This window comes from Anolis sagrei, chromosome 6 (assembly GCF_037176765.1).
Source record: "Anolis sagrei isolate rAnoSag1 chromosome 6, rAnoSag1.mat, whole genome shotgun sequence".
In the NCBI taxonomy this organism is placed as follows: Eukaryota; Metazoa; Chordata; class Lepidosauria; order Squamata; family Dactyloidae; genus Anolis; species Anolis sagrei.
In genome coordinates this window covers 39,308,009-39,380,097 of record NC_090026.1, presented here as the reverse complement: position 1 = coordinate 39,380,097, position 72,089 = coordinate 39,308,009, and the positions used below count along the sequence as shown (strand labels likewise).

The window sequence follows — 72,089 nt, the reverse complement described above, 5'->3', positions numbered from 1 at the left end:
AACAACAACAACAACAACAATCCTATCTCAACAGCCAAAAGCAGGCCTGCACTTCCTATTGAAATACTAAGTCTAAATTTATTAAAATTGTTCTTCATTTTAATTATTGTATTGTTTTAAAATGTTTTTGCACTACAAATAAGATATGTGCAGTGTGCATAGGAATTCATTCATGTTTTTTTTTCCAAATTATAATCCGGCTCTCCAACAATTTGAGGGACTGTGACCTGGCCCTCTGTTTAAAAAGTTTGAGGATCCCTGTTGCAGACCAACATCGAGTGGGCATCAGATTGGTGGAGACTGGTTTAAAACATAAGAAGTCTTCAAGTTCAGAACAAAGACTGTCCTAGGACCTCATCACACTGAAGTCCTGAAGCTGGGTGACAGCAAGGTATTTGCCAGGCAGCGGGTGTATCCATGGGACAGCGGGGGAAACCATTGCTCAGTGCCCCACATCTCCCATTGCACTGTTTTCCCCATCACATGGGGGAAAGCGTTGCTGTCTGGCTTCCTCCCACTCAATTTAATGAGAACATTGGAAGCCTCCTGTGTTCACTGGATGATGTCCTAGGACACTGCCAGGATACTTCCTGTACGGTGCCCCACTGGAAATAGCCGGGATGCTTCCTGTATGGTGCCCCACTGGAAGTAGCCTTGCATCGTATGATGGGGTCCGTTGGGCTCTGTCGAGGAAGCATCCTGGAAGCGTCCTAGGATGCTTCCCAAAGATAATGTGATGAGATCCTAAGACTTAGCATTCTGTTTCTGCTGTTACCAAGCAGATGTTGATTTGAAGTCAATAAGCATTGTGTGAATCTAATAGCAATCCCACTCCATAGCTTCAGGTGGAGTGTTGACCTGGCATTTGGGAGATTCTATTTCTTGGCTGTTAAAAAGTAATTGGGGTAGTCACTGTCTCAATAAGACCAATCTCAGAGGGTGGGAGTTAAAAGAAAGTGGGGAGCAGCAGAGCCATGTAAGGTGCCTTGAGCTCATTAGAAGAAAACCCAGGGAAAGATGTAACTAATCATCTGTATCATATCGTCCACTGATTTAATATTCCCAAGAGCACCTTTAACAGTTTCCTTTGCTCAGCTCCTTTCAAATACTAAAAAGAAGCATAGGACACAGTTAGCAAGACTATATTTCAACTACCTTTTCTTCCCTCACTGCAGCAATGATAAATTGAAGCACAGCAAGCAGGTAATGTGTTTTGTTTGTGTCAGCAACATACCTGGAAAAGGAGGGGAAGATTCCAAAGGATGGCTGCTTTCAGATGCTTGTCTAGAGGAGAGAAATACACAATAGCTGCTATTACTGCAAATCTCTTTCTTACCAAACAGCAAAATGGAGCTATACTTAGATTGTAATTTAGTTGTTTCCCATAAATTCTTCTCATACAAAAACTGAGCGCTTAGATTTACTGTGTAGCAAAACCTGGAAAAGTTACTTTGCTGTAACCCCAAAAAGGGACTATCTGGCCATTATGTCCTTTTTGATTTACTTTGAAACAGAGCTCAGTAAAGGGACTCTTTTGGGGAATGCTTCCCAGCTATCATGCTGCCTGGGGGATTCCATGTGCTGAAATCTGGGAGAAAATGAAACCAAACCCTTTCCCAAACTGCCCTGAAATTGATCTTTCAGACTTCAAACGAGACTGTGAGGCATAGATCTAAATATCCTAAAGACACCAGATCCTGTCTGATCTTGAAAGCTAAGCAGTCAGCTACAATGAGTACTTGGATGGGAGTCCACTAATGCATAGTGTATTGTAGCCTATATTTCTGAGGAAGGAACTAGCAAAACCACCTCTGCATATTTCTTGTCTATGGAACTCATGGTGTCAACATAAGTCAATGGGCAACCATATATACACTTAAATGGCGATAAGTAGTCTGTGACTGGGGATTTCTATTTGCATCGATTTCTAGGTTTGTATGGATTTCCACAATGATTTCTGTTTGTGGTTTCTTAATGCCTTCGCTTGCAGAAATAGTCAGCCCTCTGTATCCACAGAGCCTTTGATTAAATAGTTCACTAGATAATTTTGTCCTCCCAACCATAACCAATATATGGCCCCTGCACTTTACCACTGTTCCTTGCCCTATAGATATCGTGTTCTAATCAACATTGCCCTTCTAGCCCAAACTATCCTTTGGCTCTTGCACTTTTTCCATCTGCCCTGTCCTTGCAACCACAACTTTATTGCACAAGCCCTTGCCCACCCGAGTCTAGTATTCAATTACTATGTCAGTCTATGGGTTGATTGATGATGTTATTTAATTTTGTTTTATAATGTTGTTTTTATAAATTTTACTTTGCTGTGTTTTAATTCTATGTTTGACAGGGCTTGTCCCCATGTAAGCCTCCCTGAGTCCCTTTGGGGAGATAATGGCGGGATACAAAAATAAAGTTATTATTATTATATTAATAAAGGTAAAGGTTTTCCCCTGACATTAAGTCCAGTTGTGTCCAACTATAGGGGCTGGTGCTCATCTCCATTTCTAAGCTGAAGAGTCGGTGCTGCCCATAGACACCTCCAATGTCATGTGGCCAGCATGACTGCATGGAGCACAGTTACCTTCCCGCCAGAGCGGTACCTATTGATCTACTCACATTTGCATGTTTTCAAACTGCTAGGTTGGCAGAGGCTGGGGCTGACAGCGGAAGCTCACACTGCTCTCTGGTTTCAAACCTGTGACTTTTTGTTCAACAAGCTCAGCAACTCAGCAGTTTAACCCACTGTGCCATATGCAGAATATAGATAATAATAGTATAATAATAGTATTACTATACTATTATTATCCACATTCTGAATCCATGGATTTAGCGATCCACAGCTTGAATTAAAAAAAATCCAAAAGCCAACCTTGATTTTGCCATTTTATATCAGGCATTGTGTATAATGGGACTTAAACATCCACAGATTTTGGTACTCATGGAAGTGGGGAGGGGGAGTTTCCTTGAACCAAACACTTAAGGATACCAAGAGCCCATTGTAACTTGACAGAGGGTTTGAGGATGGTAAATGAGGGCTCCACATTCCCTTCCAAAATATGCTGTTGTCAGCTCTGATATTTGCAACCAACTTGGTTGGCAGCTGGAATTCTGTAAGTGCCTTGGGGGCCAAACGGTTGTTGTTACTTGCCAGAGCAACTCAGTGAAAACAGCACAGAAAATGTAAACATCCAAAACAGCACTTGCATTCGTACTTGTGGTAAGAACACAATATAAACCCCAAAGCTCCACATTTGCTTTTCATGCGAGCTTCTACTCCAAATTGTCTTGTGTAAAGCAGACTGCCTGTAAATATTTCACAATATTAACTTGTGGTTTATTCAATCAAATTTACTTAATTTCTTCTTCAAATCAACAACAGATGTAATAACGTTCAGAACTGCCTAGCACGTGCGCGTATATATACATCCTTCTTTTGTCAATCAAAGTAGCTTCTGACTTTGAACCTGACCTTACCCCATGTAAATAATAATACATGTACAGAGACCTTTACATATCACTAAATAACTGTGCCATTGAGGAGTTTTAAGTGGTAGGAACTTCCAGAGCAGAGAGGTAAATGTCACCTTGAGGTCTTATAATTTGCAGAGATGCTGTCAGTCTAAACGTTACACTTACTTCGTATTGCATTTCTGAGCAGAAGGCTTGCCATTCTTGGTAAAAGAATAGTACTCTCACGGGTCATCCACACTGCAGTTTGACACCACTTTGACCGTCATGGTTCAAACCTATGGATTCCTGAAATTTGCAGTTTGTTGTAGCACCATTGCTCTCTGGCAGAGAAGGATAAATAATTCACAAAACTACAAATCACAAAACTTGATCACCATGGCAGTTAAGGTGGTGTCAAACTGTTATAATTCTGGGGTGTGGATACATTCTCAATTCTATACTGTTGTGCGATTATATCCATAGATGAAGCCTTGCCATTAGAAATTTGCAGGTTGAGATTTGGTTCAAGTTGAGCCCTGTAGAAGCAAATGAGTAAGAGTGAGAGAAGATTGTACTCACCTCTGTCCATTGTTTTTCTGTAGGTGGTTACAGAAACCAGAAAGGAAATACAAGCGCTAGCCAGCAAGCTTGTGAAGGGGATCTTAGAATGATCTTGTCTTAAGAACAATGCATAGGGAACTTCCCTTTTATAGACAGTAGGCAGTGTGCTTCAGCTGTATGTATGCAACATTTCATATTTGTCAAGGAGCACATGATACATGGGACTCAGAGGCTGAGAATTAGCCACCACTTTTCCACCTATGAAGTGAACAACAGATTTATGGAAGAGCGCAAAAAAGCTCAGGTGTTTCCTGCTGCCATAGGAGAAACATAGCAGGATGGAACCCATAAAGAGAAGTTCATTTCCACAAAGAAAAATAGCCTGTAGAGAGAATTATTGCAGGTCATATCACTGTTAGGAACTGTAGGAAGGGGGCCTGCTTTCAGTCCCACCCTGGTCTCAAGTGCAGTTGCTGGGGATGAGAGAGGGGGCCTTCTCCGTGATTGCTCCTTCCCTCTGAAACTTTCCTCTGAATTATATGGCAGTGTAGAGGAGGCTTTAGAGGAACCTAAAATCTGCTATACAGAATCTGAGAGAAGAAAGAATGATTAGGTAGAAGGAAAGATCAGTTTGCTAAGTAAGCATCTGTGTGGCATCTCAAAGAATAGTTGTAACAAACCTTTGGGAGGCTTTTAGGGAGCTGTTAAGCATAAAGCTAAAGGTGAAACTGAGAGAAACAATTTCCTTGGACTCCCAGGATCTATCAGCCAAAATGACCAATTTCCAAACTTTGGGAGAAACCAGATGACCTTGGCAATGCAAAAAAGGATTTGGGGTGCTTCTACATTGCAGAATGAATGCAGGTTGACATTACTTTAATGCTATGGTTTCATGGAAGCTGTGGTTTTATAGGTCTTTAGCATTCTCTGCCACAGAGTGCTGGTGCCTCACCAAATGATGATTCCCATGATAAAAAGGTAGCTTAGAAGGGGTAGTATGGGACACATCTATACTGACCACTTAATGTGGAGGACCAGTGAATCAGCTCTGTGGCAGCTAAACAACACATGGAGCTGATTTGGATTAATGTGAGCCAAATCTGTTTAATGGGGCCTAAGCCACAAATTACTCTCAATTCTCCTCCAGAATCTGCAGCAAACCATGTCTTTGGGCCCATAAAAACAGTTGGCCAGTTGTGGCCATTACTGTTTATATGGACATCTTGTGTTCCGCTGAAGGCTCAGGTGGCCTGAGGACTTTGGATGGCACTCACTGTCTCCTGTTTTCATTGTTGTGGCTGCTAGCATGGGTTGTGCTGATCAGTCGCTCATCTCCTGGAGTGACACTGGCCAAAACAATGGAGTATTAGTGAAGGGAGGAAAGGGGCTGAGTCCGCCTCTCCCCACTCTTCATTCTTCATCACTCTGGGGTCACTCCAGGTGATGAGTAACTGGCATCCATGCCCACCCACTAAGCACTGCAACAAGAAGAATGAAAGAAGACAGCAAGAGTGGCATTCCTGAGGTACTGAACCAGGTTTGGCACCATTGGATTTTTAGAACTCCTTTCCATCCCTTCAGTGGCCAGCAGGGATGGATGGTGATCTAAACCATCTTTGGGCCAATCCAGCCTAAATCTATCACATGTCAAACACTGTGGTTACAGCCCAGATAGATTCAACAGCCAGAAATGCCTACTATTAGTTGTGTTACGTCAGCTGTGCCCCCTCCTTGAGCTGGAGGATCTAGAGAAGGTAATACACATTCAGGAAATTGCAAAGCTGAACTTCTGAAACTAACTCTGCAAAAGGTCGCTGTAGGTTTTTCGGGCTGTATGGCCATGTTCTAGAAGTATTCTCTCTTGACGTTTCAGCTGCATCTATGGCAGGCATCCTCAGAGGTTGTGAGAGACCTCGCAACCTCTGAGGATGCCTACCATAGATGTAGACGAAATGTCAGGGGAGAATACGTCTAGAACATGGCCATACAGCCTGAAACACTTACAACAACCCAGTGATTCCGGATATGAAAGCCTTCGACAATACATTTAACTCTGTACCGTTTTGAAACTTCAATTAATTTAAAACATGGTAGCCATATTACTAGTACATCTAGGAGGCATTCTTCCTGATACATCTAGGAGAGATTATGTTACACCAGTATTAAAATTACTCTACCAGTTGCTTGTTAGGGTGCTTCCAGACAGGGTCAAAATGTTGGACAAATAAATAGGGGAAAAATGTGGAACCTGACAGTAAGTCCAAACACAGACCTGTCAGTACCGGTAAATAGTCCCCCACTGTCCTAACAATTTTGTTTGTAGCGGATTTTACAAATCCACAAGATAGATAGGGAAAATCCAGTGGAAGTTTAATTTTTTTTCTTTAATTGACTCTCTGAGATGTGCTGGACCTCATATTCACTCATGAAAATATCTAAATGTATACACAAGCAGATTTCTTATTATCTCTCCTTACCCTACTTTAAATTCAAAATATGTTTAATTTCATAAATATCAGAAGAAAGGAAAGGTTGCAGAGAATTCTCATAACTGCTTTCCATTTTTGCTTCCATTTATCCACCTGTGTGTCCTTGGCTCCATTTGTTTACAGTCCAGAGCAGCTGTTTTGAGATTTTAAAAAACACACATTCACTGAAGCTGTCCACACCAGGGTATACGAACAAAATCACATGTTTTCCTTGACTCCAGGGATATACAGTCATGCGCATATGCACATTTCTTGAGTGAAATTGGAGTTTAAGTGCACCTTTTTAACATGTGTTTTTCAGCTGTCAATCCAAATCAGAGCTCATTTTCGTGAAACATCATTTCGCCACTCTCCCTTTTATTCTGGTTTCTTCTGCATTTTAGGGCATGTATAGAAGGGCCCTTAGTTTTTGGGCAAAGTGTTTGTTATTACCATTGAAGTCCTACATGGTTTAGGTTCAGGTTATCTATAGGATCACCTTCTCTCAAATGATCTACTCTAGATTGTCCATTGAATGACATTCATTTCAGTCATCCAGGGAGGAGCCATGGTGGCACAATGGGTTAAAACCTTGTGCCGACTGGACTGGTGACCTGAAGGTTGGGTTGCTAACCTGAAGTTTGCTGGTTCGAATCCACGAGATGGGGTGAGCTCCTGTCTGTCAGATCTAGCTTGCGGGCACATGAGAGAAGCTTCCCAGCTAACACATCTGGGTGTCGCCTGGGCAACGTCTCTGTTGATGGCCAATTCTCTTGCACCAGAAGCAATTTGCAGTATGTTCTCAAGACACTTCTGACATGATAAAAAAAGTCAACCAGGGGTAGGCTGTCACCCAAGTTCTTTTTAATTTATGAGTTAAAAATTATGACTTGACTGTTTTTAATATGTATGGGTTTTATACATTCTTCTGTTGTTGGAAATAAGATAGGAACATGCATTTGGGGACTGCCAAGAGATTGTTGGACTGCAGTGGAGAGCCAGTATTACACCCGAAACTTCTTTCCTAGTAGTTTTCATGTTGATAGAATGGAGAATCTGTTCTGGGTTTTAGTCCAGATTTTAAAGGAGCCATTCACTGATTTTGTAAAGTTGACACCTAGGATAGATGCGCCGTTGAAGTGATATGAAAGCCACCAGCCACCACTGCCTTTTTTGAAATGCAAATAGTACCTTTGGAGAGGCATGCACACATTGATTAACACAGGTAATACACCAGGACAACTTCCATCATATATATTATAGATCTGTAGAAAATGTATTAAATGCGTGCAACTTTACTAGCTCTTACTGCGATGGGTTACAAAGCTCTATTTATTTATTTACTGTATTTATATATCACCTTTCTCACCCCCACCCCGGGGGGGGGGGAGTCAAGGTGGTTTACGATATACTAATGGCAAAAATTCAATGCCATCATACAGTAGACAAAGAAATTATAATAACGAATTAGTACATATAACTATGAACTTAAAATCAATTAAAACCATTAAACATAAGACATACATAAAATTTAATTTGTGTGATTCATTTTCTCTACACTTCTGTGGCTTTGTTTGCTCTTTTCTTTATCGCTCATGTATTTCTAGATCCATTCAAAGGTTTAGCAGCTTGGCATTTAGTGCTGCTTTCGCTTAACCGCATAGCCATATCTTGCAGCAACAGGTGTACTTATCTTTTTGTAGAGATTTTTTTTTAAAAAAAAAATACTCAAAACCACTTCCAGGAAACCAAGCATCAATTCTGCATTTAGTGGGTAAGAATAGACAGCTCTAAAAATTTCTAGCACACAAGCAGGATACTGTACATGCTTCTGCCATTTTAATACATTTATATCACGGCTGGGGAATGTGTGACTCTCTGGATAATGTTAGATAGCAGCTCCCAGCATCTCTTATTATTGGTTTGGTTGCCTAGAATTGAAGAGAGCTGCAATCTGACAACATCTGGAGTGTGAACATTTCCAAACCTGCCGACTTAGATTTACAAAGGACCGAACCCATGCCAAGTCAGTTAAATGCACATAACATTAAGACCAATGGGATCAATTTATCAGTATTTAAGTTCCATTGTTTTTTTAAGGAAGTTTATTTCAGTTAACTAAAGGCAGAATGAATGCAGTTCGACACAACTTTAATTGCCATGTCTCAATGCTACAGAATCATGGGAGTATTAGTTTTACAAGAGAGCTGGTGTCTCGCCAAATGATACATCCCAGGATTCCATAATACTGAGCCATGGCAGTTAATGTGGTTTCAAATTGTGTTTATTGTACAGTATAGATGCACCCTTATAGTGCACTGTTGTTCATTGTAGATGCATACAACTCATTGACTTTGTACAGTGAGTTCAGACCATAGTTTGGGAATCTGTGGCTCCTGCAAAAGGACAAATCTTACCACTCCCCTCTCCCCATGACTGCTTATGCTGGCAATCTCTGAAGGGAGTTCAAGATTAACAACATATGGAGTGCCTCCAATGTAGATGGATAATAATAATAATAATAATAATAATAATAATAATAATAATAATAATAATAGCCAGTAAAGGTGGTCCCAGTGGTGATTGACACACTGGGTGCAGTGCCTAAAGACCTTGGCCTGCACTTATATACAATTGGCGCTGACAAAATTACCAGCTGCCAGCTGCAAAAGGCCACCTTACTGGGATCTGCACACATTATTTGCAGATAAATCACACAGTCCTAGACACTTGGGAAGTGTCCGACGTGTGATTCAATACAACAGCCAGCAGAGTGATCTTGTTTGCTGTGGACCATTCTTGTTGTGTTTCTAACAACAACAACTTTATTTCTACCCTGCCTCCAAGGGAACTTGGGGCGGCTAACATGGGACCAAGCCCAAACAATTACAATAAATAAAATAAAATGCATACAAGACACACAATGACATCAAGTAAAAATGCTTATACAATAACATAATAAAACAATAAGATAATAACAATAACATAATAACACAGAGTATAAAAAACAATACAAGAATTTAGAAGAGGATGAGCTAGGCCAAGTGCGAGGAGTGAATTTTTTTTTAAAAAAAAAAACCCATGGGTGAGGTAGATAAATAAAGTGCTGTATTCAGAGAGAGACTCAGGTGGGGTAAACAATGAGGTTATTCGCAACTGACAGATGGGCTAAAGTTCATCAGAAAACCAATTGACACTGAGACAGGACCTGACATGAGAATTAATTAATTAATTAATTAAGTTTTAAAACTTTTCCTAAAGGCTGCCAGGGTGGGTGCTTGCCTAATCTCCCTGGGGAATGAGTTCCAGAGCCAAGGGGCCACCACGGAGAAGGCCCTCTCCCTCATCCCCACAGGTCACGCTTGTGACGGAGGTGGGAGCGGGAAGAGAACCTCCCCTGAAGATCAAAGGTTCATAGGGGGAAATGCGATCACAAAGGTAGGCCAGTCCTGAATCATTTAGGGCTTTGTAGGTAACCTGCACATTGAATTGGGACAAAGAATCAGTGCAGTCTTGTGAAGTAATTCCCAAATTCTAGTTCTATGTGTGTTTTGGACTTCAACTCCCAGAAGTTCAACTGCCTTGGTAAATGATCAAGGATTAAGGAAACTGAAATCCAAAACACCTGTGAGACCAGAGTTTGGGATACAACATGACTTTTATTGTGGGATTAGCTGTAATCAAGTTCAGCTTCTGCTTGAGATTAATTGCACCACACCACAAAACCATGAAAGTGGGAATTACTTTATGCTGCTCAAACTTTCGTACAGTGGCCCTTATTTCTCATGCCAGTAAAGTAATGCTCAAGATCTTGCAAGGAAGACTCCAGCAATACATGGAGCGAGAATTGCCAGATGTTCAAGCTGGGTTTAGAAAAGGCAGAGGAACGAGAGACCAGATTGCCAATATCCGCTGGATAATGGAGAAAGGCAGGGAGTTTCAGAAAAACATGTATTTCTGCTTCATTGACTATTCTAAAGCCTTTGACTGTGTGGATCATAATAAACTGTCGCAAGTTCTTGGGGATACGGGCATACCAAGACACCTTGTCTCTCTCCTGAGGAATCTGTACAAGGACCAAGTAGCAACAGTAAGAACTGACCACGGAACAACAGACTGGTTCAAGATTGGGAAGGGCATACGGCAAGGCTGAATACTCTCACCCAACCTTTTTAACTTGTATGCAGAACACATCATGCGATGTGCGGGGCTTGATGAATGCAAAGCTGGGGTGAAAATTGCTGGAAGAAACATTAACAACCTCAGATATGCAGATGACACCACTCTGATGGCCGAAAGCGAGGAGGAGCTGAGGAGCCTTCTAATCAAGGTGAAAGAAGAAAGCGCAAAAGCCGGGTTGCAGCTAAACATCAAAAAAACCAAGATTATGGCAACAAGAATGATTGACAACTGGAAAATAGAGGGAGAAAATGTGGAGGCCGTGACAGACTTTGTATTTCTAGGTGCAAAGATTACTGCAGATGCAGACTGTGGCCAGGAAATCAGAAGACACTTACTTCTTGGAAGGAGAGCAATGTCCAATCTCGATAAAATAGTAAAGAGCAGAGGCATCACACTGGCAACAAAGATCCGCATAGTCAAAGCCATGGTATTCCCTGTAGTAACCTAAGGATGTGAGAACTGGACCCTAGGGAAGGCTGAGCGAAGGAAGATAGATACTTTTGAGCTGGGGTGTTGGAGGAAAGTTCTGAGAGTGCCTTGGACTGCGAGAAGATCCAACCAGTCCATCCTCCAGGAAATAAAGCCCGACTGCTCACTGGAGGGAAGGATACTAGAGACAAAGTTGAAGTACTTTGGCCACATCATGAGGAGACAGCAAAGCCTAGAGAAGACAATTATGCTGGGGAAAGTAGAAGGTAAAAGGAAGAGGGGCCGACCAAGGGCAAGATGGATGGATGACATCCTTGAAGTGACTGGACTGACCTTGAAGGAGCTGGGGGTGGTGACGGCCGACAGGGAGCGCTGGCGTGGGCTGGTCCATGAGGTCACAAAGAGTCGGAGACGACTGAACAAATGAACAACAACAACAACAATTGTAACCAAGGGAGAAGCATCCTTGTTGCATGGTGATGCCCTGGATAGATACCATGAATGCCACATATAACTTGCCTCTTTGTTTGTGGAGTGTTTGTATTCTTCTCTCTGCAGTAGCGGTTTGAACCCATTCCCTGGAGTGTGAAGAAGTACTGTTAGTAGTCACAGTACTTAATGATGATTTTTCTTTGCTTTTATGTCGCTGTCCTCCTAGTGTTGTTGAGAGGGCAATTGTATGAAATCCTGAATTGACAAATTAAGTTATTTTTAATGTAAGTGATGAACTTTGGAAGTACAACGTGGAAAGCTAGACAAATATTTTGCTACTGTTTTTAACACGTTTTGTTTTTTCTTCAATGATTGTGGTGTGACTTTAAGTCATTTCTGACCTAATGCCCCTTTTAAACTGCCATATAATGCAGATTATCAAAGCAGATAATCCACATTATCTGCTTTGAACTGGATTATCTGAGTCTACACTGTCATATAATCCAGTTCAAAGCAGATAATCTAGAGTTTATATGACAGTGTAGAAGGGTCCTAAGATGAACCTGACATTGACTATCTTTGTAATATTTTTTGATTAAAGGTTTGCTATTGTCTTCTGAGGCTGACAGAGTATGATTTGCCTAAGGATAGACAGTGGGTTTTATGCAGGGCTTCAAACACTGGTTTCCAGAATCGTAGCCCAGTGCTCACCCCACTACCCCACAGTAGCTGCAGACAGACAGCGATTCAATGTGTGAAATGTGCTGTATCTGTACTTTCCTAGAAGAGGAAATGCTTTGCTTATTTCTTCCTTTCATGCATCACATACAAAAAATATTTTCTGGGGCTCAGCAATTGTTTGTTTCTACCCACTTTCTCCACAACTAGAACTGGAAAGTGAGACACTCAGTGACTTTCACAGCTAAATGTGGAATTTGTCGACAATACATGTCAACACATTCCTCCTCTCTTTAAGCCTTCCCAAACTTTCTGGTTCACCCCTTAAGACATGATAAAAATATAAAAATGCCTCCTTTTCCCTGAGTTCCTCTGTTGACTGACATATTCATTCATTAATTAGTTTAATCTTGGAAATATTATTTTGTGGGGTTGAATTTTGGAAGCACAGGAGTGGGACTCTGCAAGCTGTAATCCAAAAAAAATTGCTTAGAACCAAATGCAATGGCTTTCTCAATACTAGAAACAGGCACTACCACCCAAACTGGGGTATAGGCTGGTCTTATCATTTGTCAAAATGAGGCAGTTGCCTCAAAAACTAGCTTTACTGTGTGGTGGTAGCATGTCTTAAGGGGTGAATCAGTTTTTCTCCTTGAGACCCTTGGTCACTGAAGGATAGAACTGAATGAGCAGCATAGGTCATCCCATTTTCTTAAACTTCCCTCTTTACTTCAGATGTCTCACCTTAGCCCATGATTAATAAGGCTGCCGAGAATTGCAGTCAAAGAGCATCTGGAGAGACATCATTGCTGGGAAGTGGTGGAATTTTATAGTAGGTTTGATTAAAAAATATTTATTTGTTCATGTCACATGTACAGGCAATTCCTAAGTTATGAATAAGTTTCTATAGGTTTGTTCTTAAGTTGAATTTCTATGTAATTTGGAACAGGTATATTTTTAAGTGTAACTCCATATATATACGCACATGCATGCTTTGGATAGTATAGGGAAGGGTTAGTAGATGACTCGGTGGTGTTTGTTTTGTTGTCTGTGCCCCTGTTCAGAAGATTTCACCTCACTTACTGTTCCTTTTTTTCAATTTTGAAAAAAAAAGACTTCTTGTGAAAATAAGGATTGGTGAGAAAGCTTCAGTGGAGACACCTTTTCCCCATGACAACTCTTCCAAGAGTGAATTTCCCTTCCAAGGGGTAGATCTCTCTCTCTCCTTATTGTCTCAGACCTGTTCTTAACTATGAGTCATTTATAAATCAAATGTTTCTAACTTGGGAACTGGACTGCTTATACTCTTGGTAAAATTAAAATTTCCAGATTCTTATGGAAGGAAGGAAGACAGCTGGTAGTTGATCAGTTGAAGGACCAATCAGTTGCAGGGAGGGTGCGGACCTGGAGGAAACGGTGATATGGATATGCCGATGAGTCTCAGATTAACTCAACTGTCCAGTTCTATGTGAAACAGAGGGTGCGAGACCCAAAAGACAAATTCCCAAGGAATTATGCAAACTGAGGACACTGAAAGCTGTCTGCAAGATACATTTTGATACATTCTTTTGGTACAGTTTATGTATTTTATACTTTTAGGAAATGACACAGTACATAAAAGATACAAGCTCCCCAAAAACAATTGAAGGGTTAGATTTAATAGTCCATTCCAGAGCTTCTGAGGGGCTTTGAGACTTTGCAACTTTGGGGCCGTGGAAATGTTTTAAAATTTTTTAAAAATCACATCTATATGTAATTATATGTGTGTGTGTGTGTAATGTTCGTTTGTGGGATTAACATAACTCAAAAACCACTGGACGAATTGACATGAAATTTTGACACACTACACCTAACAGTTAGGCCTGGGTAACAACGGAAAAATTTGTTTCTAAAATCGATTCGTTTTTTGGTTTTTTTTGCGTTTTGTTATTTAAAATAATTACAAAATTTTTCTTTAAAAAAGTTTGGTATTTACGAAATTTCGTAAATGTGAAAAAAATTACAAAACATTAACGAATCGATTTCCGAAACAATAACGAATCGATTCGTTAATGGCGGACGCGACCGCGAAATACGCTAAAAAACCTCCAAAAACTTCTGAAGCTTCCCTCTCCCTCTGTTGTTGACTGTTGGTGTGATATTATAATTTTTTTCCACTAATTAAACAAAAAACAACCATAAAACTTGCCCCAGACATGCGGAAATAATAACGAAACGACCTCAAAACAATAACGAAACGAATACAATAACGAAATACGAAGCATTTACAAAACTATTTAAAAATTCGTTTTTTTAAAAAATTGCTCCAGAATGGTTCGTTATTGTTTTGTAATTGGAAAAATTAACGAATTATTAACGAATTACGAATTAACGAAACAAAGCCGCCCAGCCCTACTAACAGTCCAATGAATGTTCCATCGCCCCTAAAAATACAAAAACAAAAACAAAACAAAAACAAAAACAAAAAACCCCAGCAGAATGGACTTCAAAACGATCTTGACAGAATTCAAAACGATCTTGACAGATTAGAGAGATGGGCCAAAACTAACAAAATGAAGTTCAACAGTGACAAATGCAAGATACTCCACTTTGGCAGAAAAAATGAAATGCAAAGATACAGAATGGGGGACAATGCCTGGCTCGAGAGCAGTAAGTGTGAAAAAGATCTTGGAGTCCTCGTGGACAACAAGTTAAACATGAGCCAACAATGTGATGTGGCGGCAAAAAAAGCCAATGAGATTTTGGCCTGCATCAATAGGAGCATAGTGTCTAGATCTAAGGAAGTAATGCTACCCCTCTATTCTGCTTTGGTTAGACCACATCTGGAATATTGTGTCCAATTCTGGGCACCACAATTCAAGAGAGATATTGACAAGCTGGAATGTGTCCAGAGGAGGGCGACTAAAATGATCAAGGGTCTGGAGAACAAGCCCTATGAGGAGCGGCTTAGGGAACTGGGCATGAAACCCGCTTCTTTCCCTGTGACAACCCAGGGTCACGAAGGTGGCCTTGGGGAGTCAAATTGGGGGAGTGTTATCGAGGGAAGGGTTGGAGAAGGCTTGAAGAAGGAAGGTAGAGCGATTGGGCCGCCACCATTACAGGCCCTTGAATGCGCTTCCTCCTTACCTCTCTCGCTGCTCCCAAGGCTCCGGCTCTTACTGCTCGCAAGGCTTCGGCTTGCTGGCCCCGTCGCTGTGGAGGATCGGGGGCTGCTGCCGCCTGGAGGGACGACTGTGGGCTGTCCCCTTGCCGCTTCAGCTGAATTCTGAGACGGTCTTGGGCCGTATCGCCATCTCCAGCCATCTCCAACTCGGGGTGCTGCCTGGTTTGCTTGGCGGGTTGCTGTGTCGCGCGGCTGCCGTACGGCCTGGTGCCCAACTGAGCTTCCGCCTCGCCGGCCTCCCAGCGCGCCAGCCTTCCAGCGACCCGGCTTTTCGGCGCATCGGCCTCTTCAGCGCGCCTCCGAGTGTGCCGCTTTTCCATCACGCCGGTTTCCAACGCGCCGGCCCCTTCTCAGTGTACTGGCCTTCGCCATGCGGTCCTCCAGCGCGCCGGCCTCCCTGAACACCGGCTTTCCATCACGCAGGCTCTTCAATTGCATCAGCCTCTTGGAGTGCCAGCTTTCCGGCGCACCAGCTTTCCCCCACGCCGGCTCCGTCCAGCCTTCTTAACCAGCCGGCCCATTGCCATCTGGGGTCCTGGGGCCGAGGGTTTGTGGCGTGACTGCCCCATTGCTGTGGCCCCACTGCTGTGATCTGCCGCGGCGCCATTTTGGATTTTGTCTCTCGGCCAACTCCCTAGCGTTCTGGCTAAGGATTAATCTGCCGCCATCGCACGAAATTCCATTATTCCATCTGGTAACCACCAACTTCGGAAGACTGGGTTGACCATCTTGTGGCCTAATTATCGCCATCTTTTGGCATCTCGTTGCTCCAGTTTTGGTTAAATTGTGTTGATCATCATTAGTCCGTCTGTGCTGACCTCCCTTGACTCTGCAGACCATCTCTGTTGATTGTGCTGACCATTATTGATTGTGCTGACCATCTTCTTGATTGTGCTGAACATTTTTATCTGTGTTGACCTCCTCTGACTGTGGTGACCACTTTTGACTGTGCTGCCCACCTTTGCTGTCCACCTTGCTGATTTGACTGTGCTGTCCACCTTTGCTGATTGTGTTGACCATCCTTTATGGTGGTTGTGGGGGGTACCCCATCAGCGTTAACTCTAGAAGGACTGTGTTGTCTATTTTGTCACCTGATACATCCTTCGAGACAGCAATATAAAACTCGAGAGGCGGGGGGACTTTAACTGCAGTAATAATAACAACTATATTTAATGACTGAACGGAGAAATTAAGAACTAACTGTTGCACTGTTAGTAAGTACAGTGCACAATTATCCTGTGTGACTCTAGCACTTTACTCTACCAGCACTTTAAATTACTACTTCTGTGGTCCATTAATCTTATTGAGCTCTAGCACTTTAAAAGACTCAACCATCCAGCGCTGAATTTGAGTCCTCCATGACGCACTTCATTTAGCACTTTAGAGCCAATTGATAAGCTACTGCACTTTAATTACTTATACCATCGTGTATGCTGACACAATTTTTTATCTGCACTTTAAGAGCCTTAGCGAAACTCCTTTGACAGTGTTTAACAACTACCATCCATGTCACTACCCATTCCCTGGCATTTGTTAATCTTGCTGCTAATTGTTTATGGTAGAGAGAGGGAACGGAGTAGTTCAGAAAGACCCGAGTATAACATAATAGGAGCGGGAAATGAACGGAAGGCAAGACTATGGCAATTTAAAGCTGTAACATATCAAACAGTCAACAATGAATTATGGGTTGATACTATGGCTGCTGAATGCATCATGGAGGAGGGAGAGGCTTCCGTTAACCGGGGAGCCCCCATAGAAGTCGTGGTGAGGAGGGGGAGATACGGGAAAAGGAGACCTCTAATTCAGCCTAGGGAACGTGGAACAACATTAGTAATTCCAAGTCGGTCTCCTGATATGACAAGTTGGTGTAACCAGGATGGCGGTCCCTCCGAATTGAAAGTGGTGCTGTTGAACGCCAGATCTGTCAATGGCAAAACAACCTTCATCCAGGATTTAATCCTGGATGAACGGGCAGATCTGGCGTGCATCACGGAGACCTGGATGGACGAAGCGGGAGGTGTAAATTTGACCCAGCTTTGCCCGCCAGGTTTCTCTGTGCAGCACCAACCGAGATCCAGAGGGCGGGGAGGTGGAGTTGCAGTGGTCTATAGAGATTCCATTCTTCTGACCAGGGCCCCCATCCCGCAGTCAACAAATTTTGAATGCGTCCACCTGAGGGTGGGTGACCGGGACAGATTAGGGATTCTGTTAGTGTACCGTCCACCTCGCTGCACTACAGTCTCCCTGCCTGAGCTAGCGGGGGTGGTCTCGGACCTGGCATTGGAGTCCCAACGGCTGCTTGTGCTGGGGGACTTCAATGTCCATGCCGAGACTACCTTATCGGGAGCGGCTCAGGACTTCATGTCTACCATGGCAACCTTGGGGCTGTCCCAACAGGTATCTGGCCCCACCCACAGTGCTGGACATACATTGGACTTGGTTTTCTGCCAGGGATGGGAGGAAGGTGGCGGTGTTGAGGAGTTATCCATCTCTCCGTTGCCATGGACCGACCACCACCTGGTCAGCTTTAGACTCACTGAACCTCCTAACCTCCGCAGAGGTGGAGGACCCATTAAGCTGGTCCGCCCCAGGAGGCTTATGGATCCGGATGGATTCCTGACGGCTCTTGGGGAATTTCCCGCCACCTCGGTTGGTGATCCTGTTGATGCCCTGGTCGCTCTCTGGAATGGGGAGATGACTAGGGCAATAGACACGATCGCTCCAGAACGTCCCCTCTCAAGTAGCCGAGCTAAACCAGCCCCTTGGTTTACCGAGGAACTGGCAGCGTTGAAGCGAAAGAAGAGGGAACTAGAGAGCGTGTGGCGTTCGGATCCGAGCGAGCCAAATCGAACACGGTTTGTGTCCTTTTTAAGGGCATATGCCGCGGCAATAAAAGCCGCAAAGAAGACTTTCTTTGCGGCCACTATTGCGTCTGCAAAGAACCGTCCGGCTGAACTGTTCCGAGTTGTCAGAGGCTTGTTAAAACCCACCACACAGGATGGGTGCCCTGATGACTCGGCAGCTCGCTGTGAAGCTTTTGCTCAGTTCTTTGCAGACAAAGTCGCTTTGATCCGCTCTGGACTGGATACCATATTAACGGCAGTCTCTGAGGATGTAACACGAGCATCTGCTTGACCAATTTTGATGGATTCATTTCAATTGGTTCAATCCGAGGATGTGGACAAGGTGCTTGGAGGAATGAGAGCTACCACATGCATCCTAGACCCCTGCCCATCCTGGCTTCTGAAGGAGGCCAGAGGGGGATTGGCTGAGTGGGTGAAGGTGGTGGTTAATGCCTCCCTTCGGGAGGGCAAAATTCCAGCCAGCTTAAAACAAGCTGTGATAAAACCGCTGTTGAAGAAACCATCACTGGACCCCACTCAATTCGTCAACTATCGGCCTGTCTCCAATCTCCCCTTTTTGGGCAAAGTCATGGAACGTGTGGTGGCCTCACAACTCCAGGCATTCTTGGTAGACATGGATTATCTGGATCCGGCACAGTCTGGCTTTAGGCCGGGACATGGTACCGAGACAGCCTTGGTCGCCTTAGTGGATGATCTGCGTCGGGAGCTCGACAGGGGGAGTGTGTCCCTGTTGGTGCTGCTCGACCTCTCAGCGGCCTTCGATACCGTCGACCATGGTATCCTTCTGGGACGCCTCGCGGGGATGGGTCTTGGAGGTACTGTTTTGCAGTGGCTCTGCTCATTCCTCGAGGGTCGGTCTCAGAAGGTGTTACTGGGAGACTCCTGTTCTACCCCACAGCCTTTGTCTTGTGGGGTTCCTCAGGGTTCAATACTGTCTCCCATGTTGTTTAACATCTACATGAAGCCGCTGGGTGAGATCATCCGGAGTTTCGGAGTGCGATGTCATCTGTACGCAGATGATGTCCAACTCTGTCACTCCTTTCCACCCGCTACTAAGGAGGCTGTCGAGGTCCTGAACCGGTGCTTGGCCGCTGTGACAGTCTGGATGGGGGCGAACAAATTGAAATTGAATCCAGACAAGACAGAGGTACTCCTGGTTAGTCGCAAGGCCGAACAGGGTATAGGGTTACAGCCTGTGTTAGACGGGGTCGCACTCCCCCTGAAGACGCAGGTTCGCAGTTTGGGTGTGATCCTGGACTCATCGCTGAGCCTGGAACCCCAGGTTTCGGCGGTGACCAGGGGAGCATTCGCACAATTAAAACTTGTGCGCCAACTGCGACCGTACCTTGGGAAGTCTGACTTGGCCACGGTAGTCCACGCTCTGGTTACATCCCGTCTTGAATACTGCAACGCTCTCTACGTGGGGTTGCCTTTGAAGACGGCTCGGAAGCTCCAATTAGTCCAGCGGGCGGCAGCCATGTTACTAACAGGAGCGGGGCGCAGGGAGCATACAACTCCTCTGCTGTACCAGCTCCATTGGCTGCCGATTTGCTACCGGGCCCAATTCAAAGTGCTGGCGTTGGCCTTTAAAGCCCTAAACGGTTCTGGCCCAACTTATCTATCCGAACGTATCTCGGCCTATCAGCCCACCAGGACCCTAAGATCTTCTGGGGAGGCCCTGCTCTCTATCCCGCCTGCTTCACAGGTGCGGCTGGCGGGGACGAGAGACAGAGCCTTTTCTGTGGTGGCCCCTCGGCTTTGGAACGCCCTCCCCATAGAGGTAAGATCAGCCCCCTCGCTGATGGTGTTTCGAAAAAGACTGAAGACATGGATGTTCGAGCAAGCATTCGGTTAACTCGGTGCAATGAATCTGATGATCAAGGACTGGTAATCACAGACGATGAAATTGGACTGCGTTTTTAGTTAAGAGATGCATTGGTTCGATATTGGTGGCCCAATATTGTATATTATGTATGTGTTTTTATGCTTTTTATATTGAATATTGTTGACTATTGTAGTGTTGTGAACCGCGTTGAGTCGCCAATGTAGACTGAGAAACAGCGGTATACAAGCGCAGTAATAAATAAATAAATGAATAAATAAATAAATATGTTTAGCCTGAAGAAGAGAAGGCTGAGAGGAGATATGATAGCCATGTATAAATATGTGAGAGGAAGCCACAGGAAGGAGGGAGCAAGCTTGTTTTCTGCTTCCTTGGAGACTAGGACGCGGAACAATGGCTTCAAACTACAAGAGAGGAGATTCCATCTGAACATTAGGAAGGACTTCCTGACTGTGAGAGCCATTCAGCAGTGGAACTCTCTGCCCCAGAGTGTGGTGGAGGCTCCTTCTTTGGAAGCTTTTAAGCAGAGGCTGGATGGCCATTTGTCAGGGGTGATTTGAATGCAATATTCCTGCTTCTTGGCAGGGGGTTGGACTGGATGGCCCATGAGGTCTCTTCCAACTCTTTGATTCTATGATTCTATGATTCTATGACTTCAAAACTCCAAAATACACCAAACACACACACACACACACACACTCATATATACATATACACATGCACACACAAATATACACATGCACACATACAGTACATGCACACATATTTGAACGCAAATATGCATATAGACAAGCACACACATATAAACACACAAATATACACACACACATATACACATCTATACACACATATGCACACACATATATACACACACAACTTACTTACTTAAGCGATACTTCATAGTCCGAGGATGATGGTCCTCCAAGAGTGGTAACCTGGGGGTGGATCCATAGGTGGCTGTGGAGTCTATTCTTGATCTGCATCTTCTCCCACAGTGAGGGCATCGGTTTCCAGGTGGGAGGTGGTCCCGGTTGGGGTTGGCTTGACGCGCCTTCCTCTTGACACGTTTCTCTCTTTCGCCCTCCATTTGTGCCTCTTCAAATTCTGCAGCACTGCTGGTCACAGCCGACCACCAACTGGAGCACTCAAGGGCCAGGGCGTCCTAGTTCTCAGTGTCTATGCCAGAGTTTTTGAGGTTGGCTTTGAGCCCATCTTTAAATCTCTTTTCCTGTCCTCCAACATTCCATTTTCCATTCTTGAGCAGAGCAACTGCTTTGGGAGATGGTGGACAACATGGCCAGTCCAGCGGACTTGATGGCGGAAGACCAATGCTGGTGGTCTTTGCTTCTTCCAGCACACTGACATTTGTACGCTTGTCTTTCCAGGAGATTTGCAGGATTTTCCGGAGGCAGCACTGATGGAATCGTTCCAGGAGCTACATGTGACATCTGTAGATTGTCCACGTTTCGCAGGCGTATAGCAGGGTTGGGAGGACAATAGCTTTATAAACAAGCACCTTGGTATCCCTACGGATGTCCCGGTCCTCAAACAATCTCTGCTTCATTCAGAAAAATGCTGCACTCGCAGAGCTCAGGCGGTGTTGAATTTCGGTGTCAATGTTGACTTTATATATACACACAATACATATATACAGACTGGGCCACAGCAACGCGTGGCGGGGATGGCTAGTAGATAGATAGATAGATAGATAGATAGATAGATAGATAGCTTGGCTTATAAATCTTTCGGGAGGGGGTGCTATTGCTTGACAGCAAGGGTACTTCAAACAGGTCCAGCCAAGGTTTTGCACCCGCTTCTTTCCGTTGAGGGATTGTTGTGACAGTCAAAATAGCTGCTGTTGCTAATCACAAAAATTGCCAAGCTATGCAAATTGTTTTTCTCTCCCACTCCTAGTTGTTGATGTGTGTGTGTGTGTGTGTGTGTGGAGAAACAAAACACCAAACCGCAACCTGTTGTTTGTTGTCACATTGCAGCACACATCAGCTCCAGCAGCTAGCTATGCTACACACCATTGCCTTCCACCTTGCACTGTTTGAGAAGTATTACCACCTTTTTAGCAGCTGTGATTGTTTAATGCCTTGAAAAGCCCATCTGGTGATTAGGAAGAGTGAGACAGTTGCCTTAGATAGCAGATTTGCAGAGTAATGAAAGGCTAAAAAATGTTCCGTTATTTGCTTTGCAATTATTCTAGTTTTTTACTCTCAGGAATTAGTGGATTTTCTGCCTCTTGTGTTCAAATCAACTTGTTGGTTTTGGATACAATGCATACTCATTTAGTTGAATAGTCCACAGTTAACAGCTCTTCCTCAAGCAGCAAACCTCGGAGATTAAGATCATCTGGGAAGTCCCTGCTCTCGGTCCTGCTTTCTTCGCAGGTGCGACTGGTGGGGATGAGAGACAGGGCCTTCTCAGTGGGAACTCCCTCCCCAGCAACATTAGATTAGCCCCCTCCCTCCTGGCTTTCAGAAGGAAAGTGAAAATGTGGCTTTGGGATCAAGACTTTGGAGAACAATTGTAGTCTGGAGGGGCCCTGCTCTCGATCCCACCGGCCTCACAGGCGCGGCTAGTGGGGACGAGAGACAGGGCCTTCTCGGTGGTGGCCCTCAACTCTGGAAATTTCTTTTACTGGAGATCAGAACTGCCCCTTCTATCTTAACATTCAGGAAACAGGTGAAAACTTGGCTTTGGGGATTAGCATTCAACGAATGAGCCATGATCCTGTGATATGGATGGATTACGATGAATAATGATTTTTGATGACGACTGACCACTGTAATTATATGATTGTATTTTGCTATTTTAATGTTTTAGTGTGATTTAGAATATGATGTTTTAATGACTGTCTGTAATATTGATGTTGGAAACCGGCCCGAGTCCCTCGAACGGAGGTGAGAAGACCGGTATACAAAACTGCTAAATAAATAAAATAAATAAATAGTGTAATAATAGATATGGACTATTGGAATGGCCCTGGTTTACGATTGTGGAAGGCATGGTTTTTAATAGTTAATGTAATGTTTTTTAAATGTTTTAAGGGATTCTCAACCTATACACACACACACACACACACACACACACACGTAAATGCAGTGGGCTGCTGTACCTCAGGTTGCAAAATGTCTTGGGTCAGCCATGCATTTCAGAGATTAAAGCTTTCACTTTGCTGAGGGAAATGAAGTTCCAACTTTAGTAATCATCACACAGGGCTTCTAGCATAGTTGCTACCACCCCCACAGGTCAGCTAAGGCTAGGAAGTTTCAGGACCATGGCCAAGAGGTTATGGTAGTGCAGACTGTGACTGGTGAATCAGATCTCGGTTTCATATTTCACTTTGACTTGGTATTTTCAAGAAGGGAGGCTTCAAAGACGTAACAGTTTTCCCAGCTTACCTTCTGAGACTGTTATGTCACTGAGACATACTGTGGCATGTCTTCTAGAACAGGACTGCTCTGTTTACAATATTATACTGGTTCAGGACTTTGGAGATCAGGGCCAACTTGATGCACCGGAGTTGTAGCTGAATTGTTTCTGATGTGTTCAATCATAGTGCTTTAGGACTATCCTGAGATAGTTTGATCTTGGAAACGGAAGAACAAAAGGACACCACCAAACTCATGCCACGCACAAAAGTTGATTGGACAGGCAGTTGAGTCTTTCTTTAACATTGATGTTTCCCATCACATCTGAGAAACACTGGGATGAAAAATAGGGAGCACGGAACACAGTTTTTCCCTTCAACATTTTGCTATTGCTTCCTTGAAACTGCTACGTGAAGCAATTGTTCCACTTTGCCAGACAGTAAGCCAAGTTCCAATATTCCCCAATGCCTTGCAACAACATTGGCAATGATTGAGGGTAAGGTTGTGTGTGTGTGTGTGTGATGTCCAACACATACCAGAGATTCACAGTGAGGACTGTTATGATGCCAGGGTTCTAATCTTTTATTTATTTATCTAATTTTATTTACAACATTTACATGCAGCCTATCTCACCCCAAAGAGGACTCAGCGTGGCTTACAAGATATATATAATACAATATATTATATTATTAGCATAGTGCCATGTTAGTATTATATATTACTATATTGTACTATACCACTATATTGTAATATTGTTAGTAACATTACATGTAATATACAATATATAATTATTATATCATATTATTAGTATTATATTGTATTACATTATAATATTATAAATATCAGGAACCCTCCAAATGAGCCCTTCTCCAAACAGCACTCAAGGACCATCTACCCGTAGAACTCCCCGAAAATGTTGAGGAATATTGGAACAAGCTGAAGACCTCCATCATCACAGCCTGCGAAGGAACTATTGGATACCAAACCAAGAAACATCAAGATTGGTTTGACGAAAATGACGAGATCCAACAGCTAATTGACAAGAAAAGGAAAGCCTTCCAAACATAGCAGAGAGACGTCAACTGTGCTGCTAAGAAAAAGATCTACGCCAGTGCAAAAGCTGAGGTCCAAAGAAGGACAAGAGAACTCAAGAACATCTGGTGGACAAAGAAGGTTGAAGAAATCCAATACCTGGCAGATACCCATAATGTTGGAAGAAGCAAAGACTAGGTAAAGGTAAAGGTAGTCACCCTGTCTGACTCTGGGGTGTGGTGCTCATCTCCATTTCTAAGCCGAAGAGCCAGCGTTGTCCATAGACACCTCCAAGGTCATGTGGCCGGCATGACTGCATGGAGCGCCGTTACCTTCCCGCCGGAGCGGTACCTATTGTTCTATTCACATTTGCATGTTTTTGAACTGCTAGGTTGGCAGAAGCTAGGGCTGACAGCGGAAGCTCACGCCGCTCCCCGGAATCGAACCTGCGACCTTTTGATCAACAAGCTCAGCAGCTCAGTGCTTTAACCCACTGCGCCACCAGGGGCTCCAGACTACCATCATTGAAACGATGGTCCTCCACCATCAACTCTGCTGGACCAGCCACGTTGTCTGGATGCCCGACCACCATCTCCCAAAGCAGTTGCTCTACTCTGAACTCAAGAATGGAAAACGGAATGTTGGCGGGCAGGAAAAGAGATTTAACCATGAGCTCAAAACCAACCTTAAAAACTCTGGCATAGACACTGAGAAGTGGGAAACCCTGGCCTGAGAGCCTTCCAGCCGGAGGTCAGCTGTGACCAGCAGTGCTGCAGAATTTGAAGAGGCACGAATGGAGGGCGAAAGAGAAACCAATGCCCTCACTGCGGGAGACGATGCAGATCAAGAATAGGGCTCCATAACCACCTACAGAGCCACCCTAGAGGATTATCCTACTCGGACAACAAGGGATCGCCTAAGTAAGTAAGTAATTATATGTATATAAATATATTATATTATATTATATTATATTATATTATATTATATTATATTATTAGCATAGCACAGGAGACAAGATGGAACTATCCCCTGCCCCCTTTTCTTCACTCTGGCCCAGAGCAGCAGTTGGTGCTGGGGGGAGGGGTCCCCAACTGATGACATATCTACTAACCTAAGTTCTAGCAACTCATAACTGTTCCAGTAGATTACCATTACCCATCTTATTTTTACTTAAGCTGGACCTAGTGTTCATGTGAACAGTAATTTTGAACCATTGTATGTGGTCCTGAGGCAAAAAAGAACAGACCTGCATATGTTTGGGGTACTTGTTTATTTGTTCAGTTGCTTCCAACTCTTTGTGACCTTATGGACCAGCTTGCGCCAAAGCTCCCATCGCCACCCCCAGTCACTTCAAGGATAACATCCCTTGGTCGCCCCCTCTTCCTTTTTTCAGCATATTGAGTATTCATGCCACGTTTGGTCCAGATCCATCATTGTTTGAGTCCACAGTGCTCTCTGGATGTTGGTGAATGACAACTCCAAAACTCAAGGTCAATGCCCAACCCTTCCAGTATTTTCTGTTGGTCACTGGAGTTCTGTGTGCCAAGTTTGGTTCAATTCCATCATCGGTGGAGTTCAGAATGCTCTCTGATTATAGGTGAATTATAAATCCCAGCAATTACAACTCCCAAATGTCAAGGTCTGTTTTCCCCAAACTCTACCAGTGTTCACATTTGGGCGTATTGAGTATTCTATTCATGCTAAGTTTGGTCAAGATCTATCTTTGTTTGAGTCCACAGTACTGTCTGGATGTAGATGAACTACAACTCCAAAACTCAAGGTCAATGCACAGACCAACCCTTCTGGTATTTTCTGTTGGTCATGGGAGTTCTGTGTGCCAAGTTTGGTTCAATTCCATCATTGGTGGAGTTCAGTATGTTCTTAGATTGGGCATATCGAGTATTCATGCCAACTTTGGTACAGTGTTGTCTGGATGTAGATGAAGTACAACTCCAAAACTCAAGGTCAATGCCTACCAAACCCTTCCAATATTTTATGTTGGTCATGGGAGTTCTGTGTGCCAAGATAGCACTGAGTGTCAATTCCATTATTTTGGAGTTCAGAATGCTCTCTGATTGTAGGTGAACTATAAATCTCAGCAACTACAACTCCCAAATGACAAAATCGACCCCCCCCCCCCCAACCTCACCAGTATTCAAATTTGGGTGTATGGGGTATTTGTGCCAAATTTGGTCCCGTGAATAAAAATACATCCTGCATATAAGATAGTTACTTTACAATTCATAACAGTAGCAGAATCACAGTTATGAAGTAGTTACAAAAATAATTTGATGGTTGGGGGTCACCACAACATAAGGAACTGTATTAAAGAATTGTGGCATTAGGAGGGTTGAGAACCACTGATCTGTGTCCTTTTGAATTAGCTTCTTATCAGGGCTAGCCTTTTCTTCCAGTTCTGCACATTTAAAAAAAGCTTCACCCTGTCATCTAAGTAACTGATAAAAGTGATGAGTTTTGTGTGTGAATGTTTGCGATGAGAACATATTTTAAACATATTCTGCACCAGTCTGGTGTCATCTGGAATACTGCATTCATTTCTAGGCACCTCATTTAAAGAAGGATATAAAGTTGGAGCAGGTTCAGAGAAGGGCAACAACAATGATAAGAAGGAGAGAGAACAAAATGAATGAGGAAAATTTGAAGGATCCTGGCTTGTTCTTTCCTCTTCTGGCAGAAGTAACATTCAACTAACTAACGCTATGTAATAACTGCACAAGGGCATTGTTTGAAGATAATCGAGTGCGTCGAAGTTTATACATAAAACTCCCCAAATTTTGTTCAGGTAAAGAAGATATGAACTCTATCTTGTACTATCTTTTTACCAAACAGAGGGCCCCTTGGCAAGAGCGTGTGATCACATTTGAAAGCATGCCGTTCAGTAGCTGGAGCCCTACAAACAAGAAACCACTTCAAAAGGAATGGCAAATGGGAGATAAAGCTACTGTCAAAATGAAAGCAGAAGGTGGAAAAAGGAGCAAAAAATGAAAGCGTGTGGGTGGGTGGGAGCAAAACATATTAAAATTGGGAGAGTTTGATATTATTCTCATTGATTTTCTCATTGGGATCAATCATGGTGTGACTATGGGTGCATCGATCATGTAGAAGTTACTTACTTAGGCGATCCCTTATAGTCTGAGGATGGTGGTCCTCCAAGGTCGGTGTTCTGGCGGTGGGTCCGTAGGTGACTGTGGAGCCCTATTCTTGATCTACATCTTCTCCCACAGTGAGGGCATTGGTTTCCAGGTGGAAGGCGGTCCTGGTCGGGGTTGGCTTGACGCGCCTTCCTCTTGGCACGTTTCTCTCTTTCACACTCCATTCATGCCTGTTTGAATTCTGCAGCACTGCTGGTCACAGCTGACCTCCAGCTGGAGTGCTCAAGGGCCAAGGTTTCCCAGTTCCCAGTGTCTATGCCAGAGTTTTTAAGGTTGGCTTTGAGCCCATCTTTAAATCTCTTTTCCTGTCCTCCAACATTCCATTTTCCATTCTTGAGTTCGGAATGGAGAAACTGCTTTGGGAGACGGTGGTCGGGCATCCGGACAACGTGGCCGGTCCAGTGGAGTTGATGGCAGAAGACCATCACTTCAATGCTGGTGGTCTTTGCTTTTTCCAGCACACTGACATTTGTCCGGCGGAAAATATAAGAAGAACAATAAAAATTAAAGAATGGGAATCAATTTGGAACAAAAAATTAAAATATACTTATGCCATGGATTTAAAAGAGAATTGGCTTAAGATGTTCCATCGCTGGTACATCACACCAAGGAAACTAAGCTTAATGTTTAAGAATACACAAAAATATTGTTTTTGTGTAAAGATCAAGAAGGTAGTTTCTTTCCTGTGTGGTGGACCTGTAAGGTAGCGAAAAGATTTTGGGAAAAATACATGAAGCAACCCAACATAATCTTAAGATGAAATTTCCAATGAAGCCAGAGTTTTATTTATTAGGTTTAACTGATTTGGACCTACCATTAGAGCCCAATGATGATATTTTGTTTATCTATTTGACTACTGTGGCTAGAATTAGCTACACGAGATATTGGAAGCAAAAAGGGACTCCAGATATAGATGAATGGTTTCAGAAAGTGAGAGAGATTAAAGACATGGACAAATTAGCATTTTTGTTGAAGAAAAACTCGGGGAACCCGATTAAATACACAAACGGGTCCAAGATAGAGGAATATGAAACAATGAGAACTTAATATATATACTAAAGGTTTGTAAAGTGTGTAAAGTTGTATTCGTGTGTAAAAGAGATACAAGGAGAGACGGTTTACCTTATTGAACTGCTATGAAATTGTACCCTTAATGGAAAATACTTACCGTAGTTAAAGATGAAGTCAACAGACATTTTTTTCTTTTTTCCTTTTTTCTATTTTGTTGTTTGTTTATCAAATTTTTCGATACAAGTTTATTATTATTATTATTATTATTATTATTATTATTATTTTCTCTTCCTTCCTTTCTTTCCTACTTTCCTATAACATTATTGTTCTCCCACTTTACATGTATAGAAAAAAATACCCCTTTATTCTCGCTCCCTTTCTACCCGTAATAAAATAGATTTGAAAAAAAAACCTGTGGCATAGACTCCGAGAACTGGGAAGCCCTGGCTCTTGAGCGCTCTAGCTGGAGGTTGGCTGTGACCAGCAGTGCTGTAGAATTTGAAGAGGCACAAATGGAGGGTGAAAGGAAGTAACATGCTAAGCAGAAGAAGTGTCAAGCCAACCCCGACTGGGACTGCCTTCCACCTGGAAACCAATACCCTTATAGAGGGAGAACGTTCAGGTCAATAATAGGACTCCACAGTCACCTATGTACCCACCGCCAGGACACCGCACTTGGAGGACAATCTTGCTCAGACAATGAGGGTTCGCCTAAGTAGGGAAGTAAGTAAGTAAGTAAGAGTCACACAATTAAAGTCATGTGAAACTGCATTAATTCGACAGTGAAGCTGCCCCCTATGTTAAACTTCAAATATACATAATGCAATGCTCTTCCCCAAACTCTGTCTGGGGCATCTGTGATGGGAGAGCTCCTAATGGATATTTCTCTTTCCAAAAGCAGCTTCGTGGAGTTCCATTTTGAACTAAAGAAAGGCATGGAGAACCAAACTTCCCTCCTCTGCAGAATGTTATTGCCTTTCAAAGTTCAAATGAAAATAAAGGGTTGGAGTTATCCTAAAGGCCCCTTTTAAGTATCCAGTCCCATAAGTACAAGCCAGAGGAAAGGAAAAACCTAGCTAGTGCTTATGAGGTTACTTTAAAAACTATTTGTTTCATAATTATACTTAGATTTGCTAAGTGTTCAAAACAGCAGTTAGGGACATTTGAGATTGATATACTTCTTTGGTTCTCTACCACTGACTCTCCATTCCCCATTGATCAGACATGGAGTTAGGGCTGCCCCAGCTAAACTATAAGTCCCAGAAGGGTGAGAGGAGAAACAATCAGGGCCAGCTAAACACCTCCCAACAAAGGATTCCCCCAGGCAGTAAGAAACCTGACATTATTTATTTATTTACAGTATTTATATTCTGCCCTTCTCACCCCGCAGGGGACTCAGGACGGATTACAATGTACATATACATGGCAAACATTCAATGCCATAGACACAACATATATAGACAGATAAGCTATTTAACATTCCAACTTTTTCTTGAGGGTATTCTGACCACCAGGGGAGCTGTCGCACCACCCATTTGTGACACTGATGAAGTACTTCCTCATTCTTTACATGCTTGCTAGAGTTTTTTATGGTGTTGTAAATTAGCCTCCCTACATAAGCGGTACCTAAATTTCCTTCTTGACAGATGCAACTGTCTTTCGGGCTGCAAAGGTTGACAGCAAGCTACACAAATTGGTCAGAACCTCACTCTGACCTGGGCTGACTTCAAACTCATGGCCTTTTGGTCAATAGTGATCTTAATGCAGCTGACTCCCAGCCAGCTGTGCCACAGTCTTGGTGCCGACCTTGAAACTACTAAGCCATTCAATGCTAACCAAGGTGGCAAACTGAAACATTCATATCTACCTCCAGCAGAGAGTTCTTTCTACCACCCTGGACATGCCACGGATATATAAACCCAATTTTCCTCGTTTCCAACAGACCTCACAACCTCTGAGAATGCTCGCCATAGATGCAGGTGAAATGTCAGGAGAGAATGCTTCTGGAACATGGCCACACAGCCTGGAAAACTCGTAACAACCCAGTGATTCTAGCTTTCAACAATATGGTGAGAGGAGAATCATAGTGTGGATCTCAGCCAATATGCCTTGCAGTTTGTGAAGATTTTATTAATTCTTTAAATGTATGACAACAATTATAGTTTATTCTTGGGGATTCTTAAATGGACACATCAGAGCCTAAGTCTACTGTAAATGCATTGGCAAGATTAGGAAAACAAAGTTAATCAGTTACCACTAGATGGAGATAAAGCTATAGTTAAGAGATCAGATTTGTTTTGTAGCAATCGCTTCAGGATTTGCTGCACAGCTTTCAATGATGTTGAAGCAATAATAATAATAATAATAATAATAATAATAATAATCCAGCATATAGATCTCATTTGCTGTGACATACTGTGCTTTTGTGTCAATAATAATAATAATAATAATAATAATAATACTTATTTATTTATTATTTATTTACTTTATTTGTATACCGCTCTTCTCAGCCCTTAGGCGACTCAGAGCGGTTTACAACAATTTAGGTATACACAATATAAAATCATTAAGCATTTAAAAGCAATAGCATCACAAATCATTAAACATCAATATCAATACACCACTACATCAATATAACAAATCCATCAGGTCTCATCAATGAAATCAGAATCCAAACTCATTATCCGATATTCCGTGTTCCAATAGTCAGTCAATCAATCACACTCCTTAGTCGAATGCCTGTTCAAACAGCCAGGTCTTTACTTTCCTCCAGAATGCCAGCAAGGAGGGGGTCGATCTAATATCTGCAGGAAGGGCGTTCCACAGCCGAGGGGCCAACACTGAGAAGGCCCTGTCTCTCGTCCCTGCCAGGCATGCTTGTGAAGCCGGCGGCATCGAGAGCAGGGCCTTCCCAGATGATCTTAATGTGCTAACTGGTTCATAGGAGGAGATGCGTTCGGACAGGTAGGTCGGGCCAGAACCGTTTAGGGCTTTAAAGGCTAAAGCTAGCACTTTGAATTGTGCCCGGTAGCAAATTGGCAGCCAGTGGAGTTGGCGCAGCAGTGGGATGGTGTGCTCCCTGAGTGCCGCTCCTGTTAGCATCCTGGCTGCCAATCGTTGGACCATTTGAAGCTTCCGAGCAGTCTTCGGAGGCAACCCCATGTAGAGAGCGTTGCAGTAGTCTAAACAGGATGTGACTAGAGCATGGACTACCATGGCCAAGTCAGGCTTCCCAAGGTACGGGCGCAGCTGGCGCACTAGTTTAATAATAATAATAATAATAATAATAATAATAATAATAATAATCCTATGCTCAGGTAGTCTAGACTTGCTGATTCAATGGGACTCATATAAATAAATTATTCAGCAGTTGGTTCAGTAGGTATTCCAGAACTAGTTACTGGATTTTGGCCAGAAGTAGGAATCAGGTCAGAATGTTGATTACTGCCTATACCAGGTATAATCAAACTTGGCCCTTCCAGGTATTTTGGACTTCAACTCCCACAATTCCTAACAGCCGGTAGGAATAACTCCTGGAGGGCCCCAAGTTTGCTCATGCCTAGTGTAGACTCATACAACGCACTTAAATTGCACTGAACTGCATTATATGAGTTTACACTAACCAGATGCTGCTGCATTGACCGTTGACCATACCTGGTCTATACTGAAAGGCCACATTTTCCCATATGAGCCTCCATGTATTTTGTGATCTTCTGGGAAGGTTTTTCTTTGTGTCCCAACTATAAGTGTTCAAGGCTCTTCTCTTCTATATTCATCTGGTATCATAACAGGTAATACCCGCATGTTTTTGAGTCTATCCGATCTAAGGTGTGTCCTACAAAATACCAGTCTATTGATGTGGGACAGGCACCTAAAATGTACGCCAGCCCCAAATAACTGGTCCGTGTCTGTACACAGTTATCTTAACCACAGATATGATAATATCAGCCCATTGTCACCGCAAACATGGTCATGAGTCATCTGACAGGTTGATCTTCTGTTAATAAGAACTGGGAGACTAACGGCTTAACTGCTCACTTGAAGATTTCATTCACGCAGATCCTTGAGGGTCCAGGATACTCGGTTGCACCATTTCTGTTGTGAGAAAATATCAAAAGCATTATTTCCCTCCTTTGAAAACACACCCTTTGAAGTACCTCTGCCATTTACTACTGTTAATTAAGATTCGTTAAGTTTTATTTAATCCATTAATTAAAACAGAGTTCTTGTTGAAAACCCTTTTGATTGAAGGGACTAAAATCCACAAACTCTTACATGAAGAATCTCATTAGGCCATAAATACATGGAAGACTTTTGAAGACATGAAAGGAGTGGTTCTCAAACTATGGGGCACAATCCACAGGGTGTTTCCGTCAATGTTAGTGCAAAAGTTACTCAAAAATAATGCAAGATGGTTTTTAAAAATTACTATTTATTTATTACTTCATGGTATTAGGTTTTTTAAATCAAATTCATTTGTAAATAGCTTCAATTGGTCCAATGGACAGCAGCCAGATTACTAACAGGAGCGGCACTCAGGGAGCACACAACTCCTCTGTTGCGCCAGCTCCACTGGCTGCCAGTTTGCTACCGGGCACAATTCAAAGTGCTGGCTTTAGCCTATAAAGCCCTAAACCAGTGTTTCTCAATCTTCCTAATGCCGCGACCCCTTAATACAGATTCTCATGTTGTGGTGACCCCCAACCATAATATTATTTTTGTTGTTGCTTCATAGCTGTAAATTTGCTACTATCACGAATTGTAATGTAAATATCCAATATGCAGGATGTATTTTCATTCACTGGACCAAATTTGGCACAAATACCCCATACGCCCCAATTTGAATACTAGTGGGGTTGGGCGAGGGGTTGATTTTGTCAATTGGGAGTTGTAGTTACTGGGATGTATAGTTCACCTAAAATCAAAGAGCATTCTGAACTCCACCAACGATGGAATTGAACCAAACTTGGCACACAGAAGTCCCACAACCAACAGAAAATATTGGAAGGGTTTTGTGGGCACTGACCTTGAGTTTGGGAGTTGTAGTTCACCTAGATCCAGAGAGCACTGTGGACACAAACAATGATGGATCTGGACCTAACTTGACACAAATATTCCATATGCCCAAATGTAGCGTTTGGGGAAAATAGATCTTGACATTTTGGAGTTGTAGTTGCTGGGATTTATAGTTCACCTACCATCAAAGAGCATTCTGAACCTCATCAATGATAGAATTGGGCCAAAGTTCCCACTCAGGACCCCCATGACCAACATTTTCTGATGGTGTTTGGCAACCCCTCTTACACTCCCTCGCGACCCCCTAAGGGGTCCCGACCCCCAGGTTGAGAACCACTGCCCTAAACGGTTCTGGCCCAGCTTACCAGTCTGAACGCATCTCCCCTTATGAACCATCTAGGACATTAAGATAGTCTGGGGAGGCCCTGCTCTCAACTCCGCCTGCATCACAAATACGTTTGGTGGGGACGAGAGACAGGGCCTTCTCAGTGGTGACCCCTCGGCAATGGAATGCCCTTCCTAGGGACATTACATCGGCCCCCTCCCTGTTAACATTAAAAAAAAGTCAAAACCTGGCTGTTTGAGCAAACGATTGAAAAGGCAGTGTAACAGACATAGGATTATGAAACAATTGGATTATGAGATTGGATTACATTTTTATCTAGGAGATGAAAATGATTTTTGTTTTACTAACTGGTATGGTTTTATATGATATGTTCATGTTTTAAATGATTTTATGATGTTGTTGGGCATTAAATTGTTGCCTTGTGAACCTCCTCGAGTCGCCTGCAGGCTGAGAGGGGCGGTATATAAATATGGCAAATAAACATAAATAAATAAACATTGCAGTGAACTTGCCATGTTATTTGTTTTGAAGTAATTGATGCTCCTCATGTGATACTCCACAATCATCAAAAAAGAATTGTTGTGTTGTCCCTGTACATTCCTGATGACATAACGATACCTACATCTGCACATAGATTTAAAGGAGTTCACAGAGGTAAAATGTTTGAGAACATATGGGGTAGTTGTTGGTTTTAGGGAAAGCTTGTAGTACATAACTAAGAGCTACCCTTCTTACACTCCAGTTTGTTGCGTGAGAGTTGATAAATGTAATAAACAGAAGCATTACCACAGTTTTGAACCAAGATAAACCCTGAAGTATAATAAAGTGTCACTCGGGCTTGTGTAACAAGTAACAGTAGCTTTACTTCAAAAGTCAAACAGGGAAAGAATATATACAGCAGTCTCTCTGAATTCACATGTTAGGCAACAACTCCCAACTTCCCAACTTGCATCTTCTAATAACCAGCATTACTTCTTATACATTGATGTTGAGCAATCTTTGAACTGAAAAGTAATGTGCGTAGTTTTTTTTTCTCTGTCAGGAGCAATTTGCGAAACTTTAAGTTGCATCCGGTGTGAAAGAATTGGCCATCTGCAAGGACATTGTCCAGGGGACACCTGGATGTTTTGATGTTTTACCATCCTAGTGGGAGGCTTCTCTCATATCCCTGCATGGGGAGCTGGAGCTGACAGAGGGAGCTCATCTGTGCACTCCTCGGATTTGAACCTGTGACCTGTCGGTCTTCAGTCCTGCCGGCACAAGGGTTTAACCCATTGCACCACCGGGGGCATAGATATTGATGTATCTTTGCAATACCTGGCAGAGCGTGTTACCCAGGCAGAGCGTGTTACCCAGGCATGGACAAACTCAGGCCTGCAGGCCAAGCACAGCTTCCGATCCCTGTCTGCCTTGGCCCTCCTCTCAGCATGCAGACGCAGCAGCTCACTGCATCCCCAGGCTGAGAGGGTTGGGAGGGCGAGGCAGAGACATGCTGCTCTCGATAGTCCAGTTTTGCCATATCCTTTCAGCCTCTCCTTGCATAGTCTTAGGGGACGCTTGAATCCCGCACCTTTCTGGGATGCATGATCCAAACCTGGTTGAAAAACAGAAACTACTCTTTATTTAGCTTGCAATGGTTGAACACTAGACGGTGCTGAAACTTAGGTCAAAAGAATGGACCAGGGATTGAAAGTGCTGTAAATGGATATAATTAGGAGCAAGTAGTTGAAAAACGAGTCACTGAAAGGCGAAGGAAGTCTATATCTTTAGTGATGCCATTTGTCCCTGATTAAAATGCTACCATATACTTTGTGACCTGTTCACCCCTTCTGTATACAGGGAAGGTAATTGTCCATGTATACATCTGCACTAGAAATGTGAGGAGAAAATAACCCCCCCCCCCCCCAGTTCTCTCTGGATATTATATCTGATGAATATCTAGAATCCAGTGCCACAGTGGTCCACGCTCTTGTTACATCCCGAATAGATTACTGCAACACGCTCTACGTGGGGTTGCCTTTGAAAACTGTTCGGAAATTTCAGTTAGTCCAATGGGCGGCAGCTAGATCAATCACCGGAGCGTCATACAGGGAACATACCACCCCTCTGTTATGTCAGCTCCACTGGCTGTCGATCCAGTTCCGAGCACAACTCAAAAGTGCTGGTTTTGACCTATAAAACCCTATATGGCTCCGACCCAACGTGCCTGGAGTTTAAGATCTTCTGGGGAGGCCTGCTCTCGGTCCCGCCTCTATCACAAGTGAGGTTGGTGGGGACGAGGGACAGGGCCTTCTCAGTGGTGGCCCCTCGCCTGTGGAATTCGCTTCCCGGGGAAATTAGGTCATCAACATCCCTCCTCTCCTTCAGAAGGAAGCTGAAAACATGGATATGGGACCAGGCTTTTTGGTAATCTGGCAGACTGAGAAGGTAATGACGACCAGAATTTGGAAAGGACTATGGTAATGCTGAATGGACTTACGGATTTTAGAACTCGGTGAATGTTGGCCACTAGATTGGCTTTTTAGTTGTTATTGTATTAATTGAATGTTTTAAGTATTGTGGTTAGTGCTCTCATGTATTTTATCTGATGAATTGTTGGCATCGAATTGTGCCGGTTGTAAGCCGCCCTTTGTCCCCCCTAGGGGGTTGAGAAGGGCAGGGTAGAAGTGCCCGAAATGAATAATAAATAAATAAATACTTCCAACTTGTAATGCACACATATCTAAGATTAATTGTACATTGCTTTTGGAAAGTATTCCCAGAAGCTCTGTGGAAAGTAACTTATCTTTTAAATACTCAAGGTGCATTCCAAATGCCAAATAGAGCCATTTATCCCCCGTTGACCCATTCCTTCACTTGACCTTTATCAAATTCTCTTATCTTGTGTTTTGCCACCCAAATATTTGTTATGCTGGCAAGGAAACTCAGATCATAATGAGGCCACAGGCCACAGTGGATGTGCCAAAAGTCCTGCAACTGAGAGATAAGTGTAAGGAAAGATAGAATAGTTGTTAGTCATCATTCATGGGAATATGCTGCTCTGCATCACATTCATCCATACAAACCTTTTCCCATGTGAATATGTACTTTGGTGAATTTAATATAACTGACTTGTACCCATGACCAAACTAACCAAATGTCAACAAAATGCTGTACCATGGGGACTACCATTAGTTGTAGTTGTATAATTTGTAATTCCCTGACCCTCAATTTGACACTTTTGGAGGGGTCTGGTATTATTAAAAAAAATGCTTCATGAAGGGGAATTTTGAAAAGAAAATACAAAAAATAACCTGTGTTCTCAAGGTGGGGATGCGAAGGTGCGAAACATGCTAGGACAAGACAATCTGTGCCTTGGGTGTTAAGAATGCAAATGAAATTTTGATAACGTGGATTTAAACCGATGTGAAATGCCAAATCCTCCTGGCATTTCACACGAGAACACACAAGCTCTGCAGTTTCCCTCAGGCAACTTTGTAGAAAATCATTTTCTCCCCACCCAACTGCCAAGGTGCAGGTGTGTAAAGTTATAATGTTCCTCGGAGACTCTAAAGGTGTTGCTGTTAAAAATAAGTGCTCATGGCCTAGATCCATAAAAGTTGAGGGCCAGTGTGGTTGAAGCTGTGGTTACATCAGACTTGCCTAACTTGGTTCTTCCAGATGTTTAGACCTACAACTATCCTCAGCTCTAGTATCCCCTCAATTGGATGGCCATCTGTCGGGGGTGGTTTGAATGCAATTTTTCTGCTTGTTGGCAGGGGGTTGGAGTGGATGGCCCATGAGGTCTCTTCCAACTCTATGATTCTATTCTATGATTCTATGAATTCACTTGTCTTTTGAAACATGCTTATCATATAGTGCCAAGACTCCTTGCTGAACTGTGAATGTTTGTGCCACTATCACTTACCCAAATCCAGCATGATGAGAGCTGAATGGAAAAGCAGTTTTTTGCAGGTTCGGCTGTCCCTCACAGTTGGGATGGTCCTTAAGTTTTGAATTTTGGGGCAAAAATAGTCTTTTCATTGGGACAGAAATGTTTTCCTTTCAACAATTGCCCTTACCATGTTTGAGGATTATTCACATAGACATTTGATGTAATTAAAAACCAGACTCAATTAATTGGATATCATGACACACAATCATTCATATAAGGTTATTCTTGATGTTACAATGTAAGTGAAAGTGAGCAAAACCAAATGTGACGGGCAGCAAGAATATTGGAAAATGAATGTTTTCATAGCCTTTGGGGGGAAAAAGTCAACAAGACAAAACACTAGTACTTTTGTCATAATCATAGAACCATAGAGTTGGAAGAGACCTCGTGGGCCATACAGTCCTATCTCCTGCCAAGCAGGAAAATCGCATTCAAAGCACCCCCGACAGATGGCCATCTAGCCTGTTTAAAAGCCTCCAAAGAAGGAGCCTCTAGCACAGTCTGGGGCAGAGTTCCACTACTGAACAGCTCTCAATTTGGAAGTTCTTCACAATGTTCATGTGGAATCTCCTTTCCTGTAGTTTGAAGCCATTGTTCCATGTCCTAGTTTCCAGGGCAGCAGCAAACAAGCCTGCTCTCTCCTCCCTATGATTTCCCCTCACATATTTATATACGGCCATCATGGCTCCTCTCAACCTTCTCTTCTGCAGGCTCAACATGCCTGCAGAAGGGGCTCAACATGCCTCATAGGGCTTGTTCTCCACTCTTGCTCATTTTACTTGTCCTTCTCTGGACACATTCCAGCTTGTCAACATCTCCCTTCAATTGTGGTGGCCAGAATTGGACACAGTATTCCAGGTGTGATCTGACCAAGGCATTACTTCCCAGGATTTAGACACTATAATCCTATTTATGCCAGTCAAAATTCCATTGGCTTTTAAAGGTGCCGCATGACATTGCTGGCTCATGTTTAACTTGTTGTCCACGAGGCCGCCAAAATCTTTTTCTCATGCACTGCTATCGAGCCAAGTACCCCCCATTCTGTATCTTTGCATTTCATTTTTTTCTCTAATTCGAGTATCTTGCATTTGTAGATGACCTTGATACTCATCTACTCAATCCGTTAGATGTATTTTAAAAAATGAAAATGGACTAGTATGCCTTCATTAACTAGATCAATGGTTGCTAATCCTTAGTTTTATTTGATTACAGTTGGGCTGAGATCAGTGAAGTTTTACTAATTGGAAAGAGTTTTGAATGTTCAAAAACAGGAGTGTATTAGATTCCTTTTTAAGGAATAGGATGCTTCACAATGCACACAGGCAAGACCCGAACAGACCATTGAAACGGTTTCATTATCTTAAAACATATTCTAGTTTATTACATCAAAAACCAATAAAGAGACCAAATAGTTTTTAAAAAACAGTAACAAAAAACTCATCACAAATCTGTAAGCAAACAACAGATGAGGAGACAGACATAAGAGGAAACTTTTTTTTAAAAAGAAAAGAATTCTGAGATGTCTGTGGAGGGCAACCCTGAAGCAGAATTTCCAGACAGTTTCAGATTCAAGAGAAAACAAATAACTTTTATGATGATGCAAGACATCTGTAGCACTTGTGTCAACTGAAAGGGTTGTCTGAAAAGAACAAATTGCATGGTGCTTTCCAACTGTGGCAGAATGTGGGAGGGGAACAGTTTGACAAGCTTCAAACTACTGTCTTGGATTATCTTCCACCACGCCTTTGAATCAAATAATTCAGATCAAAGAGCACAGGGGTGGGGGAACTCTAAGAAGGATCACATGTTGCTTTGAAGAGTCCCAAGGCAGAACGAAACTCTGTGGATGCAACTGCATGTTGGCAGAAATGGCTTGGAGTCATGCGCCTCAAGAGAAACTGCTTTCTCTGTCTTTTTCGAGTTTGCATGAGAGAAAATGCTGCTGCATTTAAAAAATGGTGACCCTTTAATGATATTTAGCTTAAAGCCTTTGGTTTTTCCCATTGCACTATTACATTATCACTATTTGTTTTTAAGTATGGAAGGTGGGTAACATTTCCAGTGTGAGAGTTTTTCTTTTACAGACTAGTTTTGGTTTGGTATTGTGATATGGCCTAAGGGCTAATTAATAAAGTTTACTATGTTTAAAGACTAGAGTCCAGGAAAGTTGGATTTTTTTGGTCAACAACTTCTATAATTTACCAGGAGCCGTGACTTGTGGGGTTTCCACTTCTAGTCCAAAATGTAACTTTTCCAATTTTTGTTACAGACCCTATAGAAGAGGAAAAGGCAGCATGGAAAATGCTAATGGTAATTGTAATAGCAAAACATGGCGACTAATTTTGATCCCTATTTATCTTTATTACATGCTATTCTTCTGTGAAATACATTCTATCATGACACTATTGTATCTGTATTTGTATGTATGGACGTGTGTATGTGTAGATAGAAAGATAGATAGATAGATAGATAGATAGATATAGTCCTGGTTAAAATCCAAGTTTTCCAAAGGGATTTTGAAAAAGGAGGCAAGTAAACATTAGACCAGTGAACTTAGCTTTCGGTATAATGGATACAGGGAAACAATTATTAGAAAAAAATATGACATATTTAATTATGTGGAGAAGAATTCGTGATTTCCACAAATTAAAAAAACAGATTGGAGTTCAAGTCCGGAATATTAGTTCCCAAATTATATGGATTAGTGTGAGTTTTGGGGAATTGCACCTCTACCACCAGTTCTGAACTCTTAGCCCCTAGATGAGAACAGGAAGCAAAACAAATCAACATAATACAAAAGGGAATTCTTTGGGGCTCTATAAGAGTTTTCTGAGGGAAATAAACACAATAAAAGACAACAAGCCAAAGAACAGGGCTGTTTCTTTGGGACAGATATGATGCTGGTCTTCTGAACTGCAGCAGAATGAATGTTGGGATCCGGTTCTATGCCAGCTGGTCACTTAAAAGCCTTAATTCATCCCTAGACACTTGAATCCAGTGGCATCACAAATATTTCAAATACTATAAATGACCAATATTTACTTGGTGCTGGAAAAGTAGAAAACAACAATACCAACAGCAATTTACAACTTATTCTTTCCTGTGCTGTAATTTTTTTAAAAAAGGGAGAAAAGAGATACATGGAAAGGAGAGGCTATGCATTTATTCTTTCTTTTCAATGTCTTCTGGAGCTACTGGGTCAGCCGCGGGTTCTTCAACTGTGGCACTGTTGCTTTCTGAGCCAGTGTTGCTGTCACTTGTTCCTTCCTCTGCCATGCTCTCAACGCCTTCTTGTCCACTTTCCTTATCTTCTGGCGTGGATGTCCCTTCACCATTTTGCTGGCTCTCAAGAGGTTCTTCAGGAGGAGGTTCTTCTGCATACAAATATCGACATTGTCAATGAGATTATTTTTGTCCTCACTGCTAATTTGAATTTCTTAAGAAAACTTTCCAGACATAGTAAAATATGAAGGGGTTTAAAGCCTATCTGCATGACTGCCTCCTCCCTTACGAGCCCACGCTGTCCTTAAGATCTTCCGGGGATGCCCTTCTCTCTCCCATCCCCGTCTCAGACACGGTTGGTGGGGATGAGGGAGAGGGCATTCTCAGTGGTGGTCCCCGTCTCTGGAACTCCCTCCCCAGGGAGATTAGGCTGGCTCCCTCTCTAGCCACATTCCGTAAGGAATTAAAGACGTGGATGTTTTGTCGTGCTTTTGATTGACGACTCCTATGACAAATGGCCTGTATCATGACTTGAATTGTCATTCAATCTGATGCCCTATATTATATTAACTGATTCTGTTAATTTGCTGTGTTTCCATGATTTTTCCTATGCCGTTATACATTGTCATCTACCTTACTAAACCACTTTATCCTTTAACTAGTTCACATAGTGGTTTTCCTCCCCCCCCCTCCAATTTTAGTCTGCTGTTGTTGTTGCTAGCTATTTTTGTTATGTTGTTTTATGCTGTATTAATCGTTATTGCTTTATTTTAATTGTATTCTGCCTGGGCTTGGGCCCCATGTAAGCCGCCCCGAGTCCCTTCGGGGAGATGGAGGCGGGGTAGAAAAATAAAGTTCTTCTTTTTCCATGTACCTGTAAAATTTATAATTCCCTCTGCATGTGGCCTTAAATGAGCTTGGAGGATGCATATAGCACAGTTCAAATACTCCTCACCTGTATCTCATGGTGTTGTCTTGCTGTGTGCTCAAAGGTTTTTTTTTAACTTATGGCAACCCTAAAGTAAGTACTCTTGATTTTAAGTGTATTTTACAGGGGGAATTAGGTCATCTTCATCCCTCCTCACCTTTAGAAAAACGTTAAAAACGAGGATGTGGAACCAGGCCTTCGGGTAATTAAGTGGACAATGACAATAACAATGTTGACAATGGCTTGGAAATGGATTATGGATAAGTTTGATGGAGCATCCAACTACAGTTTTTGGCTAATAATGGCCACCAGAGTGGTAATTCTTAGTAGATTTTAATTGTGTTGTTTTAATGTTTTTAACTATTTATAATTATTTACTGTTTGTTTTTATTATGCATATACTGAGGCATCAAATTGCTGCCGATTGGAAGCTGCCCTGAGTCCCCTCCAGGGGGTTGAGAAGGGCGGGGTACAAATATTTGAAATAAATTAATAAATAATAAATATTATATTTTAAAGTGTTTTTACCACACTGTACTATTTTTAAAACTTTTGTATTGTGCTTTTACAACGTGACTAAAGTATGAGATTGTTATCTGCCTTGAGTCAGATAACAATCCCATACATGGAGAAAGGATGGGTATAAATAAAATTAATAATAATAATAACAATACTCCTCTATACTGGGTTTTAAAAAAAACAAAACAACTCCCAGAAATCCCAGCCAGTTCACCAGCTGCTAGTATTTCTGGGAGTTGAAAGCCAAAACATCTGGGGACCCACATGTTGAGGACCACTGCCCTAAAAGGTAACTATATTAGTTGCTTCTGAAAAATGGAGGGCTGAGAAATTACCTTACAACAAATGTAGCTATAGCTGCCATTAAACAATTGGGGGCTTCGAGTTATAAAGGTAACAAGTGGCTTTTTTAAAGTAATATTTCCAAAATAACTGCCCACTAATGAGAAGTACCTGATAGCAACTCAAACACATCTGTAATAAAGCATTTTTAAAGGATAGCAAAATTTGCAGAAAAATTATCTGAAGGAGGCACGAAAAATTATTAGATGTAGATAGACACTAACATAGAATAAAATACACAATGGAGACATCAAAAGCTAGGAAAAAGTCATATGTAGCTTAATAATAGCACACAAAAAATGAAGAACTTTGAAGAATCAATTATCTTTTTAAAAATCAACCCTCTACTAATCTTACTCCTGTGTCCCCTGTTCCCACTTCCATTGTGGCTATATTTAATTTAAAACTCCAATCAAAAAGTTTACCTGTTTCCATGGGAGTTGGTCCTTCTTCTTTCTTCTCCTCTGTTTTGTTAGCTGTTTGCTCTTCTTCAGGCCCTGTGCTGTTCTGATTGCGTTCTGCTAGCTCTGCTGCTTCTTTCTCCCGTTCTTCCTGTCGCTTACGGGCCTGTTCCTCTGCCTGAGCAATTTCTGCAGCAATCTTCTCCATGTCCACCTCTACCTTCAGACTGCATAACTAGTGATGAGAGCAGAAAACGTTTACAGTTATGAATCCAGAGTATCCATCAAGTTATATTACACTGGCCAATACACATATTGGTGCCTCAAATGTCAGCCCTGTTCCTGGGTATAACTGATCTACTGATTCTAAAAATGTACTCATAGAAAATCATGATGAACACATCTAAGAAACTAGAGCTGATGTGGTCTATCCTAGGCACTTTTTCTGAATCAGCATCCCAAATAACACAGGAACAGGCCTATAATCTCAGAGTTCTAGCCCTGTCTCTAGCATCAGTGTATATGTGGCATTTTATCTTTCAGCCTTGTGTCTCTATCCCATACAATATGGAGAGAATATGAGATGCTTAACCTAACTAGATCAGAAGTTAATATCATATAAATCCTAAAACCAATTATCAGTACCACTAAATTAATGGTAACCTGGTATATTAACACCTTGTTAAGTTCAGTTATTCATGGTTCTACTCTAGCTGGGATCAACAACAGCATTTTGACCATTCTATTTGGAGAACTATTTTAGTACCACCAACTGCTTCTGAATGTGCAGTCCAACTTGCTACAGCCCACTCATAGGTTATCTTTGTGGAAACTTACCAGCTTGAATGAAAAAGACCAATGTTGTCTGGCCTATCTTGGGACTACTATTCCTTGTGCCAACAATAAATCACAAATTATTCCTTCCCAATATTTATACCAGAAAACAAACAAATGATCAAGGAAAATAATTTTATATAGGGGTGGATATATAGTAGCATGGTTTTCATCTTTACAACTTCTAGCATTTCACTTTTTAAAAAACCTCAATGTGGACAAAGGACGTGCACAAGATTGTGGTGGGATACGTTATTTTAATCATTTTTCTTCTGAGCTCTGCAGAATCACAGCTCAGACTCAACACACACATTACCCATCTAGATAAGGAGGTCTTCTAGAACCTTCTAGGCCCACAATATTGGTAGAAAGGCTTTGGAGACACGTACCCTCTTCAGCTCATTGTTAAAGGATTCTGTGCTCTCCAAAAATTTCCGCTTCTTGTCTTGATGGCGTTCCTCTATCTGTAGGAGTTCTGCTTCTAGTTTACGCTATGTATGGAGGAGATATTGCAATACAATGTGAACAAAGAGCTGTAAAAACATGGGAGTGCAAATGAAAATTACTTCTATATTTGTCTGTAGGGTGGAGAAGCAGGCTAAAATATTATTTTTTTCACCCAGGAATTTAAACATTTTCAATAAGATTTGTTTCTAAGAACTTTATAAGTGTATAAGTTGTTTCACTGTGGCAGATTGAGAAGCATTTTTTCAGTAAATGAAATGTATCTCTACCACAAACATAAACTCATTTAACTGGCACAATCCATCCCAAGATAACTGCAAAAAAGATGCATACATCTGAAAGCAAGCTCTGACTAAAAATATGTTATATTTGTTGCACAGAGCATTCCTTAATTACTTCCAACAAAATAAATATGGGCAATCCCCAAGTTACAAACAAGATAGGTTCTGTAGGTTTGCTCTCACGTTGAATGTTTATATAAGCCAGATCAAGTACATTTTTAAGTGTAATTCCAGCCAAATAGCTTTGGATAGCATAGGGAAGGGTTAACACTGTGGGGTTGTTTTGCTGTTTGTGTACCTGTTCAGAACGTTTCACCTCACTTTCTGTCCCTGTGAAAACTGGATTTTGAAAAATTTGGCTGTGGAAACAAGTATTGGTGAGGAAGCTTCAGATACCTTTTCCCCATAACTATCAGGAATGAATTTCCCTTCCAAGGGATTGATTTCTCTCATTTCCTGTTGTCCCATCTCTGTTCTTAACTATGAGGCTTTTGTTACTTGGATGTTTGTAACTCGAGGACTGCCTGCATTTTGGTAGTGCACACATCTCAAAGGCTACACAAATTGAATACAATAAGATTTTGATCCAATGATTATATACAGCTGTAACATCTTCAAATGTATACACGATCACTTGCACAGTTAGAAGAAGCACTATCTTGCAAGCTATCCTATTATCAGTGTCCTTACATCATTTCCAGCTGTGCATTAAGAGGAAAAGCAAAGATACACATTGTAGCTATCACATATTTGTGCCAGGAGCTCCACCAGGATTCTGGACTTTGTTTTGCTCACATTTATGTGATCCAGACAACTTTGAATTTAATTATAATATGTCCGAATGTATCTCCCCTTACGAACCACTGAGGACTTTAAGATCATCTGGGGAGGCCCTGCTCTCGGTCCCGCCTTTGTCACAAGCACGTCTGGCGGGGACGAGAGACAGGGCCTTCTCAGTGGTGGCTCCTCGGCTATGGAACGCCCTCCCTAGGGAGATCAGATCTGCTCCCTCCTTCTTGACGTTTCGGAGGCAAGTTAAAACGTGGCTATTCGAGCAAGCGTTTACAAATACAGAGTAACTAATATAGGAAATCGAATAACCTGACAATGGAACTGGACAATGCTTGAAAATAATGAGACACTGATGATGTTGTTTTTACTGCTTTTGTGATGTCTTATACTGTTTAATGTTTTTATCTATATTATGTTTTATGTATACTGATTTGTTGGAAACCACCTTGAGTCGCTGATTGGCTGAGAAAGGTGGTATACAAACACAGTAAATAAATAAATAAATAAATAAATAAAATCTGTATATATGTTGTCCTTTCAGATCTATTACATTTTAATGGAAAAGCGTTAGATTTAGGCAGGTGTGAGGAAGGAAGATTTTCTTTGGTTGGTGGTGTTAATATGGCAGGACAATGCAATTTTGGACAAGGTAATAAAACAACTGTCATTTAAAGCAGCAGCTAATGTGTATGCCAATCACTTTCGATTCTAATCTATGTCAAAAGAACATTTAGTCCACATATTGAGCAACTAAGGATATTAACAAAGAGGCAAAAAGATAGGCTTTGGCATATACATGTTACTGAAAAGTTCTAATGAAGTGTTTGAAAGAAGCAAATCCGTTCCAGCTGGTTCAAGACTGCAGCTCTGACACAGAGCACAGCGTGTACAGGAATGTTTCAAGAGTCAGTCCACACCTTTTATTGCATTTGATTTCCCAACAGATAATTTCTAAAACACTTGACTGCTGGATCTCACCACTGCTACAAAAGAGAGATGCAGATTGCAATTTCTGTGGGCAGAAACGTTCACAGGCCTAACTTGCATGCTCCAAGTACACAAGGAGACTTGGAGGATATTCAAAATATTTTTATTAGAAACACACAAAACGTTTATAAGCAAGGTTTTGGGTTTTTTTGCCCACCTGAATGAACTTTCAGAACCAAGGGAAAAACAATGAAGATACTTCAAAGTCGCTTTTCCTGATGATATCCCAATCTCACCCTGTGCTGGCTCTGAAGAAACCAGTGTATTCGGATCAATACATTAAAGACTGTAATAATAATAATGACTGAGGGATAGTAATGAAAATAGTACTTATTTTATCTACAGGGATATAAAAAGAGTCTTGCTGGATCAGACCTTGGTTCTAACAGATGCCTGGCCAGCAAAAGCCAGTTTGAAGATAAATGTCTTAGATTGCTTCTAGAACATCATTATTTCTAGGGGAAATACTTAAGCTTTCACCCATTTCAGCTTTCCTAGCAAAAAAACGGTAAAGGTTTCCCCTGAAAGTAAGTCTAGGCATGTCTGGCTCTGGGGGGTTGTGCTCATCTCTCATTTCTATGCTGAAGAGCCAGCATTGTCTGTAAACATCTCCAAGGTCATGTGGCAACATGACTGCATGGAGCACCACTACCCTCCGCAGAAGCGGTACTTATTGATCTACTCACCCTGTGCCCCGGATTCGAACCACCAACCTTTCAGTCAGTAAGTTCGGCAGCTCAGCGGTTTAACCTGCTGTGACACCATGGGTTTCCTAGCAAACCCAGGGGTATCTGCCCTTTTAATAGTATGACTTCAGTTATCTATTCTGTAAGCACCCATTCATGATTTGCTAGGACTTTGGTTGTGAGACACTATGGATTGGCATAAGTCGCACCTACACTTTAGACATCACTTTAACTGCCGTGGCTTAATGCTATGGAATCTTGGGAGTTGAAGTTTTATAAGATTTTCATTTTCTCTTCCAAAGGGTGCTGATGCCTCACCAAACTACCACTCCCAGGATTCCAAAGAACTGAGCCATGGCAGTTAAAGTGATATCAAACTGCATCAATTATTCAGTGTAGATGCACCCTTAGTCTGGGACACTCAGTTGACTATAGGCAGATAGGAAAGATACTAGGAGGAAGGTTAAGGATTTGGAGTAGAATTTCATCTCAGTCTTTCTGAAATCTACACAAAGCAGAGAAGGAAATGTAAGTTTTGAAACTAATTGAAAACAGATAAAGTGGACATGTCAAATGGTTCTAAATTATCACACAACATGGACACTTGTGTGAGACAGAAATGTACCATATACAAAGCCTAATTATGTTTATATTTTTCAGATATGCGAATTTTACCTGGTGAACCATTAAGGACTGAACCTGGCGCTTGAGAACCTGCATCCTAGCTGTGGTGACCACAGATCTGACATCAGGGACTACACTTTCACTCAGGATCTCACTAATTAAGCGGTGGTTTCTCTGGAAACGAGCTGTGGCAGTGTGTTTCATAGAAAACCCATCATCATAATCTGAAAAAAGACATTTGAAATTGAATTAGAGATGATTATAAATACAGCTTTTACCCTGTTAGCACAGTTTAGCTTCATAGTGACCCTACAACGTAACCCTGTATTCTCAATTTTACTGCATTCATACTTCTTTCCCCAAAAGCCCTCGCATTTTCTGAAATCCCAAATGGGAGTGTAAAAAAAGCATAATGCCTGGCAGGTACTCAACTGAGTATAACATGTGCAGTTTTTTGATTAATGAAGTATGTTCATTCCCTTTATCTCATTATCCTCACAAAGCAGAGTGGTGTGACTCATCACCCTATTTCACAGTATGGAATATTTGCTTAAGAGCTCACATGGGATACATGTCACCCTCCAACTTGCAGAAACCTCTGGGGGGTTTCTTCCCCCTCCTTATGCTGGCTAGGACTGATGGAAGCTGCAGCACAGAAACATCTGGAAGACAGTCTCCTAAACCATCCAGTGAATAAATGTTTGCACTGAAATTTGGAGTGACAAATATCTGGTTCAGAGTTCATACCGGCAACATTATTGTATGTCTTATAACCAAAGTTTCCTGTTTGAGGCATTCTCTCATTTTCACTGATTGTGTCAATCACACCATGTTCTGATGCAGGCTAATCAGAAGCAATTTCCACTGTATATGGTGCTCATGTTAGTATTGCTGGATTGTAGCCTTGGAAAAACACATGGAGGACAGGTGAAGGTGTGTGAATAGCCCACATACCAGCCTTGAAAAATGCTGGTCTGTCAGACATCCTGCTGATGTCTGACAGACACAGTATGTGAACCTCCTCCAACAATCTGTAGGATTTCTATTCTTTTACCCTCTTACCCTTTATCTGGTTTCCAATACAGGGGTAGAGATGGCTGGAACATTTTTCAAACCTTCTCTAACAGCCCATCAACTCATTGATTCGCCTGCACACAATTTCTGTTGCTTACGGCTATTAACTGCAGGCTTAAATGCCAACTGGATTATCTCTGTTTGAAATGGAACAGATATGTAAGTTTTCTATAAAATCTGATACCAGACAGTGCAAAATTTGCTCCTATTTTTACTGAGGCAGAGGGATTAAAATTTTTGAGAAAATGTGAATGTTCTGCAATGCTTACTTTCCTACCAACCTATTTTACCACCTTTAAAAAACTAAAGCAAGATTAAACCCTTGCTTCATCACTTAGCATATAAAACCACACTGTCTGGCATATTTTTGACATTTAATAAGGTCATTTGAGAAGGAGGAAAAAATGAAAACAAGCCACACATTTTCAAATAAATAAAACTGGTACTAACAGTCTTAAGGAGTTGGCTAGCAGCAAGTAACAAGTTAACATTAAAATTAAATATTAAAAATGCAACCACTTCAAGAGTATATAATTATCCTCAGCAGGCCTTTCATGAAGGTGGTATCACCTGCTAGTGCAGAATTTTGAATTTAAATGTTGTCATTCTCTAAGTCTATAGATTGCAACATACAGACAAGGTAAAAATCATGTCTAAAAATGTTTCAGTGATTTGAAAGCAAAAAATAAAAAATAAATCATAAGATTTCTCCCCTAAATTCAGAAAGTTTCCCATTTCCCCAATGGAGAAAGATCCCTCTGTCCCCACCTCCCATTTTTAAAGGACTTTACAAAGGCTTTCAGAATGTCTACTGTATGTCATCTGAATATCTCTTAATAAAGAGAAAATAGTATATACAGAAAAAATATGGAAATTGTTTCAATGAAGCTGGAGAATATTTTGAGCCCTATCACTTATGTTTCTCTTGCATGAGTAAATTACAGCAAACCCACTAAACCCAAGTGTGTAAGGGACTGCAGAAATTCACTTATTAATAGGGGAAACATATCCTGCACATGTTCAGAGATTCTACAAGTATCCAATTTCCAATACTGGAGGAATGAGCCCTGGTAAGAAACACAGGATGCCTATAAGAAATGCTGACACCCAAGACAAAACAGTGCACCATGGATATGAAAATATCATGGGAACTTGAGCTATTTTGAGAGATATAGGTGTCTGGATTGCCTTTAAAAACTTTGAAGGAACAGCAGTAATTGCAATAAAAAGCCAATGGCTTAGAAAAGCCCTGGTCTTTATATGTTGTTAGCTTCTAAATAAACAATTTCTTTCAGCATTTGAAATGCTCTCTCATCCCTGGTCCCCCACCCTATACAGGGTACATATCCTATTCTCTTTCGGTCAGAAACTAGAAAGTTTGGTAGCATCTGATAGTAAAAGCCCAAACAATCAAGAGATGAAAGGAGACTCCATTGCCAGAGAAATCAGTTTATTGTCAATCATGAGCTATACTCTCATACTTGTAATCTTGGTATCAGTTGCTCTTTTTGATTTATGTGTGCATAGATTTACCCTGCTACCCTAGCACACACAAAGAAAACAGCCTTGGGCCTTGAGGCCACTCAGAATAGGAGTTAAGATGTGGCTGCATATCTGAAGCCCAAAATAATTTGGCTGGAAATATTAGCATGACCGCCCAAGGAGTCTTCCTCCTATCTTTGAAAAATGAATTGGCAACACCGCTATGGCCTAAGGTGGATTTAGGGCAGGGCAAAGTTGTGAACATTTTTGCTTATCTTATTATACCTCACACATTGTGAGGTTTAACATTTACGATGGAACATCTCTGCATTTATATGAATATGGCTGAATAGCTTATTTGCTTTCTTAGCAGAACATATTCACAGTTAGGTTCCAGGCCAGTTGCAACAAAAAAAAATCCCATAAAAAAGAAAAACAGATGTTTATACGTATTAGTGCATAACTAACATCACAAATAGAAGATAAGGTGGGGCAAATTGTATTCATGTCCATTCAGCTGAAATAAAAATAAATGTTTGGGACAATTCTTCCTTTCAAATCAATGACAGCACTGACAACATCATTCTTTGAAATAAAGAGGACAGGCTGAAAGTAATTAAAACTGATAATGAAGGTTTCGATGACAGCATTGGTACAAAAATGGGCTTTGAGCACAACATATTTTCAATAAATGTTAAATACCAAGACCTATTCATCTATTCACCCATGAGCAATCTAATGTCAAACTGGAAACTGCTTTCAAACATTTGAACTGATACACCCAAAGTGATGGTGAAACACAGCACTTAAGGATGTCAGGGATAGTCTGGAAAGCATTCATGAGAACTCAGAAGGTGGCCTCAGGAAAGCTCTAATGTTTCAACCTCTCCTCTCAACCTCTCACAGGGAGATAAAAAATATTAACGGTTTATTGTTCATGCCTTGTCTTGTGGACTGCTAAGACAAATGAGAAATATCCTGAGATATTATTTTCTGCGACAAAATGATATGTATTTTAATTACACTATGTAACACAATTTTTGTCTGTGGCTTATAAATATCATTTCTTAATTGGTTCTATCAGAAAAACATGGAAAAAGTTTATTCAACTGCAAAAGCCGTTTTTGTGGGACATCCTGCAGCACATTTTGCTACAGGAGAGAATGCCTCTAGAACATGGCCATATAGCCCAAAAAAACCTACAACAACCCAGTGATGCCAGCCATGAAAGCCTTCGACAATACATTTTGCTACAGTTTTTCAATGAATATCTCTCAGAGTCTCAACAAATTCAACAAAGTTTGTGGCAGTCACAAAAACGAAGTTTCTGGAGTATAACAACTACTGTACTTTCATAATACAGTAAGTACTGCACAATTAAACAGGAAATAACACTTTCAAACAGATTTCCCCCCCCAAATTTTGTTAGTTTTAAAAAGAAGGACTGCTTAACAGTTCAGCAGACAGAAGGACCAAGAAATACAACATAACTTCAGATGCAACTATGCAAGGGGACACAAGGCGTAACTACATAGTGGTTGAAACAACTAGGGATTTTAAAAAGAATGTAGGTTCAAACCTACACTGAAAAAACATGCTTTCTTCTCCACTAGGAGGGACAACATGCAGTCTATATGGATGACATCAGAGACTCCATCAAAATTTAGTGGGGCAGTGTCAAATTCCAACTCAACATTCATCTAAAACAAGGCATGTAGAGAGCATAGGCCTTATTTTAGAGGGGAATTGTGTTGACCCTTCAACCAAGCAATGCTTTCTAGCCTTACTGTACATACTCATTTCACATATATTTGAATGTACAGATATACTTGGAGTGAGGGCAAAAACTGATTTCACTTCTGACAAGCAGTGTTTGAAGGCACACACTGATTAAGTGTACCAATATGTATGTTTTGTGGCAACATCTCTCTTTGTACAAAATCCTTTCAATTTCACGATCTTGCTGCAGGTAAAACAAGGAGAACTCAGCCCACAGTAAGTCTAACTTGTCTCAGAAAAGTCATATAGATGCTGAAAGAACAAGATTTCCAAACACCCAGATTGAAAGAAATATAATCAGGCAGTGGACAGGTGGAAGAAAATCCCTCAAATAGTCACAGGCGAGTGGAACATGCAATCCTTGCCTGTTCAAATTAGCCCAAAAGCATCCCACCTCTTGGAACTGTTTAATACAGAAACCAACTGATGTAGCATGAGAGAAGTATGTGCCTTCGTCAGCAACTCACTTGAGTTCATTGGACTTGCCTAACAGGATTTGATGAAAAGGGTGTCATAAATAAATCTTGTGAGTAACAAACCTAACAGATCAGTCATTACATTTGATAAAAATAGTTGAACATAATTTTTGCCTTTCCAGTGGAACAAAGTGACTTCCACGATTAAGCTTGTATTTTTTATATGACAGTGGTTCTCAAGCTGTGGGTCCCCAGATGTTTTGGCCTTTAACTTTCAGAAATCCTAACAGCTGGTAAACTGGCTGAGATTTCTGGGAGTTGTAGGCCAAAACATCTGGGGACCAACAGGTTTGAGAACCAGTGCTGTAGAACATCCTTCATTCTGACCTAATCTAATCTTATGAAAAAGTGTCATGGTCTTTGTCCACGTGCTGTGGAGAGGTGCTAATTCTGCTTTTTACGCCCCACCAATAGCAAATGCCTTCCTTTCCCCCACCAAACCAAAAAGCTGATAAGACAAAAGGCTGTTTAAAGGGGCAAATTCAACAAAGAAATGCAGCGGACTTAAGAAATCAAACCAAGGTAGACTGCAACTTTTCCAGAAAGCAGAATTTAAAAAATAGTCAGCTTTCTACAGGAGTTAGTGGTAATATCTGGCCCTTATTCTTTGTTTCATATGCAAACAGGCACCTAGATTTTTTTCTACTCCTACTTTGCACAAGCTGATGGCAGAACCAGTTTTGAACTTAAAAGCAGTTCATACACCTGTGCTTAATTATTAGTAAAACTGGGCGACGAACATAAATACCCTAGATAAGAAATGATTTTGGTTGAGGAAATGTCTTGAAGGTTTTCATTGAAAAATGTCACTACCAAGTACCTTTTGGCAAGATGACACGGGGCCCTTCCACACAGCCCTATATCCAGAATATCAAGGCTGACCCCACACTCAGATAACTCAGTTCAAGGCAGATATTGTGGGATTTTCTGACTTTATATTCTGGGACATAGGGCTGTGCGGAAGGGCCCACAACGGTAACCTTAGTGATCCACTCTTTATTGGCAGAAAACTACCATGGTTCAGAGCTGCACTTACCATCTGGGTCTTCAGCAGGCTGGATGCTCATATAAGGTTCACCTTTCTCCATACGAGATTGCCTTTGCCGGCTTTCCTCTTCCAGTGCAGCTTCAGCCCGGCTTTTTGCATTGATGTAGGCAAGGTAAGCAGGTGAATTATGGTAGGCTTTCATTGACTCGTTGTACTCTATCTACAGTTTGATAGACATATATATTTTTAAAAAATGGCAAAGAAGACCATCTCCCATACCCTTGGGAATATCTTCTGACTAAATATCCTTGCAGTAAACAAGGACAATTTCATGTGAAGCAAATATTCGACTGCTCTCTTCTGGAAGGATGGGGTTGCATCTAAGCATTTCGGAGTGTGTCCATATAAAATGAACAGCAAGGGGAACATGATGTTGGGAGGAACTGCAAGAGGGGAGTGTCATTAACTGTGCTTTATTTCCAGGTCTCTTTATGCTTATAGTCGGGGGCAGAGAGGGAGGGCACGCAACCTTGACTCAGGTTTAACTGTACGATTTTGTATGTGTTTGGGTGGGCTCTTTCAAGCCATCCAAGGTATCATGATTCTATTATACTCTCCTTAAAACTCCTGGCAGATTTGGCCTTGCACAGCAAACAGTTGATTCAGTTTTCTTCCCTCAATAATGTTCTCGTATGTAAGCCCGTTTTATCACCTCCTCCAGAACCAGTCTTTTTTAAAATGTATTTTATTTTAGCTTTGTGCATGTGAGACAGACTTCCAGCGTCATTTGGGAGTGAGAGAGGGAGATTTCTTCTGTGTACCTTTTCTGCTTCATATTCATTTAAGTATTCTTGCTTCTCTTCATCAGTGAGGTCTCGCCACATCCCTCCAATGATCTTCCCAATTTCCCATAACTTCAAGTCAGGGTTGGACGCCTTCACTTGGTCCCAGACCTTAACAAAAACATCTGTAGTAAAGCTCCAGCTAACTAAATACTTATAAAATTAAACACATCTTTGTCATTATCACCATCATGACTATGGTCCTTTCAAAAGCAAGCAAGGCAATATCAAGACAGTTATTTTTGACTAAGCTACGTCTACTGTTTGAGCATTTCTCTGGGACAGGAGGACAGAGGTACAATGTTTATCCACTGCCTGGGTCTTATTCTCAGGCATCCTTTTGACAGTATCTCAGGCATCCTTTTGACAGTATCCTTTTGACAGCAGTAGTGTGTACATGCCCTTAAATCCTGCACACGCTTCTTCTCTTTTGTCTTAAGAGAGGCCGCTGGATGAAACAGTTTTTTTTTTAAAAGAACCAGAGAAAAAAAGACAGGTAACATAGTTCTCCTTCTGGCTCAGTCACTCCTTGATACTGGGCTGGATCAGGTGCTGTCCACAAGACCTAGGCGCTCATTATGACAGGAAAAAGCCACTGAATTAAAAAAAAATACCCTCATTCCCTCTCCCTAAAGTAAATGGAGAAGAGAACTTAAAAACATTTTAAAAACAAAGTAGATCCTACTGTCAATATTGCAAAGTCCAGTTATGGAGTTGCACCAATCCTGCTTTGCCACAGAACGCGGTATTTTAATATAGAAAATTGTGTCAATAGGTCACCAGATGCATCCTTGTTAGCAGAGGAAGTGGTAGTAAATTTTAAGCATTTTTTTAAAAAAAAAATCAATAAAAAATGTCTTCCTTTTTCCCTCGACAGAAGGGTAGCCATGTTTCATTCTGTGGTGAAATGTATTTCCCCTTTCATTTGAGTAGTTCGCTATTGCCTTCACCGTGGAAGGAGAAGACAGCTGCATTCTTAAGTTTACCCTTAAGGAAAAAAGAATATCAGAAGAAAAGCAGTTGGATTTCATTTTAAAAACTGAAAGCACATTTTAGAACAACTACAAAGTAAGTTAAGCATAAACCCAGATTGTAAGTAGCACTTGCAGAAATTAGGACCAAATGTTTTATACCCACCTTCCTGCTGTACCTCATGTAGGGCATGAGTGGCTTATCTGGAGGCTTGGGGGGCTTGGGGATTGTAATGCCTGATGATGCCTAGAGAAGAGCCAAATAATATCCACTGGTTATCTAATCTCAAACATTTGAGAACTGCAAAAAAGTCCCCCCAAGAGATACAGGCAAGTAAGTAAGACATAGGTAAAGGTAACATAACTAGCTCTCATGAGAACATTTGTCAACATCCAAGTCAGTAGTATCTTAAGGACTTTTAGAATTTAACAAATCTATCAAAAGGGATCTTGTACTAGAGGTAGCATTGTTTTCAATACCATGTACAGCAAATTGAAGAGCATCAGCAATGATCCAGTCTCTCTTTCTAATGAGAGCAGTTGTTACTATACCTCCAAGAACTACCCGAGACTACATTCACACTTGCCTTTTATACTCCTGGTTAAAACCAAGTAATAGTTTTCACCTTCAACTATGTTACTTTTGAAACATTAACTCGCATAACTCAATGGGGACTTAACTGCAATTAATTTCAGTAGTCCCTCCACTTCTGCAACAATTAGGGGAGCAGAACCCTTGCGAAAGAGGAAATAACAAATGAACACACACACCCTTTTCTAAACTGAGAGAACACCTCTCTAGGAATCTCTAGGTCCTCCAGCACAACGTCTGTTGAAGACCTCGAGATTGCTAATGACAATGTATTAATCAAATCTGTAAATAACCAAACTTCAAAAATAATTTCAATCTCAATTTCTTTCAAGTTCCAAAGAAGTGGCTAGTGGCTTTCTTACAACAATATGGGCAACTTTTGTCCCTCCAGATGCTGCTGGACTATAGCTCCTATGGTCCCAAATAATTTGCTGATGGGAGTTGAAATCCAACAACATATAGAATGTCATAAGTTGCCTATTCCTGCCCTTCACTAAGTAAATCAGCACAGAGATTTTGTGTGTGACAGGGGCTCTTGGCAATTATTACTTCCTGGAGAATGGTAGCAATTGCCCTGAATTTATGATCTGTGCAATGTTGCTCCTTTGACACTGGCACTGTAGAATTGTTGCTAGATATTACAAAAATAGCTGTGGCATATTTTGTTTTGAATATCCACTGAAGAGGCAGATTATACAGCATTAGAGGATATAGGTTAGAAGAGTACAGTGGCAAACCAGTAGCAAAGTTCAGGTGTGAATGCAACCTCAATACTAAACAAAAAAGACAGATACACTTTAGAAAGAGGAGAGATCAGATCTGTATTAATATGGATATTCTTTCATACAAGGCCTTCTCAAATAACACTTATTCCATAAAGACAGAATATGGATGGGGAAACCCAGAATGCCTGTTGGAACAAGATCTCTGCAAGGCTTGCTCCCTCAACCTGTACATCATATGAGTCCAAATTGTACTGTCCGAATCCAAATTAGTTTGTGAGTTCCTGGAGGGACCTCTGTCTTCCTTAAAGGTTTGTACAAACGCCAAGCATCTTCCCTGTACTCAATAAGAAAGAAAAGAAAGACACTAAAACAAAGAGGCGTTACTAGCCAGCAACTGTAAAGTCCCCTTTTCTCTACAAAGAAAATTCTTTCAAAATGCAACACTTGGACAAATACAATTTATTCTTTTCAGATATGTGCTAACATTATAGTTAATTTAACACAGATTGCAAGAGAGATTTAACAACTCAGTCTTACACATTTTCATATAAATCACTGTTGTTTTCAATTGTAATAGTTTCAACCATCGCAAGAAGTTTCAGCACTACATATGTTTTGAAATCAGTGAGATTTCCAGGTGGTGGCCGAGATCAGTTTTGTGAATTAATGGCAGCTATGAAAAATGGACCTCTATGGACACAAGAACCATTTTTCTAAACTCTTCTGACAGCGAGGGACCTCTATTTCAATGGAAAAAAAAACAGATCTATGCAGGATTTCTCGACTCATAGGAAATTTTGCCTTCCATAGATATTGATGTGGTGGCCTTTGTGAACAACATTCACCTGCATGTTGGGAGTTTATGCAGTTCTTCGGAACAATTTCAGAGTGTTTACAATCAAGGAGTAAAAATGCAGCTTTAGATCTATTTGATCAACCTCAGGAACTGTTAAAGGACTAGAACTCTCAGGTTTGAGGTAAAACATGTTGAAAACTGTGTTTTTAAGCAGAGAAAAACAGGTATTTCTTCTTGCCATTTATGAAATGTTATGAACCAATCAATGCATACATCACTTCCACTGAAATCTAACAATGTTATGAGTTGTATGCATCAGCAAATGTATACAGATACACAAACAGAATGATGGATCTGGAAACATTCAGTGTATCAAATTAATGCTTGTAATTCAACAATAAGCTCTAAATGTTCATATACAATGAAAGTCTGAATTTGAATTTAGATTGCAAAAGTCTTCAGTGTGCACATGTGTGTGTGTGTGTGTGTGTGTGTTGGCAAATACGCTGAATCAAATCTAGATATAGTTTGAGATCCATTTATATTAAGGGGATTTAACTGAATTAATCACTCACATTGATTGCATGCACTTATTCTAATCTATTTGTCTAAGTAAAGACCCTGCTTTCATCAATTTTGCTTACTGTACATGTCCTATTCAAATGGTAATTGCTTCTTATTTATAATGTTTTACAAGTTATTTCTACAAATGTTACCTAAGGAGTTTATTAAATCAACAATCAGTAAGTGATCCACCTCCATTCAATTTCAAAAGCCTGTGGATTTTGACATAAATTCATATGGATAAGGAACATGCTGATTTCAATTAATAATAATTTTTGAGAGGATTTGGGAATTTCCTGCAGTTCCAATACTGTTTTCCTCAAATTTGAGGGAAAGGGGAAACCTATCCTAATTTCATTCCACCAGTCTGGATTAGTTTCTGTGTTTCTCAGAATGCTCCATCCATCTCATGTTCATGTTACAATAAGGCATCTGTCTTGGTCTTGTAGGTGCTATATCATGTCTAAGTTTTACATTAAATTCCTATGGAAGTGAAAGGCCAATTCAAATATGCATGGAGATCACTTGATGTTTTCCATTTGATGATTTGCAAGCCAGTGTGTGAGCTGCCTCTGTAGAAAGTGACTATCAGGGCTACCTGGAGGTATCATGAAAGCTTTGTCAGTGATGTCCACTCTATGGTAACATTTTCATGTATATCTTGACGTTTCGGCCATCAAATGACATACAGGTGAACTCACCCAAAACCTTGTTCCAATTTACAAATAAAAGGTTACTATTTAAAATTTAGTTCCTGCACAATGAAAAGAGAAAGAGTGGGAAATTAGAGAAAGAAATCACAAGTTAATTTTCCATGGTTATATTGAGAAAAAAAGAGGTAGCAGCTAAGATTCAGAAGAACCTAACTCTAAAGCCATTTCTGGTCACTTCCTGTTGTTTGCCGGATGACGTAATAGTTGATTCTCCTACCGTGGCCCGGCTGTTGCTGCCCGAGTTCCCTCCCAGCCTGTAGTTGTTGTAGGCCAGATGGCTGTATGGATTGTATCCCACAAACCCTGGTGTGCTGGGCATTTGCTGATGGAAACAAATGAGACAAAAACACGAATGAGAAATGAACCTCAATGAGGAGAACACAGAGAAATGAAAATGGTTTGCAATACGGCATGCAAAAGCAACCGGAAATTTAAACAAGCAAAATGAGGTGTAGCAGCACGAGGTCCCTCTTGAGAGAAACAGTTAGCCTGAATGAAACCCATTTTAAATGGATTTTTTTTCTTCTTTTAAATTCTTGTCACTTGAAATTTTAGAGAGTTATAATCTCAAAGCCTCCAACATGAATGTGGGAATATTTTATCTCTGACAATTAAAATTTACCATTGTATCAGCTATTCTAGAAGTCCCCTAAGAAGTACACCTAATATTTATTGGGGGGAGGGACATATGTACCACAGAACTTAGAAACAACTTTGCATGAGCATATATACACTCCTTAATTGTATTTCCTTTTTTTCCTTTGTGAAACTGATTGTCTCATCTTAAATGGCTGCAAAAGAAAGTGAGATCTTGCTGAGAATGAACAAAAACACACATATAGACAGAAATGGACCTCACAACCACAACCTGGATGTACAATCTCCAAAAAGTTGTCCTGCAATTCAGTGAGATTTTCCAAGTTTTATATTTTAGAGGTCCCAATGCTGCAGAAAGCTGAAAAATATGCTACATTTCTTAGTAACAACATTAGAGACTCAATCTGGTATAGAGGTTAAATTTCTGGTCTTAGGTTCAGGAGCCACTATTTCAAATCTGTTTTGTCAAAAATACTAACTGGTTTGAATGGTCACATCTAAACTTATTAAGCAGAGATATGCAAGATCCTTTGGTATTCATGTTTTTGCATGAGTCATGGTTAAACCTGGAGATGCTACAATTAATTAGATTTTAATGGCTCACAGAGAAGGTTTCCAAAGGAAAACCTACTGGATAACATTGAGCTAGATTTATTCTAAATCACAAAGGTGTCAAGAGGATAATAGTGTGTGTGTGTAAGCATGTATATACAGGTGACAACAAGCCATATAGTTCTCCTAAGGAAAGAACAGAGTAAAAATACAATCTGTCAACAGATATCAAAATGTTCAGGGATTATGCCAGCCCAGTTAACTAAGAAATGATGTAGGTTTATGTCCTGTGCTACCAAGCTTTATGGCATTACATAATATGATATGATGCCATCCCAAGTGCTGATAATCTAAGAAGAGATGAGTCCCTTCAATGTCCACCAACAATAATATGAAAGTCTCCAATCTTTTCTCCATTATTCAGAAAACGAGCAATGCCCAATTCAGAAAGGCAGTGAAGAAAAAAGTCACTTCTTTTCCATTGCTTCCAATATGGGGAGCCGGGATTCTTGGTCACTCATCTGCATCTCCATCCATATTTATTATAGGAAACCAGTAAGATTTGTAAGCCTTCATCAGCCAGTATATAGCTTAGTTCCAAGCTTGCCAAGTCAGGACAACATCTAACCCTCTTAGAGAATAATTCTTTCAAGGAAAATGGCTATTTCAATTTGAGGCTCAAGTGTTTGCTTTGGGCTTCCCAACTTGTGATTATTAATTTGCTTCTGCTCTTATACCGCTTCTCCATACATATGCTTAGTTCTTCCAGATATAACAGCCTGGTCAGATCTTGGCTGCAGTTTGTGTGTGCTGCTCCAAGTAGTCTTGTTTACATCAATGGTGCTTTTCCACTTTCTGTTCAGCCTTTTCTCATGTCCAACTACAATTAGAGCTCAAGGGAAAACTTTTTGTGAATTATAATACCTAGAGTCTTCTACTTGACTGGACTGGAGTGGTGGAGCCAATGTCCAGAGTTTTAAGTATAACCCTCTATTTTGTGGTCTCCATATTTGCAATGGAAATCCTATCTAGACAGACTGAATATCCCTTTAAATTTGGACCTCTCTTATTCTGAAGTTTCCTGTTCTCTATCATTCATATCCAAAAGGATGACTCCTCTTTATTCTTTTATCACACCATTTTATTCTGTCCCTATTTCTTAACTAGCAGGGTCCCTAAGCCACGCCAGTTCTGCTACAGGTTCCATGACCTTAAAACTCATACACAAGTTGAGTGAATTTAACTGCCGTGGTGCATATGCAGATCCTGAGTCTATGTAACAATGGCAACATTTATCCAACACATTAAACTCAAATGCTTATCATAACAGTTTAGATAAACAGAAATGTCTAGGTTTTCAAGAGACAACAAAAATATTTAAGGGCATTCTTGGGAACAATTTAAGGCCTCATCACACTTGATAATTTATCCACTTTAATCCACTTTAAATACTGTGGCTGCCTCCTGCAGAATTCTGGGGTTTGTAGTTTAGGGAGGCCCATGAGCAGTTTAAAGGCCCCTCCCTAAACTACAAAGTCCAGAATTATGCAGGAGGCAGTCACTGTTAGAAATCTCTTAAGTCCACTAAATCACAAAGGACAGGATCTTGGACAAGTTACTATATATGTGGCTATGTGATTAGAATGATGTTGTCAGCTCCCTAAGAAGACAAAACATACAATCAAAACCTGCCTCACTACTTATATAATATCAAAAGCTGATTTGATATTATGTCCGAGTAATCCACAGTTTTACAATTAGCTACCTTCCTGGGGACTGTGATGCTTCTTAAGTAAAGCAGCAAATAGCATGCTTTGTATAAATATCTTAGAAGTATTATGACCCAATCATTAAGTATGGCTTCAGAAAACTGGAATAATAATGCCTTAAGTATATTTGAACAGCAAAGTTTCAGTATATTTCCAAGAATGAGAGTTGCACAAACCTACCCAACATAATTCAAACACTCATTGGTTATTCTCAGATTAAGAAAGGATACTTCAAGTGAATTTGGCTGAGCAGAAATAGACATCTATATTCTTAGTACATCACAATTTTCCTGAGATTATTTTTGTAATCATACTCAATTCACTTTTTAAAACATTTTATATTGCTTTATTATTATACAGGTGTAACCCATGTATTCGACAGTTTAAAAACCAAAGAACTGCTAAGACTAGAAATCATTGAAACGTAGAACACAACCTGTTTTAGCTTTCAAAGCACTTTGGCAACTTAAAAACAAACACAGTACAATATACATCACTTGCAAATGATGCAAAATATCAATAGCACAGTTAATTGAGAGAAAAAGTAGGGTGTCCAGAGAAATGCATGGAAAGTTGTGCAAGCATACTGGAACAGGTCAAAAAAGTGAAGCACATATTAAGGATATGGTTTCTGGTTAAAACTGAATAGGGCCAAAGGAGTAAGTCATCGAAAGGGGCACCACTGATAAATTGGTGATGCTGATATTCACACCTGGCTCTTCAACAGACAAGTAACTGTGGTTAACAATGAAATAATAAGTCCTTTTTTTCATGGCTGTCTATGGCATTTCACATGGCATTCCATATGTGATAAGAAGTAACTTATAATATTTTGCACAAACAGGCTACTAAATACTTGAGTGGGACCAGCAAATGAAATACGAAAAATTAAAGCTATCTTTTTGGTAAACAATCTGTGTTATACATTCAAGACCTAACACAGAACAAGGCCTCCTATCTTCATATAAATCTGTTAGCATTTCATAGTTCTTTAAGAACCCATTCTTCTAGTACTTTCCCAAAAGGTTAAGTGCTCCGTAAATATAAAAAGAGATGTCAAAACTGAAAGGGCACTTCACAGAACACCCAAAAAGGCAGCTACCATCAATTTAAATGAAGTTTGGCCACAGAAGAAGACCTCTTAGGACACCTTTTTAACTTGTTTCGATTGTGCCTGTGTGCTTTTATCATTTTGTTGCTTTCTGTAATATGATTTTAAAAATCATTTTTGGTAATATTTTTGCATTTAGCGCTCTTAAAATACCATTAGCCAGCCCCAAGGTTATGAAACTGAAAGAATAACAAATATTTGAAATATGCATTTTCCACAAGTAGATTTTCATAAAATAGAAATTCATGGAGATATACCTAAAAAGCCTTAGAAATAAAAAATGGTTAGCAAAAATCCCAGTTAATAAATATTTTCATTATTTTCCTCCCACGTTACAGGATTTTGTGGAGATATAATGAAGTAGATCAGACAAATTGGGGGAGGGGGGCAGGGGTAAGACCCATGTGTAGTGTATTGCTCCTTCTGGCCATTCTGAGAACAGTCAGCAACTCAAATGAGTGCCAGGATCTATGAAATAAAGTGAGGCCACAGTAGGTGCCCAGTGTACAGCAAAATCAAGGTTTGCTTTTTAGAACTTTAAAAAATCATTTTGCAGCCATGGGTGGCTGAATGCAGAACCCATGTATATGGAGGACTGACTATACTAGAGGGGGTTGGTTGGGGAAATGATTTCCAATATCCATGGCCTCATCTCAGCACTTTAAAAAAACCAAAGCATTCATTTCCTCTTATTTCCAGCAATCATCATCATCATCATCATCATCATCACTTTATTTCTTAATTAGACGCTCTCCACCAAGGTGCTCCGAGCGACTTACATGCGTGTCATAGTTCTAACAAATTAATTAGCTTCGTTATTTTACAAAGAAATCAACATCTAGGTTACCTAAGTTAAAGAGGTAGCCCAAATGAACAAAATCATGATCTTAAAAAATGCCAAATATAAAATACATCTATATACTTGAGACTACAAGTTCTAATTGTCAAGGACAACTAGGGACAGTAAAGGAACAGTAAAGAGGATTCCAGAAATTGGCTGGCAAGGACTTATTTATTTATTTTATTTTATTTAAGACATTTGTATCCCACCCATATCAGCCCGAAGGTGACTCAGGACTTTTGTAGCATGGATTTGAATCTGAGTTCAACATCGATATATATCACCAATGTGATCCAGTGCATGGAGTTTCTTATACCTTCTGCTCTGAAGTAAATTGAATTCAGCCTTCAATGTTTGTCAGATGAGAAATAAAACCTTCTATACTTACGGTTGCGGGGGCTGGGGTGGGTGGAGGGGCATAAGATGGCCTTTCTGTTTTAAAAACAAAAGGGAGTATAATGACTTTTAGAGAACAGTTTAATCACAAGTACTGCAAGAAGAGTTTCTGAAAAGTAAATCAAAATTAGTGGGAGAAAATTGATGTGGTGAAAACAAGAAATGTAATTGATTTAGGAAAGTATTTCAATACTACTACTATAGTGTCCAAGCTGCTGCCAAGAAGTCAAGGAAATGAATAGAATATATAGGCCAACTGTGTAAGCGTTTTTTTCTATTTCATGAACATTTGGGACCTATTCACAAAAGGCTTTTTTTTGCCCCGTTCTTCCATTTATTGACAGGGCTTGAGCATCATCAGGTAATACTGGCTTGGCTTTGCCCACATTCCTCCCAAAGTGGAGGGGAAGAATCGCAAGATGCTTTCTTCTCCATGACAGAGAGGAAAGTGTTTTTTGCACTTTACTTTCCATTTCCCCATATGATGGGGGGGGGGGGGAGCAGCGAGGCTATGCGCGCTGTTGCTTTTTCTCCCATATGATAGGCACCAACACACCCTGTCCCATTTCCACCATATGATGGAGGAAGGAGGGAGGGCATGTGGGGTGCCATGAGCTGCCCCGCACACCTTTAGGAACTGCCAGCAAAATGGCATGGCACCAGGGGCTGTGTGAAGAGGGCCAAAGACTGCTGGCTGAACCACTAACTAGAGTGATAGCATTCTCAAATGGCTGTTCTCTCAATATTTAGCTCAGTATACTTTGTTCACAAATGATCCAACATGGAAGCTCTTACCCATTAGTGAAAAGGAAATGATTGAAGTCTTCTTTCACATATATAGGATTTACCAAGGAAGTATTTACTCATAGTTATCATCTAAAAACTGAGCTAATGTGAAAGTTTTTTATAAGAAGACTGTTTGAGAATCAAAACAAAACACCAGTACATAATAAAAGTGAATGGAACTATGATCCCTAATACCAGTGCAATCTACAGGGTAGTATTTTTGGTTGGATATATCACAGTAGTATGGCTTGTATAATAGATCTACGGTTTCCAGGAGCCAGTGAACTCACCGCTAGAGTCCTAAAAAGTTATCTTTCTGCTATAAAATGAGATGTAAGATTCTCCCCACCCGTGTGGCCAATGATAGACTCTTGGTGTAGAAAATTGGAAACACAACCTCTAAATTTTCTGACTCCTGCATTAGAGGAATAGTGAAGTGAGAGCAGTTTAAAAAAAAAAAAGAAAAAGAAAAGAAAAGCAAGCTGTGGCGATATGAAGTATTTGGAAATGATAGGGAGCCTATTGTTCTTTGTCACTTTATGCTGGATTCTGACTTAGCCAAGTTTAGGACACTCTGAAAGTAGTGGGAAAAACCATGGCTAACGTTAATCAATCCATTTCAAAGGGTCTAAGACAGGCATCCTCAAACTGCAGCCCTTGAGCGGTTTAGAAAACCTGACCATTGAACTGGCTAGGGCTTCTGAGAGTTGGGAGTCCAAAACAGCAATTTGAAAATGCCTGGTCTAAGAACTACTGACTTTGGATCTACAGCTTATCGATGTTATTTATGCTTTTCTTCTTATTAACTGCTTGACTGAGACAAATCAAGAAATGCCTCTAAGTTCATTCATTGTGGCCTTTATACCAAAAATGTGAATGTAAAACTGCTTAGGGTAGATGGTCATAGAACCAAGTTTATAGTTAGCATGGCAGTGACCTTGCACTGTTTCAAAGGACCACACAACACACTTTCTGGATTTGCTGTGTAAGATTTTTAAGATGATGTCTCATCAACAGTAAGTCACAAAATGAAAGAATTTGAGTTTTTGAAATGAATTTCTTACACATTTCTTATGTATTACGTATTTCTCACGTAATAAGAAATAAAAAGCTTTTGCTAAACTTACTTGACATTTTGGTAGATAAAATGTTCAACCAGAGGACATTAGATCTGAAAAACAGTAGTAATGATAGAACAATACTGTAAACCATGTTTTGTCAACACGTCATGCAGTATACAATGCATTTTACTAAGATCACCAATAATTTTAAATGCACAGCTAGATAAGAATTACAAGCAGATTACAAATTCTACTACCTTAGTATTAAGCTAAACATTTTAATATGTAAAAATGGCAGGTGTTCCTATTATTCAGGAAATCTATAATCAAGAGACACCAAATGTCATCAATATAGTGACAAAATATTACTAAAATGTTTTCCTCCATTCATTTTTTTCTAGTACAGAATATGTAGTGAAAGAATATAGGAAAACCTCATGTGCTGAGTAAGATATTAATACAAGAGCAAAGGAGACCACTACAGAATTTCATATCCTCCATTTACTCACTAATTCTACTAGTGATGAAAACACCAACCATAATTGACATAAACTTTATGGAGGTTGGTACTTTTAAAACAGGTTAAGAACATATTTAAATATACAACACAGCTAAACTCAATCTACTGATATTGCTATTTTATCATGAATAAGAAGCATGTGACCTAGAAATATAACCCTTATTCGGTTCTTTTAAAGTTCAGTCAACCCTCTACTTAGGAATACAGGACCTGTGTGAAAGTGAAAAACAATGAATAAAGGCATTGCTGTTTGAATGCTGCTCTAGGCATTTCTAGAATTTTCAGCACAACTCTATAGTTGACTTCTGCTGGAGGCTAAGCACTGAATCACACCGGAGGACCTAGGTCCCTTCCACACAGCCATATAATCCAGAATATTAAGGCAGAAATTTCCACAATATCTGCTTTGAACTGAGTTATCTGAATCCACACTGCCATATATTCCAGTTCAATGCAGAAAATGTGAGATTTTATTCAGCTGTGTGGAAGCGGCTCTAGAGATTCCTAGAGAGGAGTTCTCTCTAGAAATCTGCAGAGAAAGTTGGAGAAATCTGCAGAGAAATAATTGGAGAAAGTCGCCTGCAGAGTCAAACTGGAGGACCTAGAGATTCCTAGAGAGAACATTTAAATAAAAATCTATAAGAATTAAAATCATTGGTTTGAAGGGAGAACACTATTACAAAACTATACGATAAAAAGGAAGTGCTGCTATTACCTTATATGCTACACACATTTCAATGGCACAAAAGAATACAAAACAAAGGATAAACTTCACACTTTTATGTGCAGAGTTGAAGTTTAATAGATGTCTGTATTTAACATGCTGTTTTTATTTTGCACTTCCTAAGACATGAAAACCCTGCTTGCCTCTCCTCCATTAATCTACACAATGTAACTGTTTAGGATTTAAACCAGGGATGGGGGATATTTAATCCTTCTCCCAGATGTTAGACTTCAACTTACATCATTTATTCTGTTTTGTATTGGGCAATGTATGTGTGTTTGTATCTTCAAGTCACTTGTTTACTTACAGTGATGCCATTAATTTCATAGGGTTTTCTTAAAGCAAAGGATTCTCAGAATGATGTCAGTTCCTTCCACTGAAATATAGACTAGAGCACCTGCTATTTGTTGTAAGTCCCCCATCAAAGTACTAACCAGTGGTGACCATGCTTAGCTTCCAAGATCAGATGGGATCTGGTCCCTTTAAAGTACTTAGGCTATTTGGTATGCCTCAATTACAGGAAAAAGAAAATAATTACATATAATTCATTCATTAGACTGTACTATTTCCAAGATATGAGCAGAAAAAAACCACCACAGTAACCAAAATAGGAGAATGTGGATGTTTTTACTGTTTCAGTTTTATGCCATTATATAATTTTGTTGATTTTATTTATTTATTTAGTATAAAAAGCATTGCATAAATTAGTATGATAAAACTGATAAAAATAGAAGCACAAGCTGCTAAATATCTTTTGACCAAAAATAGGCAACAGTGATCACATTGTCTATAGCAGGGGTCCTCAAACTTTTTAAACCGGGGGCCAGTTTACTGTCCCTCAGACCGATGGAGGGCCGGACTATAGTTGTTGTTTTTTTAAAAAAATCAATTAAAAAATTCCTCTGCACATTGCACATATCTTATTTTGCTGTGTGGAAGGGCCCTTAGAGGGGGTTCTTTCTAGCCCTCTTTAGGCAGTAATTCCAGGAGCAGAGAATGGGAAATCTTCCTATTTCTAGTCTGACCAAAAATCTGGCTACCAGTATTTAAAAAACTCTAAAATTATAACTGTAAATAAAGAACAACACTCAAACACAGGGGAACTCCAGACAAGAAACAATCAGGGCCAGCTAATCATCTCTCAACAAAGGATTCTCCCTAAAAACTGTCAGGCTATGAAATGGCAATCAAGGTGGCCAATTGAAACATTCATACCTACCTCCAACAGACAAGAGTTCTTTCTCCCACCCACAATTTTCCTGGTTAAAGGTTTTCCTCTGACATGAAGTCCAGTCGTGTCTGACTCTGTGGTGCTCATCTACATTTCTAAGTCGAAGAGCCGGCGTTGTCCATAGACACCTCCAAGGTCATGTGGCCAGCATGACTGCATGTAGCGCCAGGGCAGCCTCCCTTGGCTGGCTCACGCTGTCTATCAGGCCTGACGGATAGCGTGAGCCTGCCAAGGGAGGAGCAGGCCCGCGCGGCCTACTTGTGAGTAGACCACGCAGAGCAGCCTCCCTTGGCTGGCTCATGTGGCCTACTTGTGAGTAAAGCGCCTCGCGAGGTGCTTTACTCGCGGGTAGACCACGCGGAGCAACCTCCCTTGGCTGGCTCATGTGGCCTACTTGTGAGTAAAGCGCCTCGCAAGGTGCTTTACTTGCGAGTAGACCACGCGGAGCAGCCTCCCTTGGCTGGCTCACACTGTCCATCAGGCCTGATAGATAGCGTGAGCCTGCCAACGGAGGGGCACTGTGTGTGTGTGTGTGTGGGGGGGGGGGCGCTCCTCCTCTGCGGGCCGGATCGGGGCCCTTGGCGGGCCGGAAGTGGCCCGTGGGCCGTAGTTTGGGGACCCCTGGTCTATAGCCTCAAACAAATCTTTTTCTGTACATGAGGCAGGACATTGCAGGCAAGCATACAGATGCGGAGTTGTCTGTTCTGCTCCGTAGCCACACAAGGTGGAGGATTCTTTTAGGTAGTGCCATTTTGTCAGGTTGTTTTGTGATCTGTCCACTCCACTTCTGAGTTTGTTCGGGGACCTCCAAGTTTCCCATTCTTAGTTTGCCCCTAGAGACAGATCCTCGTGGGGGGGGGGGGCATCCAATTGGATTAGCTGCTTAGAACGATACTCTTGCTGTTTCTGGGAAAACGTTAAGATGAGTGGTGGTTCACATGACGCTTTTCCTTGATTAGTCTACTGGGAGGAGGCTGATAACCATGCAGTGGATGGCTTTCAGTGTTCAACCTTATTTCTCTCAGTTAGTAGCAACTTCCTGTGACACATGGGGGGGGGGGGGGAATGCCAGCTAGCTTGTAGAGTTTATCAACAGGTGTAGGTTTAAGACATTATGTGATCACTCTGTATGTTTTGTTCATCACTATGTTCACTTGCTTCACGTGGGCAGAGTTGTGTAAGCCGCATCGAGTCCTTCGGGAGATGCTAGCGGGGTACAAATAGTTTAATAATAATAATAATAAAACAGGGCAGGCATACTTGGCAGCTGAGTAAGACAAGGCCAGGGCAGATGTTCTTATTAATTTTGGGTCTGCACCCCATGTGCTGCCAGTTAAGTTTCTGCAGGATGTTATTGCATGCAGCTACTTTGTGTTTGGTGTTCCTGCAGTGTTTCCTATATGTTAGCGTTCAATCTAAGATGACACAAAGATATTTAGGATGGAAACAATGTTCAACCTCTTGACCTTCCCAGGTAACTTACAATTTCCTGCTGGCTTCATGGTTCTGTAAGTGGAAAGCACACACGTATGTCTTGGAAAGGTTAGGCTACTTTGTTGATTATGTTGTGTTTAATTTATTGATGTTAGGTTCTAATGTCTTCATATGTGGTGTTAATTTGGGTTATTTGCTGGCACTTATTTGTTTTAATGTAATGCAATATAATACTACTAATAATATGGTATTATAATTATATATTTATGTTACATGTAATATTACTAATAATATTACAATATAATGGTATAATACAATATAGTAATATTTAATACTGTTATTGTACTATGCTATTAATACAGTATATTGTGTGTGTATATATATATATCTCTTGTAAGCCATTCTGAGTCCCCTTTGGGGTGAGAAGGGCGGCATATAAATGTTGTAAATACAATAAATAAATTATTGAGGCATTGAATGTTTTCCTTTTTGTATGTTGGTATCTGCCCTGAGTCCCCCAGGGAGATAGGGTGGAATATAAATAAGGGTTTATATTATTATTATTAGTAGTAGTAGTAGTAGTATTACTGGAGCCCCCGGTGGCACAGTGGGTTAAAGTGCTGAGCTGCTGAGTTTGTTGACCGAAAGGTCGCAGGTTCTATTCTGGGGAGTGGCATGAGCTTCCTCTGTCAGCCCTAGCTTCTGCCAACCTAGCAGCTGGAAAACATGCAAATGTGAGCAGATCAATAGGTAGCAGGTTCGAATCTGGGGAGTGGTGTGAGCTCCTGTTGTTAGCCCCAGCTTCTGCCAACCTAGCAGTTCAAAAACATGCAAATGTGAGTTGATCAGTAGGTACTGCTCCAGCAGGAAAGGGACAGTGCTCCATGCAGTTATGCTGGCCACATGACCTTGGAGGTGTCTATGGACAACGCAGGCTCTTCGGCTTAGAAATGGAGATGAGCACCAACCCCCAGAGTCAGACATGACTGGACTTAATGCCAGGGGACAACCTTTACCTTTTAGTAGTATTACTGTGGTGGTTCTTTCCTGTTCATATCTGGGAAATAATACAATCTAATAAGTGAGTACTTATAATTCTTTTCTTTTGTATTACTAAGTGTTGGTTTTAAGAGTGTGTCCATTTATATATGCAAGTTGCCTGTCGACTTATGACAACATTATGAATTTCATAGGCGTTTGTTAGGCAAGGAATACTCAGAAATTCCTCCCCTTTTGTAATGTTTTTCTTTTGTTCTTTTGGAAACAAAATAAAACTTACTTATACAAAAAAAGAAGTAATATTAAATCATTAAATCATTATAATAATTAGGAATTGAGAAAATAAATAATATAATTCAAGAAATTAAAAAAAACAGAAGGTATTTCGACCAGTGTATTGTATGATCAGTGTAGACTCATACAACGCACTTTAACTGCATTATGATAATACTGCAGTATATTTCAAGTCGGCCTCAGCGTTAATTATAATCGACAACGATGAAGAAAAACCTTCCTCTCAGAAACAGGCCTCCCTTCACACCGGCCTGGAAAGGCCTCTGGCTTTGGCGTGGCCGAGGAAGGAGGATTTCTGGGGTCCCGCACCCCAATATGCCTCCTCAGCCAAGCCCCAGCCACGTCCTTCAGACTCACCCGCGTCCCACTCGGACTCGAGGCCTCTCTCTCGCTTCTTTTGTCTCGACACGAACCAAGAAAGGCGGGGATGGAGAAGGAAGGCGGCGGCGAGGCGGCCTCTATTTCACTATTTCCGTTCCTGCTTCAGCACTTTCCACACAGACCTCCCTTTCGCTAGGTAAGAAAAAAAGGTAAAAACCTAACAAGAAAATCCTCTCGAATTCCACTTTAAACAGTACACATATACTTTCCTCCTCTTGAGTTTCAAGACGTCCTCTCTTCCGAAGGTTGCCGTGGCAACGACGTGAAAGTGCTGCTTTGAATTCCAAGCTAAGGGAAAAGTGGAGGAGGGAGGAGGAGAGAGCGTGCTGGATGACGTGATGACGTCAT

At 41.0% G+C, this 72,089-nt stretch overlaps 2 protein-coding genes across 4 annotated transcripts in view; both read right to left on the bottom strand.

The window, feature by feature from the left end:
• CCR7 (C-C motif chemokine receptor 7) overlaps positions 1-4,112 on the bottom strand; it is an 11,090-nt gene extending 6,978 nt beyond the window's left edge. Inside the window, exons 1-2 of the mRNA XM_060783142.2 lie at positions 4,030-4,112; positions 1,235-1,284 (exon numbers count right to left, since the gene is read on the bottom strand). Coding sequence (XP_060639125.2) covers positions 1,235-1,284; positions 4,030-4,039 — 60 coding nt within the window. The 5' untranslated portion in view covers positions 4,040-4,112. The remainder of the gene's footprint in view (positions 1-1,234; positions 1,285-4,029) is intronic.
• Positions 4,113-39,312: 35,200 nt separating this feature from the next.
• SMARCE1 (SWI/SNF related, matrix associated, actin dependent regulator of chromatin, subfamily e, member 1) lies at positions 39,313-71,842 on the bottom strand. Of its 3 annotated transcripts, none has more exons than XM_060781024.2 (11): positions 71,718-71,842; positions 66,225-66,268; positions 64,304-64,347; positions 59,200-59,367; positions 55,822-55,902; positions 54,664-54,795; positions 53,891-54,062; positions 48,095-48,267; positions 44,598-44,699; positions 43,399-43,609; positions 39,313-41,336 (listed from the first exon to the last, which is right to left on the bottom strand). In XM_060781024.2, the coding sequence occupies exons 2-11, from the start codon at positions 66,229-66,231 to the stop codon at positions 41,125-41,127; spliced, it is 1,302 nt and encodes a 433-aa protein (XP_060637007.1). In that variant the 5' UTR covers positions 66,232-66,268; positions 71,718-71,842; the 3' UTR covers positions 39,313-41,124. The 3 variants fall into 3 exon arrangements, with proteins under 3 accessions (XP_060637007.1, XP_060637008.1, XP_060637009.1); XM_060781025.2 differs by having other exon boundaries at positions 59,263-59,367; XM_060781026.2 differs by lacking the exon at positions 59,200-59,367 and having other exon boundaries at positions 71,718-71,841.
• Between the last annotated feature and the right edge of the window lie 247 nt (positions 71,843-72,089).

Excerpts from the sequence above, each read along its gene's own strand:
- SMARCE1 (XM_060781024.2), bottom strand. Across the intron at positions 48,268-53,890 it reads GCCTGCTGAAGACCCAGATG|ATTATGATGATGGGTTTTCT; the intron begins GTAAGTGCAGCT and ends GTCTTTTTTCAG. Across the intron at positions 43,610-44,597 it reads TTAACAATGAGCTGAAGAGG|TTATGCAGTCTGAAGGTAGA; the intron begins GTACGTGTCTCC and ends TCTCATCACTAG.